The sequence below is a fragment of the Cajanus cajan genome, chromosome 6 (genome assembly GCF_000230855.2).
Source record: "Cajanus cajan strain Asha chromosome 6, NIPB_CcT2T_4, whole genome shotgun sequence".
NCBI lineage: Eukaryota > Viridiplantae > Streptophyta > Magnoliopsida > Fabales > Fabaceae > Cajanus > Cajanus cajan.
Genome location: NC_138522.1, coordinates 14,514,967 through 14,587,055, shown reverse-complemented (window position 1 = coordinate 14,587,055; position 72,089 = coordinate 14,514,967). Strand labels below are relative to the sequence as shown.

The following is a 72,089-nucleotide window of genomic DNA, read 5'->3' as shown; positions in this document are numbered from 1 at the left end:
TTCTGATCTTGCGACCTATGGTTTAGACATCCTTTTGAAAATCTCATCAATTAAGGAATGTCCGGACACCAGACTAATCCTTAATTAATGATTTTGAAAATAGGTTTATGGAGTCGCCACCAATGTTTTACTTAAAACATTGGAAAAAGAAAAGGTTTTTTTAAGGTCCAATAATGGCCTTGATAACCAAAATTGGATTCGGGGGTCGATTACGTGTAGAGAAGGTATTAAGCACCCCTACAATGCCCTAAATCGGTACCCTATGATAAAATTAACACGATAAAAATTAATAAATTAAATATTGAATCCCCTTTATTAATGTTTATTTACATGCTTAAAATATAAATTAAGCGATTAACTCTAAAATATCATTATGACGTTTATTATAACAAAAAAAGATAAAGATGAGAAATAAAAGGGAGAGAAGAAGATTGACTGAAATACCTCTTGAACGAGCTTTATTGAATCTTCAAATATGGAGAAGGTGCTTTGTGGCGACCTTTCACACTATAATATGTCTCACAGATCTCAAGAAATATAATAGGAAGGAGAAAGAAGATAGAGATGCGACACAAATCTCAAGAAATACAATAGAAGGAAGAAAGATAGAGAATTTTCGTGCTCAAAGGAGTCTTATATTTATATTTTTAATTTGTATTAATATACAATTTAACATGTAATTTTTTATGTATTTTTTTACAAAATAAAAATAAAAATAATTTTAAATAAGATAGAAAAATTGAAATTTAAAATAAGATATGAATTTATTAAAATTTATAAGTATAAAATATATTTAATATGAATTTTTTTAATAAAAATTGAGTCATGCGGTTCAACTAGTGACCTACCGATTCAACTTTTGACCCACTGACCCAGTACCTTAACCAATTCGATGACCGGTCCGGTTTTTAAAACTATGGTCCTTTGTCCGCACTTTAAAAGTTGAGCTGTCAACCAGACTCGATCATATCATAAATTCAATTCCACAGGTCAGATTAGTTTAATATGTAAGTATAATATTGAGTTCATGACTTGTTTTTCTAAAATTTAAAAAGTTCCATTGAATTTATCACAATGTTTAGTTCCTAAACTTTTCAGTTATTCAAATAATTTTAAATTTTTTTATTTGTTTTTATAGTTTATATTAAATTGAATCTTACAAACACCTCCAAGCAAAACCATCGATCCCACTTCCTTTTTGCCATATATGTTCATCGTGAGCATGGGAAGAATAAATAACTTAGTGCCTCGCTGTCTCTTAGGTGCTTCTTTTTGTTCACTCATGTTTATACAGTAGCAATTTTTGCATCGTGTTGGTCAAGTGACATAGACATATAATGCCTACGTGTTGAGTACAATTTGCATTTATTTGAAGGTTACATCCAATTCGAGCAACCCTAGCTACCTCAATTCTGGTCTGCCACAGCTAGCTTAACCCCACCTCTTCATCAGAAGCAGCATAAAGGTCAAAAAGCATTCACGTTAACATGTGCTAGAACTACAATAGTAAATCAAATGTGACGTACCTGCAGCATTATTAGGTAATAAATTAACAAAGACCAAATTACACTTTAATTTGAACACGTATCATTCTTTATGGCTTCTGTTAATTTATTAATATAAACGAAGAAATTATAATCATGAAATAATTATCTACTATACGTTTGTTGTAGACGAAAATGAGTGAGAAGAAAAAGAAGAGCGAAGAGAAAATAAATTTCGCTCGTTTGACAACGACGAAAGTCACAGTTCACGCTTTTTTTTTTTTTTTCTTCACAAAATAAGAAAGAAATAAATAGTAACATGTCTAACATTCAAAATTAATCGACTGAATTTATTTATTTTTTTTGCAATAGAATTTTTTTTAGTTTTCATTAGAAAATGTATGTGTTATTAATTTAATGGATTAAAATTTTGATTTAGTTGAGAAAAAAAAAATCGACTGTTTTCGTTGATTTTATCGATTAAGTTAAATTTTAATCAATTATTTAATTTGAAAACTATTTTAAATTATTATTAAATAATGTTATTTCTGCTCTATTTTTCTTTCCTCTTTTATTATCTTCTCTATTTTTCTTTATCTTATTCTTCATGTATTTCTTTCATTCCTACCAAATATAATGTTAATGAAAATATTTTTTCTTTTTCAGCTTTCAGATGAATTAATTCAATAAAAATTATTAAATTTCAATTTAAATCGTCATTGATTATTTTAAGGGCTACAATAGTAAATTTAAAAATGGCAAAAAACAAAAACTATCTTTGAATTTCTTACAAAGAAAGAAAAATTATATATATATATATATAACATCTTCGTATATAATAAATTAAAATGCAATCTCTCAAGGGAGTGTAATTTAAAAAAATTGTAATTTAAACATATGTCCTGAAACTAAAGGAGTTAAAGTCTAATTTGACCTAATATTAGGTACCTATCACAAATCATAAATCACAATTTTTGGAAATTGGAACTTCTACCGTCTAAAAGAGATTTGCATAATATGTAGATTTTAGTGCAATAATTCATATTTAGTATGTTATGTCTACATTTTTATGGCTATATAAGATCAGCTAGCTTTTAGAATATGCTTGAGATTTATATAAACTTTTAAAAACTGAACAATTTCAATCCCACTTTAAGATGAGAGATCCACAAATGAGTTGGAATATAATGCCAAATATTATTACCCCGATCGATTACAAATTGACCAATGACAATTAATTGTAAAATCAATTCATCAACTTCATTGATATATAACCTGCTAATATAGCTAGTCTCACTTTATTAAAAGTGATTAATATAAAATTACAGTTTTCAAATGCACATTGTAAAAGGGGATGAACCATATCTTCAGCATTGAAATTAAACAATCATGGTATAGAATGATATCGTCAATTCCTACGTGGAGCCCTCGGAAAGACAAACAAGAAGAATAATGAATGGGCCTTACCATGTCCCGTAATACACCATTATAAGTCATGGGGATGATTTTAAAGTGGGGAACAGTCAAATTGTTGCTTAAAAATAATGGGGCATGGCATGCTCTCAAACCTTGTGGCTTTTGAGACTCTATTACATGGCCTTGGTCCTGCCCAACAAGGGTCCCATCCTTTAAGAGTAGTCAATTATACCAGCAGAATTATGCAAGTCCTTTTTTGGTTCTTTACCTCTATCTTCTCTCGTGACTTGGCAAAACCAATTTTGCACCAGAATATGGTAGACTGCATGACCCATGTTGTGTGAAACATGCTGTCCTCACAGATGAACAAATGTTCCAAAGAAGAAAGAATTCCCCATAGTGTTTTACTTGTACCATGATGAACGTGGAAGCATAGATTAACGCTTGAAAATATAATTTTACTTGCGTACAATTTTTTTGTATACAGTTAAGAAAGTGAAATTGGACATAATTCAATCATACAACATCCATTGTTATCATATTGATTAAGTAAAATTAGACTTATTTTAACTTTAAAGGATTTATTTGTAAGGTAAGAATTTATTGTCCACTTATATACACAAATATAATTATTTTATGAATTGATGTGAGATCTCCAACTTTTATTTAATTTCATTAATACTGAAAATAAAAGATGAAAAATATAATAAAAATTATGTAAGTTATGTAAAAACATGTTTTGTGTAGTACAATTCTTGAGTAATAATTTTATAAAAAAAATGCCTTTTCAAATTTAAATTTTAAATATATAGTTATATTTAATAATTAAAGCCAAAAATTTATCATTATTTAATTCAAAAAGTATTAACATAAATGATAATAATTTGTATCTTTTTAATTAAAATATTCAAAATTTAAATTATAATTTTGAGTTTGAAATAAACTATATTAAAAGAGAGAATATCCATGTTATGTGGGTTCACAATCCCTAATATAGATTCATCACTATATTACATACTAATATCATGAATATTTAAAAAATAATTCAAAAGGCATTATCTCTTTTAAAAGGAAAAACGTATATCTTAAATATACAACTATTTTAAATATTTAAACAAAATTATCGTTCATATGTATGTCATGACTGAAAAATCATATGTATTAGTATTAACCACGTACATTGTAGATGAAATGAAAGAAGTCATTTCAAATGTCAAGAAGGTCATTTCACTTATTAAAACCGTAATAAAAGTGATCAGCCCGTACACTTTTACTTCACCACCTACCCATTTTTCTTTTACAAAATAATAATAATAATAATTAAATGTGTTTTTAATTCAAATTAAAAATAAATTTATTTTTATCTCTCAAATTAAAATTTATTTTTTAATGTCTGAAATTTTTAAAAATTTTGTTTTATTATCACAAATTACTAATAATATATCTAAAAGAAATAACTTAAAATAATTATACAACATTATCTACATTTAAGTGTGTGTGATATGTTTATTATCAGCAATACTAGTAAATAGATTTATACAATAATATTTAATAAATTCGTTAAAAAAATTTAAATATAATAATTAAAATAAAATCTTTAAAAATTATAAAGATTAAAAAAATTAACTTTAAATTTAAAAGATTAAAAATAAATTTACCTTAAATTTAACGAATTAAAAGCATATTTAAATCTAATAATAATCTTTACATGTATTTCCATATACATATTATTTTAGATATATAATTTTAATTTTTTAAAAATTACACAATAATAATTAAATAAAAAAATTTAAATAAAAAAAAAAAAAAAAACGTCTTCTAACATATTAGTATCTCCTTTGAATCTCTTAATAACTATCTATTATCTTCACCAACGTATGTACATTTAAAGAATGACAAGTCTTTTACCTACCAGTAATAATAGTAATAATAATACCCTTGATACTTGTAAACAATTTTGTGGAAGACAAAAAAAAAAACGAAAAAAGATGGGGTACGTGGTTTCTCATTATAGGAAATATGATTTACTTTGTTCAACCATGCAATCCCCAGGGGGCTACCTATCTATCTAGTCAATGAGAAACCTGTCGCATAAAACAATTTTCTAAAATATAAAAATTATCATGAACAAAACATGTGACTAAAATTCGAAAATTAAATCCTCATTATACAGCATGGATCTGTTTATATTTCATGTTAGGTAAAAAACAATTAATTGAGGTTTTGAGGTCAGAATATCTTTGTTCTTCCCCAATTATATAAATATTCAAGAAGAAAGCAAAGTGCAAACAAAGGCTATATAGGTAGCAACATTAAGAGGTGCAGAGATGTGGATGACACAGCAGGGTGGGGTAGTTATCGTAAGATCTTAATAAAACTGGAGTTGTATTTAGCAGTTTTTCAGAAGCGAAGGGTTAAAAGGGCGTGTTTGTTTCTCATGAAGCGACAAAATATTTAAAGGAGTTAAAAGCTAAATCAGGTAATGAAGAGGTCCTATTTAAACAACGGATCTTATATTCTCTCCAGTTTTGTAGCCTGCAGCAATCTGCACAATTTGCATTTAATTAAAGGCTGTCTTTTTATTTAATGATCGATGCAGAGAAATAATGATGATCGCATCTTCTCTTATGAAACCCCAATGAGCAAGTGAACAACCCCTTGTCCTTTCAAATTCAAGGAACTGTGGTATATATATTTATGCTTTTTGTTTCATTTTCATTGACAGCTTCTAGCTGTCTCTGCTGCTGCTGGGTAAGTCAGGTAACAATTAATGAGTTATGTAGATTTTCCAGGTGGTGTGGTGAAGTTTCCATGCCATTAATAATACATCATGATCATATTGCTAAGTGTATCTTTTCTCAGAATATGAAAGAAAAAGAGGGAAAAAAAAAAAAAAAAGTTCAGACAGATGAAGGGTTAAGAGTTTTCACATGTCCAGAAAAAGCTCTTTCTTCATTATATTATATAGTTCATTTCATTCTTTTTTAGTGCTTGGTTTGGTTTGTTATATTTACCCTTCTCAAACTGATTACTAACTCTTCTTGGCCTCACAGGATGGAGCCACCTCATGTGATGTTGGGAAGTAGTGAAGAGGAATGTCACAGCAATGAATCTGGATGGACCATGTACATTGGTTCCCCCAGAGACGAGGATGATGCACATTGTGGTGATGAGGAGAATGATCGTAGCATGGATTATGATTATGAAGGTGCACAAGCTGACCCAGATGCTGAAAGTGACGATTCTATGGCTTCTGATGCTTCTTCTGGCCCAAGTCATTATGGAACAATTAATCCATTGGGGAATGGCTTCACAAATTTTGAGCCAAAGGAGGAAGTGGAGTCAGATCACAAAGCAAGTAAATCAAAGGTGGAGGAGGAAAGGGTAGTGGAAAAGAATGAAACGCTGTTCATCAATAGCCAAGGTAAGGCTCCTCATCAAGTTCAGAATGGTAGCAAAGTCAAGGTGAATAAAAACCATAGGGTGGGAAACAGGAAATAATATGTAATATTTGAAGGATTTTATATGGCAGCAGGTTTAGCTTGTTTTCTTAATAGGTTTTAGTATTTGTTGTTACAAATTAATTACCATGTATTGTGTACTGTGTTTCGTTTCAGAGACATATATAATGTTAAAATTTGAATCAAGAAAATGTCAAGGCCCCACGTTAATTAATTAGCTGCAGCATGCATAGATTAGTGGCATTTATGCAAATCTGGTTAATTTCTAAACATCACTTGCTTTTTTTTTTTTCATGTCTAGTACTATAGTTTATGTATCATGAACAATAGGTTATGACGTGTATAAGGAGTTTGAACAGTGAGTCAAATTACTATACAATAATTTTAATGTTTAGCATTTTGTCGTCTTTAAACAAGGCGTAGTTAGAAAATACTCCAAATTGCATGGATGGTGACTTAACACCGAAACTTGGTTGGTTGATTTAGTCAAAAAAAAAGCAGTTGAAACAGGAGGAAAAGAAAATTGCTAAATATACAAAAAAAAAAAAAAATCATGACAACTGTATTTGATTTGATTTGATTACATGATTAGTCCTTGGGAAGTCACTTTAATAGCAAAAGAGACGATGTCTTTATCGTTGATTAAAAAACAAGGAAGTGGACAATGGAATATTAAATATATTATTTGTTAGGGATTCATATCATTACGGGTTGCATGATATGTCTAACTAACTTGTCACTCATGATTCTTGTATTTGAAGGTTAATTAGGAACTCATTACTGGAGGCATGATGCGTGGTGCGTTTATTAACTAAATAATCCTTCATGATTCTTGTATTTGAAAGTTATTTATGCGTGGAAGTTGAACATCAATTTTTCACATGAAAAAGTATATCACCACAAATCAGATTTTAGGAGGGGAACAGTTAAGTAACTTATTATAGGAAGAGCATGTCATTATATTGGATTTCATATTAAAAAAATTATATATATTAATAATAAAATTATTGGATAAATCAACTTCTATATATTAAAGACAAATTTCTATTTTGTGTAAGAGTATTTTAGGATTTTTTCTTTAATGAAAAGATTTTAGAAATTTTTTAAAATTCTTATCTAATTTAACTTTTATTTATTATAATTATTTATGAATTAAATTTTGATATTTTTAAAATAAATTATCAATAAATAATATTATTATTATACTACAATATAAATTATTTATTAAAAGTTTAAAATATAATTTATATGTTTAAAAGTATTTTATTGGTTTAATCAAATTTCACATCACTTTTAAAACTTTTTATTCTCAACTTCTTTAGAAATATTATTTTCAAGGATATGATTCTTGAAATTTAGTATATATAAAATATGTTTGATTATAATATTTAACTTTTTCTAGGAATATGTTTACAATTAATCAAACATAATGAGAAAGTTTAATTTATTTTCAGGGTGATGGTGCAAAAGTTTTATTTTTACATAGTTTTATAATATTTTTTTAGATAACGTAGTTTTTATACTTGCGCAAATAAAAAATTGTAGAAAAAAAATTATATTTGCACAAATCAACAATTGTAGAAAAAAAATTAAGTTTTATACATTGTGAAACTTTTTTTTCTACGAATATTTAATAAGAATTTATCCTATATCATTGTATCATCTTATATGACAACAACCTGAATTCTTTTTTAATGATTGTGTAAAAAAGCTTTTTTATTTAATTGCTACATATTTAAAATTTAAAATAATGTAAAATACAACTTCAATTTAATCTTTTATTATTAAGTCAGTTTTAGTAATTATCTAAATAAATTAAATTAAATACTTTTAGAAATATTAAAATATTTTTTTTAATTTGTCAAGTATTATTATGTGAATCAATAACTCATTAATTTGAATGGTACTAAATTTAATTTTTAAAAGTATTACTAAAAGTAGTCACTCAGATAAAAAAGACAAAATATTACAAATTTCGGAGATGTATTCGGTTTTTAAAAGTACAGTAGTACTCAGGGAAAATTATAAACAATTAAAATCTTTAAGTAATTAAATGTTTGCAATTTTGTTGCCATACGTACATATAAATTATGATTGAATTAATATATAATTACGTGCATGGGGGTTAGAAAATTTCAATGCTTTATGCTAAGATGAATCTCCATCATAATTAAGTATTTCTAAATCATGTCCTCTTTGTCTCTCTGGATTACACCCTGCTTAATTCATTGATAAATCTTATAAACCTCAAATAAAGGAAAAAGGATTGTATAAATGTTAATGTGACATTTAAACATGAAGACGCTGTTTCTGTACCTGTGTTTTAGGTGCTGGTGCTGAGTTTATCTCCGATAATGTCATACATATAGAAATTATCATTATAAATTTAATATATCTAAATATAAATATATTTAATATATAATTAGATTTAAAAGAATTATAAAAATTGATGACAATATCTGTGGTATGGACCGTGCAGAACATGACATGTGAAGGAAACTCGTAGCAACTAGCTAGGTTCCATCATCAAACATATGAACATCTGGTAGTGCGCCTCGTTCAAAATATGGGGGTACAAATCATTGATGACATGCTTTGAGGACAAGGTCGCTTTCCATTTGGAAGCTCCTGCTGGCAGATATAACCAACCACGTCACCATATATTCATATCATTATTTTCTCTACCATGCCCATCTACATGCAAATGTTAATCCAGAATATTACGCCACCCAAAACTATACAGAATAAAATAATAATGCCGATGGCATAGGATTATTCCTTCTTTTGGAAAAAAAAATGAAGTTTGTCTACACCCTTTAGGATTTGTTTAGTAAAAAAAAAAAATACGTAAAAAATAGAGTAGGAAAAAATAAAAAAGAGATAAATAATTGAGTAAAAATAGGTTAAAAAATAGAGTAAAAATTTTGTTGTTTGATTAAAGAAAAATAGATGAAAAATAGGTAAAAAGTTAAGGTATATATAAAAAGAAAGTGATAAATAAATAAAATAGAGTAAAAATGAAAGAAATAGAAAATAAAATATTTTTAAAATGGATTTTTATTAATTATTTTATTTTAATTAATTAAATAAATAAATTATATAATTAAATAAATAATATTTTGAAATAAATAAATAACTAATTAAAAATAACTCAATAATTCTAAATTAATTTTTTTAGATTAAAAAATAATTAAAATAATAAATTTATATTAATTAAATAAATTTAAAGTATATAAACATTTTCAAATATAATATAAAAAGTTTTGTAATCAAATAAAAAAAAAATTGTATTCAATAGAAGTTTCGAAATCGAATAAAAAAAATTGTAATCGAATTCGTAAGATGTTAAACTACTAATTTGTAATTTGAAGACTACTACTTCTCTAGATCTTAAACTAATTTGCAAGATGTTGAGGTAAAACCTCATCGATAGTAATACCTACGAATGAAACTCGCTCAATGAAAGATTGCCAATGGAAAGTGAAACGTCGATTTCTTCTTCATCTGTCATGTTAGTGGAGAATTCAATCATGTTGACGTCTTATTTCAACTTAAAATAAGTAAGTTATTTCCAAGTTTAAAGTTTGAACATCAAATAAGGTACAATTTAAATAATATACGCGTCACAAGTGTTTTTTTTTTTTTTAAATCACATGTAACACTCTAAATTTTTTAAATAAAATAAGAATATATGCTTTTAAATTAATTAAATGTGTTTTATATATGAAAATTAAGAAGAGTTTTATGAAAATAGGATTATATAATATATATATATATATATATGTTATTTTAGGATTATGTTTATTTTAATTAATAAAAGATAATTAGAAATGTTTGATCATGTGTTTGTTTCTTTAACCTAAGAATGGATTTAGGAGATATCAAAGGGTTAGTCCATTGGTTTTCACTTTTAAGTTATGTGCTTCTTATTTTCGCTTCTCTAAATTTAGAGACACTAGGAGAGAACACTCAAACTATAAGAAGGAATTGCCTCAAAGATCCCTTGCCATCATCATATATTTATCAAGGTTAGGAGAGTGAGTTACTCATTCATGGATGCAAGATAATTATTGAGTAATGGAATTGACTCCCAATCTTCTTGTTTGGTGATTTGTGTTGCTTATAAGGAACTTTGAGAGCTCCTTAAATTGCTTGTGTGTTTATGACTTATTTTTGAATATTTTTATTATTTTTGTTGGAAGTGAATTGCGCTATGAAAGATTTGTATGTGTGAATTAGTTGTTGATATAAGTTATTGTAAAAAAAATCCTTATGTTATTGTAGAAACTCCAAATTTATATAGTAGAATGAAGATCGGATTATATGACTAGAGGTTGAGTAATTAGTGTGTAAATTGAGTAACAAATGATGCAAAGGAGTAGTATTAGGCTTCAATTCATGTTTTGACCGCTTGGGATGGATTGAAAGTGAGTTCATACCTTGTGCAATTTTTGCAATTTCAATAGTGGGACACAAAACTACTATCATGTTGGGCATGGGGACAATGGAAAGGGTAGTTAACAAGTTGATTAAGATTTTTTGTTTGGTGTTGAAACTCGAAAAGCACCGACATTGTCATAAATGGCCTGGTCCTCCATTTGAAAATTTCATCAGCTTTGAATTGTCCGAAGATCGAACTTTATTCTTGCTTTTATTGTTAACAAGAGTTAGAGACCACTTTAGTATTGTTATTTGCTTTTCTTATGTTCAATAAGATATTTGTAATGAATTGTTCTTTGTTTTATTATGTTGGTGAAATGTGTAAGTGAACTTTGCAAAAGGACAATAAATGTTGGGTAGGCAATCACATAATTTTAATTTAAATGAATATTGGGTTTATGATACCAAACAATAAATTATGTTTCACCCATAAATTATACAAGAATATCTATAGGTGACTTCAAACATGAGCCTCCTAATTTTGGTTTGTTAGTTCAATTTTTTGCTAGATCTAATGTGGAATTGTGTATTGACTCATTTTTTGTTTTTTCTTTCTTTCTTTCTTTCTTGCTTTTATGACCTCTTAGTAAGGTATCTTGTCTAATGTTTGAGGTCATAACATAATGTGGTGATGATTCTAGTATATTTCTAATAATATAAATTTAAAAGAGGATTATATGAGGTCTCATTGTGTATACACACTTGAAAATGATACTCATCCTTTAATAATTTCAATTATGTCATTATACTATTACTCAAAAGAATACATTTGGAACTATCTTAGTTATTGTGCCTCAAATTGACACTAACAAAGAAAACAAAGTTAAATTAAAAATCACCTCCAAAAGGGTGCAAAACATTGCCACTATGAGCCTTTCCTTTTCTGCATTTACCATAACCATGTGTACTAGGCTTTGGAAAATTCCATTGCTTAGAGTTTATTTCTCCCATTCAAATCTTGATTACATCTTGATGCTTAAAATGTATTTTTTGCATTCAAATATTAATTACATCTTAATAGTAATAACGTGATTGACATTGAGGTATGTAATATGATATTGAAATATGCGTGTAATACAAGAGCATGCTAATTGGTGTATGTGATATGATATTGTAATATGATTGTGATACAAATTCAAAATTGTACTCTTTTATGAATGTTAAGTGGAACATTGAACAAAATTTTGCACAACACTTAACCTAGCAGTGGAAAATTAGTGCAATAACTTTTATAGCTATGTAAATTCAATTACTACTTGATATAATTGTGTCCTAATTTGATTTTCTTAAGCAAAGGTTTATGTAAATATGTGTCTATCATCTTGAAAATAGCACAATACATTGATATAGTATACATTTCAATTAGTCAAATATGATCATATCATGCAGACATGAAGTACTAATATTGTTTTCTCTTTATCCTTTTATAGAAAACATGTAAGACTACTAATCACTATTTATATATTATCGATTTACTCTTTAATTTAGTCATTTTATTGAGATAATTACAAGGAAGCTTGAGCACCATAATTACTAAGACACATTATGTTTTGTTGACTCAAGCATATACTACAAAAATCTAAAGTCAAGTTTATTATTGTTAAAAGGCCAAGTTTGAGCCTAAGGCTGAGTTGTTGCAACTCGAAAATTTCTGATCTTGCGACCTATGGTTTAAACATCCTTTTGAAAATCTCATCAATTAAGAAATGCTCGGAGACCAGACTAATTCTTAATTAATGATTTTTAAGAATGAGTTCATGGAGTCGCCACCAATGTTTTCCTCAAAACATTGGAAAAAGAAAAGGCTTTTAAAAGTCCAATAATGGCCTTGATAACCAGAATTGGGTTCTGGGGTCGGTTACGTGAAGGGAAGGTATTAAGCACCCATACAACGCCCTTAACCGGTACCCTATGATGAAGTTAGCATAGTAAAAATTAATAATATAAATATTTAATCCCCTTTGTGAATGGTTATTTACATGCTTAAATTTAAATTAACCGATTAACCCTAAAATGTCTACATGGTTGCTTTTATTATAACTATTTAAAAAAATAAGAAATAGAAGGAGAGAGGAGTGTTGATGGAAATACCTCTTGTCCAAGCTTTATTAGATCTTTAAATATGGAGACTTTTAAGCGCTTTTTGGCGACCTAACACACTACAAGTTCCTCACAAAAATCTCAAGAAATACAGAGGAGAAAGAAAGAGAAATTTCGAGCTCTAAGGAGTCTTAGACGAAATTTTCTAGCCCTGAGTACAGTGTCTGAGTCTACTATTTATAGACATTAGAAATGGCCAGAATGGCCCGTTCTGGATTCAGAAAAGCCCATTCTAGAAGTAGAACGACCCATTTTGAATTCAAATTTAACTGATGATAAACTATGCTGGAACGACCCGTTCCAAACTAGGATTTTAGGTCTTTTTAGTAACTTGGAATGGTCGTTCTAGTTTAGGAACGACCTGTTCCGAGTTGGGAATGACCTGTTTCGATTTTAGAACTGCTCGTTCTGGGCTATTAAAACTAGCTTGTTTGAGCTTCAAGCTTCCTTGTTGTCATATGGTGTTGCCTCCATACATTGGGATCTCCTCCTCTTCATAGTAGACGTCCATTTCATTGCTTTTGTTGGTCTGGACGAAATTGGGTGTCTACATGATTTCGAGCCTAACATGATAATAAAAGGCCAAATTTGAGCCTAAGGCTGATTTCGAGCCTAAAATGACTTTAAAAGGCCAAGTTTGAGCCTAAAGGCACATTCAAGCCCAACATGATTTTAAAATAATTTAAAAAGCCAAGTTCAAAGCCTAATCGATCTTAAAAAGTTGAGTTTTAGCATAATCCTATTATAAAGATTGAGTTTAAGCTTATTACTTAAAACCTGAGTTTGACCATACTCTTATTATAAAGGCTAAGCTTGAGCATGTTCTATGAAAGTCAAGTATGAGCTTAATCTTATTAAAGGTTGAGTTCGAGCCTAAAACTTATTTTTAGAAGTTGAGTTTGATCCCACCTTATAGAGCTTTAGTCTAAGCTTATACTATAAAATGTCAAATTTGAACCCTGGACAATGTGGTTAAGGACACAAGTCAACACTACTACCACTTTGCCAACCAATGAGCTTGAATCATTAAATTCAAATACAATTAAACCATAAAAGGTCAAGTTTGAGCTTACTATGATTGAATTCGAAACCAAAACTTGGTACTTTTTAATGGTTAGGAGTGAATTATGACAAAATTTTTGAAAATTGAATGCAAGGTCACAATAAACAAATTGAAGAAAGATGAACAAAAAACACTAGGTTAAACACAAGCTTTAAAGTGTGATTCAAATATTATGAAAATTGATAAGGAGTTGTATAATTTGTAACAAAAAAATGAGATCAAGAGAATTGAGTTGAATATTCCTTGATCAAAATTATTAAGTTCATTCATAAGGTTGAATGTTGAGTTATCTAACAAAACTTGAGTTCAAGCTTAGAGCATGTTTAACTCAACCAAGTCGACCTTAACAATAATTATATCAACTTTCAAGTATAATTATCTCAACCTCTAGTATAATCAAAGTTAAAATTTTGGCATATATCAAGTTAATAGTTTGGGGGCTTGAGGTATTTTTCTTAGCCTACACTAAACTTGTTAATAAAAATACAAAAAAGAAAAATTAATGAACTTAATTTTATATGTATCAATCAAAAATTCAAAATTAAATTTATATTTATGATATTTAAATCCTTTGAACAAGGCAAATGCCTTGAAAAGAGAAGTGTTTTAGAATTATAAATAATAGTGTTGTTATGAAAGTATTAGAACTTTTGTGTATGTTCATCTTAATTTCATAAAATATTTTTTTTTCAACTGGATGCTCAAGTTTTTAAAAGGTCGAGTTCGAATTCAACCTAAACTTGTACAAGGGTAAGTTCAAACTTGAAACTTAGTAACCATGAATGATAAAAACCAAATCAAGTCTTAATATCATAATGTTGAGATTAGACATACACTTCAAATACATCATAAAGTCATTTGTAAATATTTTAAGCTCCTTTACTTTTTCAAAGCTTAGAGCTTGACGGTTTGCGTACTATCTAAGAAGATAAGGTAACCAACTAATAGTCAATCTCATAAATAACCACCTTCTTAATAGGTAATCACCTATCCCATTAACATAAAACAAGATAAGTATAGATTGACTTTGAATTTTTTTTTAATCTTGAACTCTAATGAATCATTGACTAACTTGATCGTTGAAGTTCTGTTTACAGGTATCCAACTAGTTTTTCCAAAGAAAATTTAGAGAAGAAAATTGAAATCAAAAGAAATGAAAAAGAAAGATAAATATTAAGAACTTCATCTTAAAAAAAGAGTATAGATTCACATACTCAGATCTTATTATATTTTGGTAAAAAACAAGTTCTAAATTAATTTTAAGTTTATTTAAGTTAAAAAATACCACACCAATTCCACCTTAACAATAAAAAACCATATCTACATTTATTTTTGCGATTAAAAATACATTTATTCATATATTATGACGCATACTAAACGACTTAAAGCATTCGCCATGAGATAGAGAATGAACGAAATGGCAGGCTGAAAGTAAACGACGACGTGGAGGAAGTTGAACCTCGTCGTATCATCTGCTTCCTTCACTTCCCTTCTTTTCCTTCGCGTTCCATCTCTTCCCACTATCACCCCATTCATCCTCACACAAAATGTCGAAGCTCCTTCTACACTCTTCTCCCCTCACTACCTCCATTCACCGCTGCAACGCTTTATCTTCCGCTTTTTCCCTTCAATTCCAATGCCGATTCTCCTCTTCTCTTCTCTCTCGTCCCCACCCTCTCCGCTCCCACGCGCGAAGAGGAGGCCTTTCCCCGCGCGCATTCGATTCGTCTTCCGACGCCAAGAGCGCAGAAGAAGCAGAGGATAAAGAAGGTGCCGTTGAGAATCGGAGTGTTATGATCGCCGATGAGGATTATCCCAGTGGCGAGTTCGATTTTGAGCCGATTACCGGATGGAGAAGCTTCCTCGTGAAGCTTAAGATGCTGCTCGCGTTCCCTTGGGAGCGTGTTCGCAAGGGAAGCGTCCTCACGATGAAGCTTCGCGGCCAGGTTCGCTTCTCTGTTTTCGCAGGAAAATAGGAAATGTGTGCACTAATCGCTAGTTAACTCTGACACCTGTTGAGTGGAAGAGAGAGAAGTAGGTAAGTAGATACGCACTCCGTTTGGATGAATTTCTCCTTCAAGGAGAGAAAATTGGGGAATAAATTTTTCCATGAATTAAAACTAGGTTAAACATTAGTTAGTTAAAAATAAGATTTCAGAAAAGTAAATAGGAGATAGTTTCATGGAAAAACTTATTTCATTAAGTTCTGGATATGTTTAAATGTAGGTTTATGAGAGATATAGAGAAAGAAATAATAAATGATTCGGGTGTAGGATATGTGAAAGTATGTGCATATTATCACTCAAATAGGAAAAAAGAGCGGTGTGCAACATATTTTTTTTGGTTCATTCCTAAGGAGTATTTCTTGTGGACAAAACATCAAATAGGTAGACAACTCCTCCTAACTTGAGTTTTCTGCGCAAAAGAAAGGATTGGTTAAATGACGTGAATTCTTCGCCACTTGCACCAACTTGGGTTGGTGGTGTGCAGCATAATAACATACGGAGGTATAGAGAGAAATAAAGAGAAGGGGAAAATAAAAATAATTATAGTAGATGATATGCGGTGATAAGATCTAGGAGATAGAGAAATAATTGTTGGTGATAGAGTCTATGATGTATGTGTAGGTCTCCACAAATTGTTAAGAAAATAGCCACGTATTTGTCTTGGGAGTAATTTTAGCAGATAGTAATAGAAGTGGATATTAATAAGACATTTATGATTTTTTTCTAATTACTAATTTTTTTATTATTGAAAACTAAAGTATATTCAGACACGCAAAGTTAGGAATAAAATTTATTGAAATGATGGGAGTCCTAGACTTGTAGTAAACAGCAAAGAATGTGTCAGTATTTTGCGTTATAGAACCGCTATTTTTCATTTGATTTTAGAAACATTTGTATAAGAAAGGATGAAAATAATAGTTAGTATTTTTATTATTTCTTTTAGTATTTTTATAAATAAAATAAAAAGTAAGGTTATAATTTTATAACTAGTGATGCAAAAAACTAAATTTCTTAAACCAGATTAGTTCTAATAGTAACAAATAGTCACATACATTTCCTAAAAAGCACATATACGTCTGATATGTTTGAATTCAAAACGTTGTGTTGTTTCACATGTTTCAGATATCTGATCAAGTGAAGAGTAGGTTCTCTTCAGGACTTTCTCTGCCTCAAATTTGTGAGAACTTTTTGAAAGCAGCATACGATCCTCGTATTTCTGGGATTTATCTTCATATTGATAGTTTAAATTGCGGGTGGGGTAAAGTAGAAGAAATTCGAAGGCACATATTGGATTTCAGAAAATCAGGTAAAGCTCTGGACTTGTATTGCAGCTTTCATATGGAATAAAGAGGAATGTGGAAACATGCAAATCCAAGCAATTCTTCATATTATATGCTGTTTATAGAAACTTATATCAGAGTCAAATGAACCGGTGAAGAAATTACCAAGAAATTCTGTAAACTTACATAAGCAAGTTACATGTATGTAATTACTGATGGCTTCTATGGCTACACCCCTTCAAAACGCCAAGTTACTATTGTTTCTTGGACATTTTATCCCTTCACTGCCAATGCATATACCATGAAGTTTTAGTTCCTTGCATATTAGTTATCTTAAACCCTCTATAGAATAAAGAAAAAAGGGCTTGTTTGATTATTTTGCCAGTTTTGGGTTTTAAAAGCTGTTTTTTAAAAACAATTTTATGCTACTCACCAATTAATTTCTCACCCAAAATCTATCAAGTTTTGAAAATTGTTTTCAAAATAAGTGTTATGAAAGCAAAAAAACAAAAATAACTAAAAGATGTTTTCTCATTTTCTTACTTTTAACTTGCAAATTGGAACTGTTTTCTTAGGATGATTTCCTGTTTTCTCAAAGATGGTTGAAAAATGTAATGTGGGTAAGTAATACAGAGAGCTACTGAAGCAAGTGAGGCTGGCCATTATGGAACTGGTGAACATGATAAGCATCCCCATGGCCCTAAACACCATTGTCTGTATCAACATCCCCGATGTCATCTGGCAAGCTGGCTCCGGCACCCCTTTCTCTGCCGCCTAGATCCTTGCCTGCATCCTTTCCATTGGTGCCCCATTTAAGACTTTATTTTATTTTAGAAAACTAAAAACTATTTTTAAAATCAAACAAGCCCCTATTAATTTAAAATTCTATTTCTGTGTATGTTGCAATGGCCTTAACTAGCAGGTTTCTATAGCTGAATTCAATGTATCTTCCATTGATATGTTGGCCTATATTAATGTTTTATCCTGCTTATGAATGACATTCTTTGATAGTTGATTATGCTTGTAGGAAAATTTGTTCTGGCTTATGTCCCATTATGTCAAGAAAAGGAATATTACCTTGCGTGTGCATGTGAAGAGATATACGCCCCACCCAGTGCATACTTTTCTCTGTTTGGATTGACTGTTCAAGCCTCATTCCTCAGAGGTAAGATGATTTTTCTAATTTTCTTTTCCTTTCCTTGCATTTTTACAAATTTGACTTAAACTGGGCATCCTTGATATTTTTTCTTTTCTTAGTGTATCTCACACATGTTTGTGTGTGTCTACATATGTATATGTCTAGCAGTGTGTGTGTGAGTGTGTATATAACTGCATTAGACTCCAATTTGGTCCTTCAAAGATCATTGAACTTAAGATTGGTCCTGCATTTATTAGTTACATCATATTGGTCCTTCAATGCTGATTAATGTCACTTGTTTCATCTTTTTCTAATATCTTTTCCATCAAGTTGGCCTTTACAGTGACGTCTAATTGATCTTTTAAAGGATAAATTGCTGCTATTTAATATGTGGCCAATAAAAGGATAATGATTTAGATTGTTTGGTGGGCCAATTGGATATTTACTTTTATTTTATTTCATTTTTCTGGAGGGGGGACATAGACAGGGGTGTTGGGGCGGGGGGGGGGGGGGGGGGGGGGGGGCTGAGAGATTTCCAACCTCCCAAAAGGTCTCCTATTAGTTGTTCCCTTGGAAAAGCAATTTTGTGTGTATTATGTAACATAGATCCTATGAAGGGACTTACTGGTAAATTTCCTTTTCTATGAAGTTTAGAGAATTTTGGTACATGTCTTAATATTAAAGCCTGAATAAAAGTCTGGTACTAATATGTTATGCCTTTCTATTACATCAATAGAATAATGAAAGTCATGCTATGTTAATTTCTCACATTATTATAATGCTCAATGTCTCTAATATTTTCTTAGTTCTGGAAAAATGTTCTGTGCTGTCATGCAAATGCTGCAGATGCATGTCAGGAAATGATTGAATATTGATAAATCATTTTAATTTTTTAAATACTATGGTGGCCATAAATAAGTATAAATATGTGTATTTGATATCATTTTAATAATTATTTTCAGGTATTTTAGATAACATTGGAATTGAACCACAAGTGGAAAGGATTGGAAAATACAAAAGTGCAGGAGATCAACTAGCTCGAAGATCCATGTCTGAAGAAAATTGTGAGATGCTGACTGCATTGCTTGACAACATCTATACAAATTGGCTAGATAAAGTCTCTTCTGCCAAAGGTACATTTGCATTTGATGTTTTTGTTGAATCTTTAACCAATATATTAACTTGTGGGTTTCTGAACTTTAATACAGGAAAAAGAAGAGAAGATATTGAGAAATTCATAAATGAAGGTGTTTATCAAGTAGACAAGCTGAAAGAAGAGGGACTCATATCAAATATAATCTATGATGATGAAGTACGTAGTTATTCCTAAGTTTTGTTTTATGAGCAACCAATTTGATCTTCGATTGCTACTCCCATAGGCATAGTTGTGAGGCTAACCCTCAGCTAGGGGTGGTGACTAGTTAAAGACCTCTTCATAGTGGCAGACTTATGGTTCGGAACTTGTAATGCCATTGGTAAAGTTCACCTAGGATCACTGTATTTCCACTGTGACTAACAATTATGTTATATGATAGACTATTCATACATGTAGTTTGTCATCTTTATTAATATAATAATAGAGTAAAATGGAATCTCATCAATGATTAGTGGTGATATTTTTTAATGAAAAAATTCCTCAATATAAAGAACTTTTGTCCTGCTCACTAAAAGTTTGTTATTTTTATTGCTTCTTCATTTAACTAGTGTGGGTTTTACTGTCTTCACAGTTGGCTGTATTCATATATGTTGATAATTTATGCTGGTAAATAAATGTTTTGAAGGATGTGAATATGAAACAAAGGGTTAAAAGGATAAGAAACATTAAATGTTTTGCAGATTATTGCCATGTTGAAGGAGAAACTTGGAGTGAAATCAGATAAAGATCTGCCAATGGTGGATTACAGGTAGAAATTTTTATATATGCTTTTGAGAATGTACCATGGATTATGCTATTTATTTCAATTGGCTAAAATTTTACTTTAGAAATATCTAACTAGGGAAATTCTTATTCCATATTTTCATAAAATACACCTTCTGCCTCTTACAGGTTTCATTCCCAAATCATCACGTTACTTTCAATGTTAGCAATTTAGACTATTGTTCAAGGGGTGGTAATATTTTCTACAATCAAATAAGTCCAAATCAAACTTCCCTTTAAAAGAATCATTAATATCAATGGCTATCTTTCTTTTTTCACCCTGATTTGAGGATTATTCTGGAAACCAAGGTTCTCTCCACCTCTTTGCTTCAAAGGGGATGTTACTAGACATTAAGTTACTAATTGTTGATATGTTTGGCATGGTGCTGGTGTTATTCATTATACCATCTTTCAAATTATGTTGTTGCAACTCTAGCATTCTAATATGTAAAAAGAATGATAGTTCATTAGCTACTTTGATTTTGGAATTTTCTTTCAAGATTTGATTCATGTTATTGTAAGGTAATATTCCAAATGTAAAACAGTTTTCCTGTTGGTTACTAGCACATCCGGTACATGTGTAATTTTAAAATATTGAGTTTGATACATATACAATATGGAATTATATTGATTAATTTTAGGGGGAATTTGGAAGAGATTCCTTGGACATTATTTGAGATTATAAAAGAAACTTGTGACCTTTCTATAAGCTCTTTTGAGCTTATTTTATTAAGCTTCACAATCAAACATGTGAATAAACTCTGAAGTTTTAAGCTCTTGTATGCTTAATTAAGATCTTTAGTCTTTACTCAAACACCCTTTAATATTAAACTTAGGAAACACAAATCTACAATTAATTTTTATTTACGTTGCAGGCAACATTAATAAATATATACTGCACTAAAAAATTTCGGTTGAAATGTCTTCTTTTTGTTCAGGCATTCGGCCAGCATTTGTACCTTCTCGAGAGAACTTTTAACAAGAAAAAATAGTTATTTTTGTAGAATTAATCTTTCCCAAATTGGTGTTTGGTCAATAGATATTTTTGTGGCTTATGCTTGTATGGAATAACTTATTTTGGAGAATAATCATTTCTGTTATTTGTAGCTTTTTGAGAGAGCTTTTAAAAGCAATAAATAAATAAATAAAAAGTGATTATTCCCAGAATTAATCTTTAACAAACATGCATGTATGTAAATTAGAGTTTACGGATGACATACTATTGCTTCCTTTTTCTTTCCTACTTTTGTTGCTAACAGATGCTCCATATGATAAATAAAATATAAAAAATAATATATTTTACCTTAATATTTCTTGCATCAATTAAATACAGGAAATACTCCCGAGTTAGGAAATGGACTGTTGGAATACCAGGTGGAAAAGAACTTATAGCCATTATCCGAGCATCCGGGAGTATTAGTCGTGTAGAGAGTCAATTAAGTGTCTCTAGCTCAGGCATAATTGCAGAGAAGTTCATTGAGAAGATTCGCACTGTCAGAGGTAAACTTGACCTTGCAAATTTCCCTTTAAAATTTCAATGCAAGAGGCTGATTAAAAATGACACTTATTTGATAGAATATTATCAGGCTATTTATATTGATTATGGATGGAATTGGAAGCTGTTGTTAATGCTTCATAGATATCTTTGTTTCTAGAGTAGTATTTTTCACTAATGTCCCTATGATAAATGGGAAGGAAGCCAGGAGACTACACTTCTTTTGCAACTTTTGCTTCCAAAATGGTTTTAAAGTATGATTTTCTTCCCAATACTGCAGCATAAATTGACAAATGTAAGAACAAAAAGAATATAGTTGCAAGAACCGAGAATATATCATTTACAGGATCCCTAAATCTCTGACAGAGGCAAAGAGAGATCCTTCAGCCAGAGGAAATAAGTTAAGATATGACTTGCTGAGCCCTTTGTTCATGTGTTCCAGGATGTATATTATAGGGTTTAGTTTTGTTCGGTTCAGTAACTTGTGTATGCAACTGCAATGCAACTTATCTATTCACTTTTAGCAGCGTAAACATAAGTATAATCATGTTTTTTAGTGTCCATCAATGGTGCTGTTCCCCAAAAATGCAACCTTTGACAGTGTTGTTATTCATTATTTTAATTCACTCATGAGTGTTCATTTCCACTCAGAGTCAAAAAAATTTAAGGCTGCCGTCATCAGAATTGACAGTCCTGGAGGTGATGCTCTTGCTTCTGATTTGTAAGTTCTGGTAAAATTTCCCCACTATTTCAATTATGTTTTAAACTGCTGTTTTAATGTAATTTAATACGAAATTATTGATTTTCTTTGCATTGGTTTGATTTATAGGTGGGATAGGTCTAGATCTGATTTGTACCATGGCATAATACAATCCCTGATACATCATTGATTTATTTTTAATTGAAGCCTTTTTTTTTATATGTTTTCCCATAATAAATAACACTCATAATTATTACTCATTTAACATACAGGTGATGAACTTTTATAAGCAAAATTGATACACCAACAAGTGATGGCCTTTTATAAGAAAATTTTAACCATATAATAATATTAAAAATACTAAACTTAATGTCTAAGAATGCCAGGCAGTGGCAAGATTTTTAATGCTAAGGGAAAAGTTCCACCAGCAGCCATTTCTTATTTATCTCCCATATATAGGCAGTGCAAAAATCTGAAGCTATGTAGCAGTATACTTGCAGAGCTAGCTTAAATGTTCCACTAGAATTGGTTTTCAAATAATTATGCGACACTCTCTTCCATGCAGTCCAATTTCAGCTATTGTAGGTGTATATATTTTAAAAGCTTGATTGAATAACTTTTTAGTTAACAACAATAATTTTTTATTTGAGAGGAGTTAATCAAATCCTTTATGTAATGGTCTACTTCAATTTGAAATGTATCTCCAATTTTTGCCATGGATGACATTTTTATGCCAAGTATTTTGTTGATTTGCATGTTCAGGTGATCATATTCTGGTGCCTAAAATGTTCTTTATCTGGTGTCATGATCTGTAGGATGTGGAGAGAAATCCGGCTTTTGGCCGCTTCAAAACCAGTTGTTGCTTCAATGTCTGATGTGGCAGCAAGTGGAGGCTACTATATGGCAATGGGAGCTGATGCTATTGTCGCTGAAAGTCTTACCTTAACTGGTTCAATTGGAGTGGTCACAGGTGAAACAGTGTTTTCCTTTTTCAGTAGTTGAAAGAAAGGCTGGAAGATATAATTAACTGAAGCTAAAAATAATTTTTTTTAAAAAAAAAATCTCCATGCACATAATGGAATATTTGAAACATCTGTTCTCATCTGTATTTGTGTTACAAGATTACAATCTAAGGGGTAGTCCTGGATTCAAGTATTAGGAAACTCTTAAAACAGGCACTAAGCAAAAGTAATCTCTGTATTTTAATTTTTTTTTGGAGTAATGGTTGTTTTATCCATGTAAAATTGTGAGTTGTTGGATTTTTCCCAACTTTTAAAATCCCCAATTGTTGTTCCTCAATCTAAATCTGTTAAGTTACTTTACAGTTACTTAAAGATCTTTCTAATAGGCGTCCTAGTCATGGAACACATGGACTTTGTCCCTTGTTTGACAGATTATGATCATCATAAAGTAACTGGACAGTAACCCTAACAGACTTAGACAAAGGGACGGAAGTTTGGGTATTTAGAAAATGTGAGGGTTTTAAAAGTCAAGGCCAAAACCAAAAATTAAGAATTTTATCGGGACAAAAAACAATATTAACCCTTTTTTTCCTTTTGCCATAGACAAATGCATAAGATATCACTAGATATAATGTAGTCTTACTTGGTCATTATTGTGGCCCTGTAACTATTTTTCTTTTGATTGAAATTTCTCCAGTCTAGTTATTGATAAAAACTTCGCTAAAAATAGGAAAGGAAGTATTAGAAAATGTAAACAGTACAGAATATTTGTTTACTATGATACTATCTAAAGGAAACTATGTTCAGTGCTTTTGTAAAATAACCTATTTAAGATGAAATTTGCCTTTATACACATTAATGTCAATACTATGACATCCAACATATGTTATAAATCTCTATATGGACAAAATTGACCTGTCACATTATAAGCAATATTAAGTAAATCTATTCAACATTTTCACTGATTATTCTTATGATATTTTAGCATTTTGAACCTGTTTTAATGATGAAAAAGGTATAAGTGTGTTATTGTTTGAACGTTAATTAAATTTAACCACTTGAAATTGTAGCTGAAAGAAAATTATTCATTTAAGCTCCTGACATAATGAGATAAGACATTAATTGTAATATCATGAACAGCCAGTGCTACATTTTTTTTCTTCTATTTGGTAACCTGTAAATTTATGATATTATTGAATTAACTTTCATTTTTGCAGGAAAATTTAACCTGGGGAAACTGTACGAAAAGATAGGCTTTAACAAAGAAATTATATCAAGGGGAAGATATGCAGAGCTTCTTGCTGCTGAACAACGTCCTTTCAGGCAATATATTTTCTTCATTTCCTTGTGCTGAGATTCTAGTGGATAAGGAGAGAATAATAGATTAGGCAGTGTAATATGCCATTTGATATCTCAACAGTTAGGCACTCTCTCTTGATGGGCATTAGTTGCTACAGTATTTTGCTATTTTCTTTTCTTTGTTACATTTATTTTTGGTGAATTAAAAGATTAAAAACTGACAATAAGGACGGGTTACTCCAGTACTACCAATCAGTGTACCAGTCACATGTGGGATTCCCAAAGGCATGTTGGACTGCCTTCAGCATGTTCACTCAGAGTTTTCCCTCATGGAGGCATACTTAACTGAGGTCTCTTTCTGTTAGGGATCTCCCTTGGGAGGGATGACCACCGAGCAAGATTTCTAACCAAAGGGGAATTCAAACCTGGCACTTGGGGGTGCAAAATTTCATCTACAAACCTTTGAACTAGTTCAGCCAACCTGCATTGGCTTTCTGCAATCACTAAAAAAATCCCCATTTTGGTGAGGAAAGGGCCATATCAAGATAAGCTTTAGTTGGATCCCATAATATCTTTAATTCTTCACTCCAATTATTGGGAATGTTAACTCAGCTAAGAAATTGACAGTGATGGACTTCAGATAATATCTGGCATGGATTGCCGTGTACTGATGGATGTAGTTGACACTTGACAGTGGTAGCAATTGTAGGGTTCCCTTTCCATGTTCTCTGGAAAGAAGGATCAAAGCATCCCTGAATGTTCCTTGATATTTGAGAGCAATTATTGCTAGGAAAACCCACTGAACATTGAACAGTCTCACTATCTTTTACCATCTAGGCACTGAATAATAAGCCCAGGGTTTCTACCGCCATTTATGAACTAAATTTCTTTTCGCCATTACATATTTTATAGATGGCCTCTACAAGGTTGTTATTTTTCTGTTGTAAGCTGTATCAGACTAACTACATATTTGACTTCTGTGATAGACAAATATGAACATTTTCAATTTTCTTGTTTTGATACAGGCCAGATGAAGCAGAGCTATTTGCCAAATCTGCTCAGCATGCTTATAAACAATTTCGAGACAAGGCAGCTTTGTCCAGATCAATGGCTGTATGTTTTAAATTTAACAAGCTAATTCCCATGCTTTTTGTTCATCCTTGCAGATCTTTGTAACAGGCTCACAGCTAGTTTTAATGTCAATAGGTAGAAAAGATGGAGGAAGTTGCACAGGGAAGGGTTTGGACCGGTTACGATGCAGCTTCACATGGTTTAGTTGATGCTATTGGTGGCCTTTCTCGAGCTATTGCCATAGCAAAAATGAAGGCTAATATACCTCAAGACGATCAGGTTGGTTTGAGACCTTTTAACTTTTGCAGTATGGATGTTGTACTTGAGAAGTATAGATGCATAACATGGTGATCATGCTTGAGCTTTGCCAGGTTACTCTTGTGGAGATCACAAGACCTAGCCCTTCTCTACCCGAGATTTTATTAGGCGTAGGGAATTCCCTCGTTGGAGCTGACAGAACCATTAAGGAACTGCTACAGGGATTAGCATTTTCTGAAGGAGTTCAAGCTCGGATGGATGGAATCATGTTTCAGACATTGGAAGAGTATCCTTTTGGAAACCCCATTTTGTCAATAATAAAAGATTACCTCAGTTCCCTCTAGTTGTCAATAGTTCATTTCAATCATTTTGTCTCGATTTTTAGTTTTATAGTTTTCCTGTATTGTTCCTAGTTTCGAGGTTGTCTGAAGGGGTAATAGATGAGGAAGGTCTCCTTCGTATCTCGTGTTACTTGTCCTTGTTCCTTCCATGTCTCCCTCGCAACCCTTGTACATGAATGATGTAAAGTTGTAAAGTTCAAAGCATAGTTTTACACATCAACTTAGACGGAAATTCGTGTCCACTGCGTGCTGGCGGTTTTCATCTTTCCTATCCCTGCGATCTTTAAAGCCTTCATTTTACTGTGCATTTAAACAAAAATTTAAAAGGTCATGCTGGTTCTGTTTGTTTTTTTATATTTTTTTTCTTCTCAAAGCTAATCTCTTTTAGAATGAGATTTTGAGGAATGCCTATAACCGTTCAACTTGACCACATAATTCTTAGACATTTTTTGTGAGGGTTACCAAGTCTTTTGCAAAATGGGCTTCACAATAGTGTTGATAATAATAATAATAAAAAAAGTAGTATTATTTGTTCTTGAAACAAGTTATGATCAATTCGTTTTTACATGAACGCCGCCACTTCGTAGAGGTGTTGTCTTTTGTTGGATTATGTGGTTTGTGTAAGGTTGCTCATGCTACAATAAGTAAAATTTTAAATCATGGTTTTATGCTCTTTAGCAAGGTCTGATGATGAGAATTTTTCTTTAGTTATTTAGGTAAACAATTTCTAGTATGAAGGACTACATCAAACTATGCAATGTTTTAAATCAATTATTTTTAGGAACTCAGTGAAATTAAAAAAAAAAAGGACTAAAAACACTTGATCCAATTTATAATAAATAAATACTTTTGAATATATAAAATATAATATGTTGAAAAAACAAATTATATTTTAAATATATGATAGACCATTTATTTTATCAGTTATTTTTAGCTGTTGATTATTTCCTTTAAAAATATCCCTCTCTATAGGAATGACAAATTAATTTGTATCTCATCTCGACTTTGACGAGAAATACCCGGTTTGACCGGATATGAGTACAGGTACAGGTAAAATTTGATATATTAAATCGGGTATGGGTATATACTTACCCGTCCCGTACCCATTCCTGTCTCGTATCTGTCCCCGTCCCCATCATTGTCCCCATCTCCGGTTAAATATATTTACCCCCGATTTAATTGTGTTAAAGAATTTTAATATTTAATTATGTGTGATTATTTATTATAATGTGAAATATTTATAGTTGTTTAATTATTAAGAAGTCTCTTGAGTAAAATATGAAATAGAGAAATAACCTAATTATAATTATAATATAATGAAAAAATAATTTAAAAATATTTTGTATTTTTTTTGTAAAAAAAATGACAGGTACAGGTATACCCAATACACGACAGGGATAAGGATGAGACGAAAACTATATACGTGACAGGTACGTGTATGAGGATGGTAATGAGTTTGAGTCGTGGGGACGGGGACAAGTATCGTGAAACTTGTAACCGACTCGCCTGGTTGTCATCCCTACCTCTTTATATAAATTGGAATATTTGTTTTAAATAAAGACGTTTTTAGGAATCCTTATTTATTAGAAGTGCTCTTTTAGTAATTTTTATTCAACAAAAGTATTTATTGGAAAATTTCTTAACATCATATTTATTTTAATCTATCATTTTTGTTGTTTCAAAATTTTAATGTTTTTTAAAAAAATTATCAATAGTTGAAAATAGTATTATATCACTATAAATTATTTATCAAAAATAAAAATATAATTTATATGATAAAATATTTATTTATTATGAATATTAATTAAAATACAATATATATATATATATATGTATATATATATTCAAAATTTTATTTATTATAATTTTTGGACATAAAATAAAAATACATCTCGTGTATTTCACATATTAAAATATCAGTTGAAAATAAATTGGAAGAAAATGTATTAAAATATCAATTAAAAATAAATTCAAAAAAATGTAAATCATACATTGAAAGAGATAAAATATTAAGAAAAATATTTAAAAAAAGTTCTCATTGGAAGAAAATAATCTAATAGAAGATAAAATGTAAAAATTAAAAAAAGATTATTCTAATATATATATATATATATATATATATATATCTAAGATTTAAATATTGTTTATTTATGAATCAAAATAAGTATTTTAGTTTATTTTTAATTAAAAATTGCAACTACTTTATAATTTGAAATTTAAAAATATTTCGTGAAATTCAAATGAAAGATGTAAATAAAAAATAAAAAAATTATGACATTAAATACCAAAGACATTAAGGGGGTGTATTGGTTTAGGATTTCATAGAATTTTAAAAGATTTTTTTTGAGTAAAAAAGTCTATTGGTATTCAATCAGGATTTTATGTCACTTAAAAACAATCTAGTGGTATTCAATCAGAATTTTCAAGATTTTTTAAAGAGTCCATTAAAATCCATTGGTATTCATTTGAGACTTTTTACAACTTAAAAATAATCCATTGGTATTAAAAAATATAGGGATTTTAAAGGATTGTTATATTAGAGGGATTTTGATGAACTTTTTAGTAGTATCTACAAATACCAAATTCATAAAACAATCACATCCAAACCCATAAGATTTTGGAGGATTGTTTGAAGTGACTTTTCAAGTGCTTCAAAAATTTCCAAGTGAGTTTTTCATTTTTTTTTTCTATGCTCATGTCTTCTCCATTTTTTTTTTCTCTTGTTAATAATACTACACTACTACTTATATATAATATTGTACTACTGTTCCCATTCTATTCTCCTATTTGGTGAAACTTCTATACGTAAATGATAGTATTATTAACTTGTTCTATTTTTCTCTCCATTCTCTTTAATTGACTTGCTCTATTTTGGTCTATTTAATTGAGATTGTTCCTCAGTTATATAACACAGAAAACACTTGAAATTTTAACTTTTTTTATAACACGCGTCAAGAAAAGGGAAAGCTAATATATATATATATATATATATATATATATATATATATATATATATATATATATATATATATATATATATATATAAAGATGAATTTGAGTTAGGATTTTTGTAAGTAGAATGAGATAAGAATGAATCTTAGTTGGGGGAAGAACCCTCTCAGCACAAACTGTGATCTCTCTCCCTCTCTTAAATTTATTATTATTATCCTTCCCCTTTTATGACTCAACAATTTTTATTTTTTTTTACTATGAATTTTATTTTTTTTAATTTTTATATTATGAAATTAGGATTTTTTATATTTTAAAAAAGAAAATTAACATAAGACACGAGTGAATAATTAAAAAATTATTTTGTACCTGTAACAAATTTCATAAAAAATGATTTTTTTCTCACTATTTTTTTTAATCATTTATAAAATTTAAATAAAATATTTTAAATCACAAATTATAAAAAAATTGAAATGTTGTTTAGAATATTTTTTAGCATATGTGGGTGTTAGTACCAGAAAATGAATTCGGAGATACTCGAAATACAGGGGTGCTCGAAATCTTAGGTGATCGAAAAATGGCAGAGAAGTTTCTAAAGAAGGCATATGAAGCTTGAAGAGAATCAAGAGATACGCGAAGACATTTTTCGTGAAACTCTCGAAATCCTCGAACCAGGAAGGATGCTCAAGGAAAGGGCTCACAGCCTCGCAACCTCTCGAAGTACAAGCAAAATCAGGAAACATTCAAGTATAGTTTTCGTTGGTTACTCGAAATCCCAAGAATCCGGACATACACGAATACACTTCGTAACCTCTCAAAATGGAGAACTTAAAAGGAGACACGATTTAAGAGCGGTTGAAGTAACATGGGATAAGTGTCAAAGGCTGCAGAACGGTTTGGGGAAGTTAAATGAGCGGTTCCAGAAGTTATCCAAAGACGTGCCCAGGAATAAGCCACTATGTGGAAGTTTAGGACAGTTATGCATTTCCGGGACACGTCAGAAACAGTTACCTTTCCCAAATCTTTGTCTATAAATTAAACGAGTCATGTTCGTAGCAAAGGGTCAGAAATCTAATTCCCACAATTCTCACACGCACTCCTCGCCGGCGCACAAGGCACAACGTGCATACGAGACAACTTTGGGTACGATTTCTCGACCACTTTTCTTTTCCTTTTTTAGGAGTAGCGTAGCATAGCGTAGCATAGCATAATCTAGTCTAGTGTAGTGTAGTCACTCTGAACATGTTTCGTTATCCTTACGAATTGTAATTCCGTTACCATTTAATGAAGGATATGATTTCTGCAGTCAATATACATGTCATTTGTTCGATTCACGTTAATTATTATATGCATGAAATTGATTGTACAATTAGCATAGATCTTCTGATGTGCTGAAACAAGCATAGATCTCCTGAAGTGCTAAAACTGGCATAGATCTTCTAACGTGCTCGAAATAGTGAGCATAGATCTTCTGATGTGCCAAACCAGCATAGATCTTCTGAAGTGCTCGAAACACTAAGCATAGATCTTCTGACGTGCTGAAACAACACCCTAAATTAACTCTATTCGCTGCTTGTACGATTTTATTTTCTGTCGCTGAAAGTCTTCGATTCTGTCATGTCACGAACACCACAAATTGAAATGTGAACTCGTGCTAGTTCGAACAAAAAGAACCTACGAACGAAATCCCCTACAAACAGTGAGACTACATAACTTTCTTCGTAAAGAATATCATTATGATGAATTTTCAATTGAAGTGATGGACGAACCTTCATCTTCAACATTACTAGTTAATGAAAATCATAATTTTGAGCCTATTATTAAAACACAAGAACAAGAACGACAAGATACTAATGTTTGGAAAACTAGTAGAGCTATGAATATGTGGGTGAATTCTATTTAGAACGACATGATATACGAAAAAATATTATTTTTATTTATCCAGACATCATTGTTTTTTTATTATTTTTATATTTGACTCTTTTTAAAATTTGAATGTATGAAAAAAAATCTTGAATTCTTATCCTATTTCAAAAATTTATGAAACTCTACAAAGTCTCGCAGAATCCATTAAAATCCTAACTTAAAAGTCTTGCATAATCCATTAAAATCTTGATTGAAAGTCTTGTGGAATCCTACAAAATCTTAAAAGTCATGAAAATCTTGCAAAAATTTTTAAAATTCACAGAACTTTTTTCAACTAAAAAAGTCTTTTAAAATCCTAATCCAATACACCCCCCTAAATCCCGATGGGAGTTGAAGTAATAAGCACGTCATTTGCACTAAAATATAAACTAATAAATATTTTTGTGAAAATCAATATTTCTTAAATAAATATTTATTAAAATTTAAATATTTGAATAATTATAAAAGAGAAAAATGGCCCTCTTAAAAAACACTAGAAAATTATTATTATTAAAAAATATTACAGTAAATTTTACATTATTTTATTTTTATTATTTACTGTCCATCAAATACTACACATTATTATTATTATTATTATTATTATTATTATTATTATTATTATTATTATTTTTTGTAATTTAACCATGTATCGTACATTATTGTACTTAAAATGGACTCAAAGTATTATTTGATAATTTTAGATTTTATTTAAAAAAAAATGTTTCATAATGTGACAAACTATCACTAAATTATTGTTTATAATTCTGATCAAAATTAAATTAATAAATATAAATTAAAATATACTTTTTTTTAGTCCTTCTACAATTTTTAAATTTAAATTTTATTCTTATAGAATATTTTAATTTTATCTTCTAATTTTAAGATATTCCACTTTTAATTTTTAAAGTGATTATAGTTTACATTTAATTATGATTATAAACTTTCACGAAATACATTTTGTTTTGGAGATCAAATATGAGATATTTCTGGATTAAAAAAAAGTGAGATATTTTTAAATTATAAAGATAGAAATAGGAAAAAAAAATTATTTAAAGATTTGAGACTGAATTTCAAAATGACCGTAGAAAAAAATAGACTTAAATATATTTTTAGTCCATTAAATTTAAAATTATTATTTTTAGTCATGTAATTTTTAAAAATATTGTTTTAGTTCTTCAAGTCATTAATAACTTGTATGAGTGTAACTAATTAAGACAGATATGCAATATCAGTTGAACTTAACATATTAAACAACTACTAACATAATATTTTTATTAACAAGGTTAGTAGAAAAAAAAATAGACTTAAACATATTTTTAGTTCTCCAAATTTAGAATAAATTTATTTTTGATTTCTCAAATTTAAAATTGTTATTTTTAGTCATATAATTTTTAAAAATCTTATTTTAATCATTCAGGTCATTAATAATATGTTTGAATGCATCAAATTGAAACAGTTATGCAATATTAGTTGAGTTTAACAAATTGGGACAATGACTAATATGATGTTTTCATTTATTAATCTGTAATAAGCAGATTTTATATGATAATATTGGATAAATTTCTTAACAAAATTAAAGTATAAATAATAAAGCAAGATTTTTTAAAATTCCAAAAACTAAAAAAGAATAATTTTAAATTTGATAAACTAAAAATAATAAATGAACTAAAAGATATTTAAGAGAAAAAAAAAACCCCATAAATATATCATGTTACAGTCAGACTTAACCGTGGTTTGTGTTTATCAGCTGCATGGCTAACGAATTTCTAACTACCGTTCAAATTCTAGCGCACTGAAACTATAGTCTGGTAATGGCTTCTGTGGCACCACCACCTCTCTCATGCCATCACCCTCACAAACTCCTCTTTCATCACAGAAGCACTTCCCCCACACGTGACCATAACAACAACCCTTTTCCTTCTTTCACGGTTCCAAAATCTTCCCTTTCTCCCCCAACAACACACAAAACGCACCGTATTTCTCCCACCAAATCACACTCACCCCAACCCTTTCTGCAACGCCTACACAATCTCTGCGACTCCGGGAACCTCAACGTTGCCCTCAACCTCCTTCACTCACACTCCCAAAACGGCGCCGTTTCCTCTCCGCACATTCGAGAAGCTATCGGCCTCTTACTACGAGCATGTGGCCACCACAAAGACATCGAGGTTGGGCGAAAACTTCACGCTATGGTCTCCGCCTCGCACCATTTCCGCAACGACGTCGTTCTCAGCACTCGCGCTATCGCCATGTACTCCTCGTGTGGGTCCCCCGCGGACTCTCGCTCCGTCTTCGACGCCGCGACCCAAAAGGACCTGTTCCTCTACAACGCGCTTCTCAGCTGCTACGCGCGAAACGCGCTTTTCCGCGACGCGGTTTCGCTGTTCCTCGAATTGCTTTCCGCGGAGCTCGCGCCGGACAACTTCACGTTCCCCTGCGTCGCGAAGGCGTGCTCGGGGCTCGCCGACGCCGCGCTCGGCGGAGCGGTTCATGCGCTCGCGCTGAAGGTTGGTCTTTTCTCCGACGTGTTTGTGGGGAACGCGTTGATTGCAATGTATGGGAAGTGCGGGTTCGTGGAGAGTGCGGTCAAGGTGTTTGTGACAATGCCGCAGAGGAACTTGGTGACGTGGAACTCGATGATGTGTGCGTATTCGGAGAATGGGGGTTTTGGAGAGTGTTGTGGTTTTTTGAAGGGAATGTTGAGTGAGGGAGAAGGTTTGGTGCCTGATGTTGCTACGATGGTGACGGTGATTCCTTCGTGTGCTGCACTTGGGGATTTGAAAATGGGAGTGGTTCTTCATGGTTTGGCTTTTAAAATTGGCGTTAGTGAGGAAGTGATGGTGAATAATTCCCTTGTGGACATGTATTCCAAATGTGGTTGCTTGAGGGAGGCGCGAGTTTTGTTTGATATGAATGGTGGGAAGAGTGTTGTTTCTTGGAATACTATGATTGGGGGATACTCCAAGGAAGGGGATTTTGGTGGAGCGTTTGAGCTGCTGCGAGATATGCAGAGGGAAGAGGGGGTCAAGGTGAATGAGGTGACGGTGTTACATGTTCTGCCAGCGTGTTCGGAAGAGCTTCAGCTGCTGAGCTTGAAGGAAATTCATGGTTATGCTTTCAGGCATGGATTTCAGAATGATGAATTGGTGGCCAATGCTTTTGTTGCTGCTTATGCGAAGTGCAGTTCGCTGGATTGTGCTGAGCGTGTCTTCTGTAGTTTGGAAGGAAAAACTGTGAGCTCTTGGAATGCATTGATTGGTGCTCTTGCTCAAAATGGTTTTCCCAGAAAGGCTTTAGATTTGTACCTTGTGATGATGAATTCTGGGTTGGATCCTGATTGGTTTACAATTGGTAGCCTTATTTTAGCTTGTGCACACTTGAAATTCCTTCGGTGTGGCAAAGAGATTCATGGTTTTATGTTGCGGAATGGTTTAGAGTTGGATGAATTTATCGGGATATCGTTGCTGTCACTTTATGTTAGGTGTGACAATATGTTACCAGCGAAGTTAATTTTTGATAAGATGCTAAATAAAAGTTTAGTATGCTGGAATACAATGATTACTGGTTTTTCTCAGAATGAACTTCCCTGTGAAGCCCTTGATACATTTCGGCAAATGCTTTTGAGTGGGATTAAGCCTCAAGAGATTGCTGTAATGGGTGTTCTTGGGGCTTGTGCACAGGTGTCAGCATTTCGGCTGGGGAAAGAAGTTCACTCCTTTGCACTCAAAGCTCATCTCTCGGAGGACACCTTTGTTACTTGTGCATTAATAGACATGTATGCTAAATGTGGATGCATGGAACAATCTCGGAACCTTTTTGACAGGGTGAATGAGAAGGATGAAGCACTATGGAATGTTATAATTGCAGGATATGGAATTCACGGGCATGGGCTGAAGGCTATTGAGCTGTTTGAATTAATGCAAAATAAAGGCTGCAGGCCAGATTCCTTTACATTTCTGGGAGTGCTAATTGCATGTAACCATGCTGGCTTGGTAACAGAAGGATTAAAATATCTCGGCCAGATGCAGAGTTTCTATGGCGTAAAGCCAAAGTTAGAGCATTATGCATGTGTGGTGGATATGCTTGGTCGGGCAGGACATCTGAATGAAGCTATAAAACTTGTAAATCAGATGCCAGATGAACCAGATTCAGGAATATGGAGTTCATTGCTCAGTTCCTGTAGGAATTACGGGGATTTAGATATTGGAGAGGAAGTTTCCAAAAAGTTATTAGAGTTGGAACCAGATAAAGCTGAGAATTATGTATTACTATCAAACTTTTATGCAGGATTAGGAAAATGGGATAAGGTGAGAAAGGTACGGCAGAAAATGAAGGAGAATGGACTTCATAAAGATGCTGGCTGTAGTTGGATTGAAATAGGAGGAAAGGTTTATAGATTTGTTGTTGGTGATGGATCACTTTTGGAATCAAAAAAGGTTCAGCAGGCTTGGATTCAATTGGAGAAAAAAATAAGCAAAATTGGATATAAACCTGACACAAGTTGTGTGCTCCATGAACTGGAAGAAGAGGAAAAGATTAAGATACTAAAGAACCATAGTGAGAAGCTTGCAATTTCTTATGGTCTATTAAATACGGCTAAAGGTACAACTTTGAGGATTTGCAAAAATCTACGGATATGTGTAGATTGTCACAATGCAATTAAATTAGTATCAAAGGTTGTTGAACGAGATATTATTTTAAGGGACAACAAGCGCTTTCATCATTTCAAAAACGGATTTTGTACTTGTGGAGATTACTGGTAGTTGGGGGATTGTGTTAGTTTTTGTGTTAGTTTTTCATGAATGAAGGACTTCATTGAACATCAATGGAGTTCTAAAGAACTGTTTTTGCTTATCTTCCACATTACAAACACAAAGTACATATGTGCAATCCAATTCTATTGAATTATCCGTTGCATTATTACCGACAGGAAAAATGAGTCATGTAGGATTTATTCCTAGTTTGTGACTTGTAAATAACTACCCTCATAGTGAACTCAGGTGAATATTTTTCATTGTATATACAAGTGATTGCTTAGTGTACCAACTTGATCGAAGACATGAACTCGACCATATATGATACCAAGTTAGTAACATGAACTCAGCTATATATGTTATCAAGTTAACATACGAATCTCTATTGATAACCAGAGAACACATACGATTAGGTTGACATATCAACTCAATACTTATACCAAAAAGGTAATAGTCACAAAAGGCAGTCTAATTGCATGTCAATCATGACGATTATAAAATTAATATAAACAGACGATTACGATTAATAGAGAGAGGTATGTATAACATAATGGGCAAAGATATCAAAAAATATTAGATTAACTTGATCAAAGGAGTCCATTTTGTAGGTACCTTCCCCGCTTGGAGCAAGGAATAGAGACCATATCATCTTATATCAAACTACAAGAGTAGAGGAAGATCTTACTGGATAATCTCATCTGCCTAGCTATTTCCAATAAGAACATATTAGTGTCCACCATGGGGCCAAAGTAAACTTTCCTTCGATCACTTATGGTTTCAACTCGAAGTCATACAAGAAGTGTGATGGGAGCAATAAAACAAGGTACACCAAGAATGGAGGACAACTCAACACTACGGCCTTTTCTTGAGCAAGTTGAACTCATGCAACAACAAAACATGAAAACTTTAAAGACTGTGCATCGCAAGCATGAAGCCGATCTTCACACACTACATATCAAGAACGAGCATATCTAAGCCCAACTTCAACAACAACATCCACAAAATGAAGCAAGTCATCATTATTAAGAGGAGGAACATCATCTTTCTTCTTTAGCACATACACATCACTCTGTGAATGAAGCTACACACGCACCATCCCAACACCATTAAGGCCATCTAGTAGTTTAATGAGACTCTTTTGTTGATGGTATAATGGAAGTCCCCCTTCCATTAGGTTGGAAACCACTCAACATTGAGAATTATGATGGGACATTAGATCTTGATGAACACATAGATGCCTACATCACTCAGATGAATCTATTCACAAATGAAGATGCTCTTATATGTTGTGTTTGCCTTACTTCATTGAAAGGATTAGCACTAAATTGGTATACCTAGTTGCCCTAAGATTTATTGAAAACTTTGAAACCTTGGGGGTAACGATTCACCGCTCGATATGCTACAAGTTGACCTCATCATATCACCTCAACAACCCTTGCCAACTTGCGACGAGGAGATGATGAGTCCTTAAGGAAGTTTATGGAACACGTTTCAAGCTTATCCATAAAGATTCGTAACCTTAACCTTGAGGTTGCTCTACATTCCATGAACATGGCACTCAAACTAAGACCATTTGTAGATAGTCTATGTCGCAGACAACCTGCTAACATGGATGAACTCCATGCACGAGCGACTGGGTACATTCAAATGGAGGAACATGTCGAGTTTAGAGAAAAATTTCAAAGAGGAACATCTAGTAGAGGTGATTTTGAGCATAAGGACAAGTTGAAAGTATCTAAAGAAGTCCAATTTAAGAAACTTCGTCAAGAACAAGGTCCAAGGTCAAGGACAAATGAATGTTGGACGTTGAAAGATTGCATTAAAGAGTTGATCCAAGTGAAACAACTTGCTCATTAAGCCTAACGATCTCAACCGCACCGAGGAGGTTACTAAGGATAAGGTCGAGGTCGTGGGCATGGTAGATGTCAACAAATCTGGTCAAATCAACCATCAAGAGAACAACAAATCACTACTAACACAGAATGATAAATCGGTGAACAAAACAAAAATAGTACCAATCTTTGTGGTGTAATCAACACCATCGTTAGAGGATTTGCAAGAGGAGGCACAATCAATTCAGCCTAAAAAAGACATTTACGAAACATTCACAATATTAGTTCCATGGCTAATGCTTCTAACCAATCTACACCACCAATCACATTCACCAATGATGACTATGCTGGTGTTTGTTTAAACTAAGATGATTTAATGGTGATTGTTGCTAAACTGACAAATTAGGAACTGCAAAAAACACTTATTGATCAAGAAAGTTTGACTTATGTGCTTTATTGGCCAACTTTCTTGAAGTTGGATATTCTGCATACTCTCATCCAATCATATACAAAAACTTTAATTGGTTTTCAAGGTGAACGAGTACATACTCGTGGCTATGTGGATTTATTAACAATTTTTGGACCACCACCCAATGCACGAAGAAAACTCAATCACTATGCAGTGTGTACCTTAATTAACCTGCTACTCCAAGCCACTACTAAAGAAGGGCTCAATTACGAGGCCATTGTGAAAGTGGTGATCTTGTTCAACTTGTCTTAGAGAACCAAACACCTTAGACATGACAACTTGAAGAAAAGAAACATTGTCTTTGAGTTTTGCCTTGTGTTGGAGCACTTGTTTGTTGCACTCCAGCAAGTAAATGATTTTTTTTCTAAGATTTGATGATTCAATGCTTGAAGATGATTGAATTGACATTGAAGGGACTCAACTTATTATTATTATTATTATTATTATTATTTTGCATTTAGGACACTGATTCTCAATTTAAGAACATCCTCTTCTTCTTTCGGTCTTCAAAGAAAGCCTTATCTTCTTCGTCATTATCATCACTACCATCGTTGTTGTTGTTGTTTGATGACGTGTTGGGATTGTTGGAACGGTGCATCTTGGAGTAGTAGAATGGAATACATTGCAGCCCTTCATTTTGGGTTGGAGAAAGATTGCTAGAGGCGGCATAATTTGGTAGCTCCATGATATGGAGTTGAGAGAGAGAAAATGGGGTTGTAGGTTTTGTGGTGGAGATATTTAATGCAAAGGTAGCAGACAAAGGAGATTTTTGGCACATATGTATGTTGTTTTATTATTGGTTTTTCTACTTAAGTTGGGAGTCACGAATGATGGTGGCTGTGTATATTTGGAAAGTTAAGAATACATACATAAATATCAAGAATAGTAATTAACGGATAACGGTTGACAATTCTTTCTAAGCAAGTTTTATTTAAAGGGTACCAATGTCCTCTCTAACAAGGACCATTTACTTAGTGCCATATGTAATTTTTAACTTGACTTGTTAATTTATGACAAGTTTCAACTTCTGTAGATTACTCCCTCCTAAAACAATTAAAATATAATAAAATTTAGTTTTGGATAAGTAGTCCCTCCTCAGACATGATACCAAATACAAGGAATCATTCGTGTTTGTCTGTTTGATCGTTCGTTTCTCCTAACCCTAGTGTTCTATTATCTTTTTGTGAACCAAAAACGTAAAGTTCGTCATTCATCAATCCATAGAAGTTGTTATCTTTTTTGGATGGTTCTTTAAGGTCGTGGTTGGTGCACAAAATTCCATTAGAGACAGACTTGCCAAAGTTTCATAAAAGGGATTTTTGCTTCATTCGTATCAGTTTCATCTTCGTAAGGTATTTATTTAACTAATTTATTGATTTTGAATCTTATTGATGTTGTTGTTAATGAAATTTTCATCCATCTTTTTCATTAAGTCTGGGTTTTGTAATCTGTTAGGGTTGCCGCATGATATTTATTCGGAGTTGAACTTGTGAAAGTTTTCAAAAAGGAGTTTTTTTGCTTCATTTGTCTATACTTTATCCTCAAAAGGTATGTCTATAATGAATTTAATTATTTTGAATGTTGTTAATATTTTTGTTAAATAATATTTGTTCTACCATCATTGTTTTAGGTTCTTTTGAACTCTGTAAAGTTTATTTCTTTTGAACTATGTTAGGGTTCAAGTTGAAAATGTGTGTAACGTAGGTGAACCATTTATTTTTATTTTTTGTAATTTGAAAATATATTTGTGATGCCCCATCCATAAACCTTCAAATGTAGCTTTAGTATGAAGAAGAATGTTACCTGTAGTTTGTTGTAGCTGAATAGCCAATGCATTTGTTTAAACTAAAATGTGCATGGTTTTGTGATAGATATGCAATTGCATTTTTGTTATCCATGTGTAATTGTTTTTTTATTATGATTGTAATGCAGATGGATAAATTTAAAAATATGTTAAATTTGAAAGTCAATGGTGATACTAAGTATAATCTTAGTAAGCTAGAGAAACCAATTCATATAGTAAGTGAAATAGATAGAGATGTTACTGATGAAGAGAAAGTTTTATGTGAAGAAGTTGATATACAAGATGAAGGAAATGACAATGTTGCATACAAAAGCTATTTTTATTTGTCCATAGATGATATTTATGGATTCGAGTTTGCTACTAAAAAGGATGATACACTACAAGAAAAAATGTTATTATCTACGGACAAAATCTGTAGGTAAAGTGCAAAATCCGTAGGTAATGCAAATTTACCGATAGATTATCTACAGATATAAATCCATAAGTAATCAGCTCTTAGGTAACATTACCGACGGATGTTTGTTTCCATAGATAATTACCTATGATCATTCCTACGGCCTAATCTGTGGATAATTACCTACGAACGTATTTGTAGGAAATTACATACAACTAATTGTTGATAGACTTTCATTGGACGTTATCTACGGATATATCTATAGGAAAGTTACCTACGGACTTATCCATGGGAAACTTACCTACGACGAGATCCATGGAAAGTTTCCTACGGATTTATAAATTACCTACAGATTATATTTTATAAAATCCGTGTAAAACTTAGTTTCGTCCCATTGTGGAGATGATAATATACAACATATATTGCCAAACCACCTGATAATATTATTATATATTTAATTTTATATAATACATTGAAATAAAAATAAAAATAAAATTCAATTGATATAACTTTAATGTCCTAAATTTAAAACAACAATATTAATTTCAAACATCATACATACTCAAAATATTCTAACGTCATAAACTAAATTGAAAACAACCGTGTCCAATAGTCAATTAGTTTCCTACATAAAGTTTTAGAGATCTAATAATTTGCATAATTTGACGAGTCTTGCTGAGGTTGTTGCTCATTCTGATTTTGGTCATTTTGTTGTTGTTGTTGCTGCTCATTTGGCTCTTGAAATAGGTTTTGTGCATCATTTAGCTCATTGGGGAGAAATTCATATATAGTTTCATAGCATACATTCATTATAATGTCTAAACCTTAAAATAAAGATATTGTACAACTAACAAAAATTGGAACAAGATCTAGTATTCATAAATATAATAAACTAAGATAGACTTGTATGTGTATAATGTTGGTAGCCTGACCTCTTAATAACTGCAAGTTATGTTGGCGATAAATTGTGTTGAGAATGAGTTTTGTTGTTGATTAAGAGAGAGCAAATGAATGAATTGAGTTGCCTATCCTTTTCATTCAATTTAACTTGCCTAATAGAAGGGGGAAAGAAAGAAATGTGTAAGTAAATTTCAAATTGATATTACAGACTAGGGATAAATGAAAGAATGGAGAATTTACCGTGTATGCTTCCATTTAGTTATGCCTCTTAGAATTGTCCGTAGCAACAAAAATGAAAAATATCTCAAATTGTTAATTACAAAGAGACAAGTCATCATCTAGTTGACTGTTTTTGTTACTTGTCAAGTATAATTACACTATAGTATTACATGATAAAGTATTGAAGGGAAATATCATGACACCTAAAACAAGCAAAGCCATAGTTGACTATAAAGCAAATGCAAATCAAACACTTAATTTTAAGCCAAAACAAGCATGTAAAACAATATAAAGCATGCACGATATTTCAGGGGCAAAACAAATATTTATAAATTTATCAATACTTTGATCAATCCCTTAGGTATATATGTCAAAGCAGGGATGAATGCATGTGTTCCATTAGGGGGCTTATTTTTTTAATTTATAAAATTGTTAAAACTTGCACATATTTCAACTAATAAAAACTATCAACAATTATAATTTTCACTAAGACATTTAAGTAAATCCAATATGTCACAATACCTTGTGCATGTTAAGACTTTTAGAATTTACTCAATTCCTTCATGTTTTTTTTTCTTTTTAAGTATTTATTATTTATTATAATAATAGATTTAGAATGAAATTAATAAATAATACTTATTATCATTATTTATTAATTTTTTTCATTAAAAAATGAAGGTATACATACTTGCATAATTCATAGTTTTTATTTTATCATATTTTCCCCTAATTATATACAAAAAAATAAATAATAAAACTGAAAAGGCTAAAAATTAAATAAATTCCATTATATTATTTTTCTAAAGAATTTTTTTATATTATCTAATCAAGTTTATATATACTTTATTTTTGTAAACTGGTTGACAAACATGTTTTATGCATTTTTTTTAAAAGAAACAATATTGATGGTCAAACATTTAATAAGTCATCAATTTCGCGAGAGTGAGTAGTCAAATTTTAAAGATCGTCCTGAATTAAAATTTATTCTTAAATATTAAAAGTTAAAATCAAAGACAAATTTAACATAAATTTATTAGAGCATGATCTAGAACAACAACCACAAATAAAAAAATTGCTGAAAAATTTAATATTTATTTAATCATAGATGACTTTCGTGATATGAAAGATAAACATTTTGTATTTTGATGAACTTATAATGTACTTAGCATTTTGAAATAATTAAATAAAAATATTTTTGTTTAAATTTAATGTGTATATATTTAATAAAAAATTCTTTTTAAAGTTGTTTTGAAGTCTGGCTTCGTCCTAGTATCAAAGTATTTTTAATCTAAAACCAATGTGAACACAAGAAAAATATTCATTTGTTAATGTAAGTAGCATTATATAATAATATTGCACAATAGCATCACGTAATCACACTATATCAAGATAAAGAAAAAAGAAAATATATTACTATATCTAAACCTTAAAGTTAGAATTTGAATATTACCACCATTTACAGAAACTAAAAATTCAATTATGAAAAATATTGAAATTAGAAATATATGATGCACGTGACTCACAATGCATTCAAATCCTGAATCAATATCCAATGTTTCCAATACTATAGCACACGGGTGATTTGAGGGGATAGAAATATTTAGTAGATACATTAGGATAAAATACTCATCACAAATTGCACTATGTACGAATCACAAAAAATATATTTTCAAGATATAATCAATTGATTATAGGTTGAAATAACTTTTTGAATTCATCATGAAGCCACCCAAAACAAGTCAAATCACTTAAGACACCTCAAAACAAAAAGAAAGAAGAAAAAATTCACAATTCAAATATCAACTATGACTTTATTCAAATTTTTCCAGATTTATTACAATAAGGTAGTTTGATATTGAAGGTGTGAACTTGTAAAATATGAATTCAATATTTTATTTCAAAACTAGAAGCTAAGCATCTGTTAAAACCTCAATAAACAATGAAATAACAAATGGTAAAATACAAATGATGCAGTAAACAAAGGAACAATAGTAAAAATTTCATCAGAATATTGTGTTTGATTATTAATCCAAAATAAACTAGTATAGCCACATATTTGTTAAAACTTGGATTAACTGAATGCCAAAATATGACAATATTTACTAGGTTATCAAATATGTTATCTCTTATATTATTGGAAAGTTAAGTATTTTAATTTGATTGTTCTCTGGCATCTACAAGTACAGTGCCAATTGCACTTTTTTCTTACCTAGAGTCCACCTATTACAAAGGTAATAATAATGCAAGATAGCATAACAGAGTGGCCACTGGGCAGTACGACCAAGTGTGGCATTTTTAGCTATCATAGTCATTTTCACCTACCTTCACTAGAGACAACCTACAAAGATACAAAATGTTTAACTGAACACTCGGACAAAGACCAAAGAGAAAACTAGGATTAATTAGCAAAATTAAATTTTTTTGCATTATTCACGGCCATATTTTCTAGCACCAACCAGAATCTAACAATGTATAGCCACCCACATTTTCCCTTACTTAAGATATTTAACTTCACTGCAAAGTGTCTATAACTAAAACAAACTCATGCTTATCAAATCTTGAATTTTACTGGCATTTATTAATAAGTACAAACACTAAAATTTAAAGGAAAAAGAATAAAACCTTGTGAACGGTGATTTAGTTGGGGCGAATAAGGGTTAATGAACGGGACCAAGATCGAGTCCAAGGAGTGAACCGTACAACGAAGAAACTTGATTGAGTTGACTCAAGGTTTTTTCTATGCTTGTCCAAGCAAAAACGTTCAAAAGATTGAACCTTAATCTTGAATTTATTTGATTCTGCCGCAAGCACCTACCCTTATGGCATCCTTGCTAGCATTGATGGAGAAATGTTGATCAATAAGAAGGAAACCTTGACTCCTTGGATCAAGTTTTTCAAGATTGACGTCTTTGATGGAGGAAATGATGAAAATGGAAGTTGGATAGAAGGTGTTTGATGAAAGGCTTGAGAAGGCACTCTAGGGTTTGGCTCACTCCATAGATGATGAAGGCCACTTCTAGGGTTTCTCTCAAGGTGAAGATAGGTAGGGTTTGGCCAAATATTAGCCAAGAGTGGCACTAGTAGAACTAATTTTCAATGTTTTGGAGATGTGGTTGTCTTTGATAGTACCTACAAGAAAAACAAGTATAACAAGCCATCGATGATTTTTTTTTTTTGTAAAAATCACCATCCACAAATTGTGATATTTAGTTGTGCTATTATTTCATATAAGAGTACTGATGCATATAAATGGGTGTTGAAATCCTTTTTGAATGTAATGCCAATTAACCACTCGAAAGTTGTAGTAACATATGGCGATGGTATAATAAGAGAGGCAATAAAATATATGTTTCCAGGAGCAACATATAGGCTATGTGTATGGCATATGCAAAAAAAAAAATGATTATGATAACATTAAGAATGTTAATTTTTTGAATGATTTTAAAATAGAAATGTACGATAATCTTACACCAGAAAAATTTAAAAGATTTTGGAAGGAGTTAGTAGAAAGGCATAGACTACAAGAGAATAATTGGTGAAGTTAGCGGAAGAATACATAAAAGGGGGGGGGGGTTGAATATGTGTGTGTGAGTATGAAGGAATTTTAAAATCTTTTCTGCAAGAGTAATCTTCTTTGTCCAATGCACTTTTAAATACTAGACGGTTATGCAAAATTTGCTTAGCACAAGGTCATTGCATCTGAAAGATTTATTGTTTGCTGAGGAAAATAATTTATAATAATAATTAAAGTTCTTTCATTTTCCTTTTTAAGATAGTTTCATTTAAGGATAAGCAGTAGATAAAACTTTTCAGTATAATATATTTGTTAAACAAAATTTGTCTTCGTCTGAAAAATGGTTTTAATGAAGAATAGACTGTAGACAAAGTTTTTAACATGATTTGTCAATTAAGAAAAGTTTGCGTCTGAAATATAAATAAAATAATGCAATCATTTTTATATAGGTTTACTCAACTGAGCTACGTCCAGTCTCCTTCAACTGAAGGGTTCCACTAAATGTGCAATTAAGTACAAAAGTATTTATCGACCACTTTTCTGGCCCGTTGACTTCACTCATCAATGTTAGTATCAGCCTCTTCAGGCTAGCATTGAGTATTATGGACCACCCAGGTCAGAACCACTCCTGGTCCAAGTATTCTCGACCTCTCCAAGCCTTGAGTATTCCAGACCAATCCGGTCACGACCACTCCTGGTCACGAGTATTCTCAACTACTCCTAGTTGGCTAGCTTCACTCACCAGCTCTAGTATTCTTAAACCATTTTTGGTTCCCCAAGTATTCTCGACCACTTCTAGCTTGCCAGCTTCACTCACCAGCGCTAGTATATTCTTATCAGCCACTTCTGGCTAGTAGTGAGTATTATGGACCATCTAGGTCAGAACCACTCCTGGTCCAAGTATTCTCGTCCTCTCTAGGCCCGCCAACTTCACTCACCAGCGCTAATATTCTTTAATCATCCTCTTCAGGCTCGTAGTGAGTATTCTTTGACAAGCCCCGCCAGGCTTTACAAGTATTCTTTTCCTAACCTCATCAGGCTTTACAATATTGGCTAGACAGGTTTGGTTTGAGTGTATGGTTTGCTCTCATAGAGAGGATACATAAATTTCTACACTCACTAAGGTATGCAACCTTAGTCTTTACAACGATTGAGTGTTTGGTTTACTCTCACGGAGAGGATGCATAAGTTGGCACACTCACTACAGTTTGATCCTAAGATGTACATATTTGAAACTCCGTAGTTTACAGAGACGAATACATTAAGATACATTTGACTCTATACACTCTGTCTCTAGTTTCGTTGCATCATGGGCTGGATATCACTCTTTTTCTTGCTTGAACCATTTCGGGCCAAACAGTCAACCTTTTAAGGTTTGATGTTGAGACCTATATATAGTCTTGTGAAATCTGCCCATTGCAAGTATCCGTTAAAGCAAATATAGTCGTTCACGACTAGTTTGATCTTCTCATTTAATGCTTATATTCTTGCATTAAATGTTTTCTCTTGTGATAGACCTTGCGTGAAGTATTCATTGTCTTGGTAACAGCAGTGTCTAAGTTTAGCAGAGACCTAGGAACCTTTTTGTCCTTTTCTGGTCTCATAGCTATGGAATTTTGTCATTGTCTGAAAAAGTAATGTACTTTTTCTAACACATGCATGCTTTTATTTCCGCGCTTGATTTTCTCCTTTCTTCTTTTCTTCTCACAATTTTGATGACTTTGTGTGTTCTCCTGAGAGTGTGGACGATGTTAAAATTGTCCTATGAAACTTGATCTCTCAGGTGGTTGTGTGACAATTTTTTTCTGCATCTGGTAGTCTATGTGTAACTCAAGCCTTGACCTTTGTTTGAGCATTTGTTGTTAATGCATTGACTTTTCCTTTCATCTGGTCAACTTGTATATGGTCAGACTTTTAAATGATCTTTGACCAACCTTCATCTGCATATTTATGTTTCGCTTTAGGTTGTGCTTGACGCACTTTTGTCTTGTTCTTGATTTGGCTTGTTGGATGCTTGTGTTGGCCTTTCGTCTGTCATCTTGTATCATCTGGTCATTACGCTTGTTCTTCACTTTACCTGTTCTTATGTTTTTTTGAAACACTAACACACTTGTTAGAGATAACAACATGTATTACATTTGTCTCATTCAAAACCTTGCTGGGAATTGTTTCGTCTTCATTTGACCTAACAATTGGGTTCACCAAACATACAAAAAATGGTTTATATGGGTTATCGCTTATCTTCATGACAAATCTTTTGTTGGTATAAGGATTACTTCTTTATGTGAAGGAATCAACTCATCCATAAAGTTTTATTTGAGGAGAAAAATACTATAGTTGAGTTGATGTACAATTTTTAACATTCTTTAAAAGATTATAAGTATAATGAGTTGGTGTCTAATTTCAATTCTTTTCATACGAAACCTGTTTTGTCTACTGCTTTGCCCAAAATTGAAAAAAAGACCTAAAAAATATTCATCAGGGATGTCTTTAAATTGGTAAAGGCAAAGATTTTAACTACTATATCTTTCAATGTGTTTAATAGAAATGAAATTGGTGACAAGGTGACATTCAAAGTTGACAATTATAGTCATCGTCGATCTAAATACGACGTTGTTTTTGAAAAAGATGAGTGTAAATATGAATGTGACTATATGATTTTTGAATCTTCTAACATTCCATGTAGTCATATAATGTGTTATGCAATACGAGCATATGCATTTCTTCCCTCCAATTTTAATATACAGTTAATGATTGAAGGATGCTAAGAATTCATTTGTTGGTCAGTTTGCATCCAAAAGTCGTCAAAGTTTTGATTTCATAAGGAATAAAATTTTGAGGCTTACTGGTAAGTTTAAAAAAAGAGTTGGTTTGCACCTAAATGGAACTGTTAGTGTTTTTAATGATCCCCTTGTTGTGAAGACAAAAGGTGTCTCATCAAAGAAAAATAACAAGAAGAAGAGTAGGAAATGTTTTAATTGTAATTCAATTGGTTATGAAGCTTCAACATGTCCTGCTATCCATTCCATTAATTTTGACCTTAGTTCAAGTTTTGATTTTGAACTTATAAAGGTGGGTGTTACAAATAGTCAACCAAGAAGTGTAAGTTTCTTTTAATATACAATTACTTTTTTTAGTTAATTTATCGATTTTTATTTTTATTGTAGGAAAATTGTACATCTTCTTATGTGAAAGTAACAAACAGGTTGCTAGTAATGGTCTAATTTGAATAGACAAATTTGTGAAGGTAATTTATTTTTATTTGATTAGAAAAAAACTTTAATGGTAATGAGTTTGTATTTTGTAAATTAATTTGTTGAACTAGTTTTGAATGTACAACATAAACAAATGAAAGATGATTTAAGTAGTACATCATCAAAAGATAAGAAACAAAGGTGTTCACAACCCAATTTGAAGTAGGAGAATTTTGTAAGTGGTTATTTATTTGAAATATATGTCTATTAATTTTTTTATTTGCATTTGTAAGTTATTCTTTTGTTTTTTATTATAATTATTTTTTCTTTTTAGAATTTGAAAACAAAGGTTACTAACTATAATGTAAAAGATGGTAGAAAGAATAATGTTAAAAATTTGAAAGATAAAGTAAGTTGTTCTAACGTAGTCAAAGATGGTAACATGGAGGTTTCAACTCATAAAACAAACAACTAGCTTGTGAATATAATTTTTTTATACGGATCAACTTATGATCAAATTTTATTTTAAATCATTATAAATAATGATTTTTTTTAAAAAATTATGAAGTAAAACATTATAAAAAATGAGGTTGTGGATGATGTTCAACAAATAGATTTAAGAGGACTTGTGTTTCCCCCTGTATCAAGTCAAGCAATGCATTTGTCACATAATTATACTCAATTGTCCATTTTTCCACAAACAAATTTCATGCCTATTAATGGGGCTAGTTATTTTATTCCCATAACACACACACACACACAACATGCATGGGGAATCTCACCGGTCAGATTTACTTCAAAATATTATGAAAGGTGTCACTATCGAAAAAAGTAAATTTAATTCAACCTCTTGTATATTAGCAAGCAATCTTTTGCAATTATGCTTGATATATTTTTTTTTGTAGGTGAAAAATCAAGTTAAATATGATTGGGCTTTTAATTTGGATTCTATAAACTTGCAAAAGTAGTGTTTTTTTTTGTTATTTGTGGATTGTAAAAACTTTGTCGCAATGAGATATGTGGCATATGACATTATTTTTTAAATAGGATTGGGTTTTTTGTTTTGATTGAAAAAATGAAATAGTTCAAATATGTTTTCATTTTACTTTTATTGTCATAAATATGATGATAGACATTTATTTTGATGATACTCAGCCAAAAAAATATATGTTTAGATTATACATTAACTTATAAATTATAATTGTTTAGAATTTTATGATGGGAATTTTATTATAAGAATTTGTTGATTGTTTATTGTCTTTAAAATATAATTGAGTTTACTGGGTTTTTAATATATAATTAAACTATAATTTGTCCTTTATTATAAGAATCTACTGATTGATCAAGGAGATTACTTATCATTTTTTGTACAAAAAGGGAGGGATTATTGTGTGTGCAATCAAAAATAACTTTTTAGGTGACTTTGCAAACTTCGAGATATCTACTTGTCCTTTTCTTTAAGGAAACAAAAGTCCTTGTTCCTTTATAAAATTCAAGTACCAAAGAAACTTTTATTTCTTCAATCTATTAATGAGTATCATAGAAATAAGTGATATGGTCATCAAACATACTAAATGTAATATTTAATGCATCCGTCTTACACAAATGAAGTGTTCTGTCTGAGAGACTTATCAAAATACATATCATCATAATGAATCGTTTTATGTTATCGTCTTGATTTTGTGATCTTAAAAACATTTTTTATAAAAAAATATTTGAGTTTGTTATCATTAAAACATATTCTTATGGGATTTGATATCGCCCTTTGATCTAATAAGTTGAAATCAGGGGAAAGGGTCACACTTTCTCAAGGTGTGCACTTGGTCAAGGTATGGACTTGAATTATTATTCTGGTTGATATTTAGATGTTTCAGTGCTTTAAAGGAAAGAGTTAACAATCAAGATCAATCATTTTCCTATTTTTATTTATTAGCATTAATGACCTTGAAATGATTAGTTTGAAAATTTTCAAATGAATTTGGGGATAATACACATAAATGATTAAATTGGTTTCTATTTAAGGTATTCATTGCTTGAATTACCATTGGAATGTGCTTAAAGTAGGAATTTTTTGTAATGTAGCTTTGAAAGTCTTGCACAGAAAATCCAAATATGAACATAGTTGTTGACTTGATTTATGTTAAAGTTCTAAACATAAAATGTTTGAATTATGATTGCTTTACCATTAAAGGGTGATGAAAATAGGAAGAGCATGAGGAAAATAAGATGCTAAAGGTGTTTTGATGTTTTGTGTTAGCTTTTATGAATTTTTTCATAATTTTTTTATGACATTTAAAGAACCTATCTAAATTTTGTAGTACCTGATATCTAGGTGCAAGATTATATTGGAAATATTAGGTGTGCATAGTAGATTCAAAAGTTAGCAAATCTTAAACAATAGAATCCTCAAAGTTGAAGATTGATGAAAGAGATGAAGAACTATAAAGGCTCCCACACCAATTCGTTATTCAAGCTACAAAGGTGCACATTATTGTGTAAGACCTAATTTAAGAAATAAGTCATTAACATATTACTTTAACTATGTCCTAGAGATTCATCAATGAAACAAACTCATTCTTTATTTTTTTTTTCTCATTTTGTAGGACTTCACATTTGAACTTAAAAGGTCAAGAATAGGAGTCTTTTATTTTTGGACTTAAGAAAGTGGAGCAGGAAGTTGCAACCATTTTCTCATTTGATTTAACTAAAAATTTGTATTTGAAGTTCTTTAGCTTTAATTGATAATTTTTCTGTGTTACTTTTGTAGAAGTTGTAAAATGTAGCTACTAAGAGCTAGTGGTTTCATTAGCTAAGCAATGTTTAGATAGTTTTGATGTTTTAATACAAATGCAAATTAGTTATATATCCAAAAATAATTAGGTCCCTAACCGCTACTTCTAAGAGATCTTTTTGTTCTATATAAAAATGGTAAATAGTTTCATTTAATAATGTAATTTGTCATAAAGGATACGTCGTGCATGTAATCATGAAATTGGTCCCAATCAACAACTTTGATGCTTGGCTCCACTAGACGCCTAGCTTGAAGTATGCATTGATACAATTTGGGAATTGTGATTAGGGATGGAAAAAATACCCGTACTCGCAGGTATCTACGGGTAAAATCTGCTATGGATAATAAATAGATAGACTAATTGGATACCCGCGAATAATGGAGACTGTTCCTGTCGAGAACACTCTTGTACTTCCTGTTGGCTAATCTTCTAAGTCCCGCGTACTAGCCGAATCCTATCTCTGGATGGTGGGGGAGGGTACCTGCAAAGGCACTCCAATGCTTAATGTATGGGTAGGGGCGTTCGGCCACCTCTGGTCGGTCGCCGAATGGCAGTACTTGGTGGCCGAACGGCAATCGGCCACCAGGACCGAACTATCATCACTCATTGCTCTTAACCCATGATTAGGGGTTAATCAGATGATTAAGGTGTATTACCTGATACGATAAATACGTTGCAGGGCCCATGGGGTCCAGGGCCCATAAATGTCAGTATAAATAGCTCAGGTCAAAAGGTAACGTCACTGTTCATTAATTATCCTAGATATCTGTGCTTGTCCTGACTTGAGCGTTGGAGTGCCTTTTGTAGGTACCAACCCCTCTATTCACATCGGATCGGAGCACTCGTTCGGCCTTCAAACTACGAGAAGATCATTGGTGTATCCCCTTTGTAGGTACATTTGGCGCCCACCGTGGGGCCGAACGAAGGCAATTGGAAGTTTAACTAAGTGTAATGGCGATAACTAGGAGAACAAACACTCAGGACCATCAAAATGAGGAACATGTGGAGGTTGTTGATGAAACAGATCTTTCCGAAACGGTTCGATTGTTGAAACAGGAAATGGAGTTGATGAAACAGCAGCGAGAGAGAGATGCAAGAGAGCTTTCGGCCTTAAGAGCCGAAAACGAGGTGTTGAAAAGTCAAGACACTTCATGGAAACCTACTCATGTCACCAACACACAAACTCAGGGATCGTATCAATCCCATGCGGTCCACACCTCAGCTCCCCATGCCTCGGCAGTGGCACCTGGAAAACCCCTCTCGGCCTTACACACCGTTGGCCGTCCTGCAGACTTGACAACTATTGGATCGCACCGACACCCCTTCACTCCTACTATCATGCAACTTCTGTTGATGGATAACTGGAAATCCTTGTCTATTGATAAATATGATGGTACCACTGATCCTGACGAACATCTCGACGTTTTCTTGACACAGGTGACATTGAGCACAACTGACGATGCTGCCTTGTGTCGGATTTTTCCCACGTCACTTAAAGGTAGGGCATTGAGTTGGTTTACTCGGCTCCCTCCCAATTCCATCGATTCCTTCAGCACTTTGTCATCTCAGTTCACCATTCAATTCGCAACGAGTCGCCCCCATAGTCTGACGTCCCTATCTCTAGTCGGCCTTCGCCAAGACAAGAAGGAATCTCTTCGGACCTTTATGGATCGGTTCAACAAAGCAACTTTGGAGATTAGAGACCTTAACCCAGCCGTCGCACTGCATCATCTCACAACAGCCTTAAAACCGGGGCCGTTTGTCAATAGTATTTGTAAAAAGCCACCTTCGGACATGAATGATCTAAGAAGACGGGCTGACAAATACATGCAGATGGAAGAGTTGGCAGAGTATCGTAATCAGGCTCGAGCTGAATCGTCGAGCAAGATAGAAAAGCAGGCAGAACAACCATACAGGGGGCGAGGCAAGGAGATATCTCTTCGGGATCGGCCTAATCGGGATCCGAAGTACACTCAATACACTCCACTCAATACCAGCCGTGCTGCGGTGCTTGAACAAGCTCTAGTTTCAGAAGTGTTGACAATTCCGAAAAGAGCATCCACTCCGCCACGAGCGGATACTAGTAAATCTTGTCGGTATCATTACAATCGTGGACATTCCACTGACGAATGTGCAACCCTTAAAGACAAAATTGAAGATTTGATTAAGCAAGGCAAATTGCATAACTGTGTGGATCGGTCGGGGTCGTCTCAAACTCGCTCATATCAACCTAGATATCAGGATCGACGTAGGCAGGACCGTTCCGATAGAGCCTCACGAGAAAGAAGTCGGTCACGTGAAAGAAGCAGGTCGCGTGAAAGAAAAGATACTTCGGCACCATCGCATAGGAGGGTGATTAATACCATTGCAGGAGGGTTTGCTGGTGGAGGCTCAACTTCTTCGGCTCAAAAGAGGCATCTCAGAGCAATTCGATCGGTCAACACTGTTCATAGACAGTCCTCTCGGAAGTTACCAGCAATAACCTTCACTGATGCTGATTTCAAGGGCATTGATCCAGAGCAAGACGACCCGATGGTTATTAGTGTGGAAATTCATAATTGCCTTGTCAAGAAAACATTGATCGATCAAGGCAGTTCGGCTGATATATTATATTGGAATACATTCAAACAGTTGGGTATTTCTGAAAAAGAATTGCTCCCTTATGATGATCCATTGGTCGGTTTTGCAGGAGAAAGAGTAAGTACCAGGGGTTATATTAAACTCTTCACGCGTTTTGGTTTTGATGAGCAGGAAAGCAGAGAAATTCAAGTGAAGTATATTGTGGTTGATGCTAGCACTTCGTATAATATCCTCCTCGGTAGGCCATCCTTGAATGCATTAGGGGCTATCGTTTCAACACCACACCTAGCGATGAAGTTTCCATCCGATAAAGGGAAAATCATCACAATTCACGCCGATTGTAACGACCCGCCATCGTCTCTACACTTACTGGAATCGCACTACTACTAGTGAACTAAGGAAAATATTAAATTGGATAACTCATACATACAGGTATAGATAAGAATAAAAATAACCAAATTCTTTAAATACAAAATAAAATGCCATATATGTACAGTCATCCCAAAAATAATATTCCCTAGTGCCGGTCAAACAGACAAAAATCGCTACCCAAAATGGTAACCCTAACACGAGGATCAAACTCCCCGTCTCGCAGCGGTCACCTCGACTCCAAGCTAGCCCTGATCTGCTCCCATACCAAGTATGATCATCGCAGTTCCACCACATGGAAACAGAAGGGTAAGCTAGAATTCACAAATGAATCATAATAATCTATACTACACAATCGTATTCATAGAGTCACACCATACACTCTATCCAATACTACTCATGCATAAAATACAATCCACCAATCATGAAGTCAAACACCACACTTCATCATATTAATAATCATGCAATAAATGCATCTCATGACAGATATCAATGCATATCAATCATCTAATGCGTCGTCACGCATACACCTAGGAGATCTCCACAACAATAGAGCTGTATAAGTGACATTCCATCCTACCGAAACCACCCCAACCGTTTTCACGCCCAATGCGCCCGCTCGGTCACAGCTAAACAGGATATATAATCCTCCCTCGGGTTTACTCGAATGATGTCACTTACACAATTGGAAGTCCAGATCCACCGTCAGGTATAGCACAGCTGGGTACGGGCTTACCACGACCTTGGCATGCATTAACCAAGTCAATTGTGGAGTTCGCCCACCGACTATCCTCAAGGATCCACGCACCTTCCCGAGTACTTGGTTAAGGGAATAACCCTCGACCTCATACCCCGCTCCAACACTAGCTAAGGACTTAGAGGAGACTCACCCAACCCAGTGGCCTATCTGAGCACCACTCTCCCAAATCCAGTGGCCTCCCAGAGCACCACTCTCATATATCAGTGGTCTATCCAAGCACCACTCTCAAGAAACTCTATGTGAGCTCTTCCAGTTCGAAAATATTTTTCCTCTCCTCAAGTCCTAGGCTAGACTCATGCCATAGGCATCACATGCAATCATGCATCATACATCATAATGGTCTGCCCACCATCATGATCAACAATCATACACATGTCATAAGACATCACATGCAATAATGCATCATACATCATAATGGTCTGCCCACCATCATGATCAACAATCATACACATATCATAAGACATCACATGCAATAATGCATCATACATCATAATGGTCTGCCCACCATTATGATCAACAATCATACACATGTGAACATATACGCATGTCATATCATATTCAAACATTCATACATATCATCACAAAACATACATATGAATCACACCTCACCATACATCATATATCATACATACATAATCTAAAACTTTAACTTTAAACATGCATAAGCATCAATTCATTCATAAACTTATTCACGCTCGGCGTAGCCTGAGCTCGCCCAGCCTAATCCCAGCCTGAGAGTCCCAAGACTCATCCACGCCTAGCGCATTCAACCTGCGCCCGGCCTAAATTCCAATAACAGAGTTCACAAACTCTCATCCAAACCAACAAATCCAGTCACATGCAAACACAAAACACAATACATAGGCTCCATACAACTTAAATAAACCTAGAATCAACATGCACCCATCTGATGCATCAAATTCACCAGAAACCCCATTTTTTTTCCAAGACTTTGAACAATTAGCGAATTCTCCGATCCAGCCATGGATCCTCAACTTCCATGCATCAATTGAGTTTCTAAACTCACATGCAACTTAAATAACAAACATTCTAGCTTCCCTTACCTGAAGATTGGCTCAGATAGCCAAAGACTGAACAAAAGTAGAATTTCCCCTCGAGGCTCAACTCGGAACTTCCGTCCTCCCAAAACAAGTTTTCTAATCTGAATTTCAAGAAAAGTCAGAAGGAGTTAGTGATCTAGAGGAGAAAAGGAGTCAAACAGAGAAATTTGGGAGAGAAAGGAGCTCACTGACCCAGAGACCTTCTCTCTAAAACTTCTCTCTAAAAACTCCAAAACTCCTGAAGGCCCCCAACCCCCTATTTATAGACTTTCGGATTGGCCCAGAACGGCCCGTACCGAGTTCGGAACGGCCCGTTCCGAACTCCCAAATCACGCACAAAATTAACGCCCAGAACGGCCGGTTCTGAAATCAGAACGGCCCGTTCCGGGACTCATCCGGAACGGCCCGTTCTCCCTCCGGAACGGCCCGTTCTCCCTCCGGAACGGCCCGTTCTCCCTCCAGAACGGTCCGTTCTCCCTCCAGAACGGTCTGTTCTCCTTCCAGAACGGTCCGTTCTCCTTCCCAGAACGGCCCGTTCTCAACTACAATATGTAGTTCAATTCAGTAGCTTGGAACGGCCCGTTCCAGTTTGGGAATGGCCCGTTCTGGGCTACTGAATCAACCTCTTTTTTTTTTTTTATTTTTTTTTTTAACAATGTTACAATACTCCCCAACAAATAGGAATTTTCGTCCCCGAAAATAGGTCTACCTGAAGAGAGGAATGGATATTGTTCGTTGAATTGACTCTCCACCTCCCAGGTAACCTCACCAGTAGCTACATCCCAAACAATTCTCACCAAGCTGATGGATTTGCCACAAAGCTTCTTCAACTTGTGATCAACCACAGCTACCGGTCTCTTCTCATAGGTCAAGTTCTCTCTAACTTGCACCTCATCCATCTCTACTACTTGACTCAGATCTGGGATGTACTTCCTAAACTGTGAAATGTGAAACACATGCTCTCCCTCATCAAATTCTAGAGGTCTCCTCCTCCTATCGGCATAGGACTTTCATCAACTCTGGGTAGCCCTCAACCTTTGCTGAATTTATCTCACCATCTCAGTAGTCTGAAGAACTAACTCTGGACCAACCACTACTAGCTCACCCTCTTGATACCAACATAATGGAATCCTACACCTCCTGCCATATAAAGCCTCAAAAAGTGTCATGCCAATAATCAAGTGATAACTGTTATTATAAATAAACTTTACCAATGGTAACACCTCTTCCCAGCTACCCAGATGATCCAACACATAAGCTCTCAAGAGATCCTCCATTGACTGAATTGTCCTCTCCGACTGACCATCTATCTGTGGATGATAAACAGAGCTCAACCTCAACCTTGTTCCCAAAGCCTGATGCAGAGTCTGCCCACCGGGAGGTAAACCTTGGATCTCTGTTAGAGATAATACTGTAAGACACTCCATGCAACCGTACTATCTCTCTGATATACAACTGTGCAAGCCTCTCCAAGGACCACCTCTTGATAGGAAGAAAGTGCGCACACTTTATCAACCTATCAACAATCACTCAGATAGAGTCACTGTTCCTAGCTATCCTAGGCAACTCAACCACAAAGTCCTTAGTGACACTATCACACTTCCACTTGAGAATCTCCATCAGCACTAAGCTCAAAGCACTAAGCTCAAAAACAGCTGCCCTCTTAATACCAAGCAATCCCAAAATCCTCAACAATTCTAGATCTTGTAATTGCTTAGTTCCCACCTGTCTCAAGAACTCATTAGTTATGGTGATCATACCGCAACTAATGTGATCTTGGACAACCTCCACTTCTAGTCTCAAATCTCTAAACTACTCAATCAGCTCCAACTCCTTAATCAACATAGCTGACACATGAATGGATTTCCTACTCAATACATCCGCTACCACACTCGCCTTCCCAGGATGATACATCAACTTAAAATCAAAGTCCTTTAGGAATTCCATCCACCTCTTCTGCCTCATATTCAAACTCTTTTTTTTTATCACTAAATACATTGAATCTCGCATCATACAGATAGTGTCTCCACGACTTCAAGGCAAACACCATAGCTGCAAGCTCCAAATCATGAGTAGGATAATTCCTCTCATGAGTCTTATGTTGCCTCGAAGCATACACTACTATTCTCCCTTCCTGCATCAACACACAGCCCAACCTCTGATGAAAAGCATCACAAAAACATATCAAAATACTCACCAGTGTCAGGTAACACCAAAACTGAAGAAGTAGTCAATCACTCCTTCAATTCCTGAAAACTCTGCTCACAAGCGTCCATCCAACTAAAAGCTGATCTTTCCAAGTCAGTTAAGTCAAAGGCATTACTATTCGAGAGAAACTCTTCTATAAACCTCTGATAGTAACCCGTTAACCCAACAAAACTCCTAATCCCCATAACAGTCCTCTGACGCTCCCACTGGATCACAGCCTCCACCTTGGCTGGATCTCCTGTAATCCCCTCTATCGATATCACATGCCCCAAATCTCACCTCAGACAGTCAAAACTCACCCTTGGACAGCTTGGCATACAACTACCTCTCTCTCAGTACCTGTAAAACCAACCTCAAATGCTCATAGTGATCCTCCAAAGATCTAGAATACACCAATATATCATCAAAACATCGAAGCTCCCCTCAGTTGATCCATCAATTCATCAATTCTCAAAAGCGGATACCTATTCCTTATCGTCAATTTGTTCAGTTACCGATTGCCGATAATCACACAAACGGGCCCCACCATCTTTCTCTACTAACAGTACCAAGGCACCCCAAGGAGAAACATTGGACCTCACTACTATTTCTCCAACAAATCCTCGATCTGTTTCTTCAGCTTTACCAACTTAGCTTGAACCATCCTATAAGAAGCCACTGATACCGATCTTGCACCCAATACCAGGTCAATGCTAAATACAACATCACGCATAGGTAACAATCCCGACACATCATCTGGGAACACCTCAGGAAACTCACTAACAATCTCAATCCCAATGATGGCCCTCTCCATCTCAATCATTCAAAACGACAAACAACATGAAGCACTCAGCTCCATCTTTCTTCAACTGCTCAGCCTGACCCGCTGACAACAACACCTCACCCTCCAACTGAGGAAATACCAATCTTCTCCGAGCACAATCTATAAGGATGTGATGGGCAGATAACCAATCCATCCCTAAGATTATGTTAATATCTATCATGAGCAACCCAATCAGGTTCACTCAGAACCTCCTACCAAAACACCTCTATTAGGAATCTCACACACATCTCCAATGTCATCAAAGAAATTGAAGCCAGAGTAGATACATACAAAACAACGTGCCTTGCAGACACCAACAACCCAATCTCCCCACACAATCAACAAAAATAAATGAATGTGTGGCACCAGAATCGAACAAAAATAAAACATCCTCACCTGCTGCCTTCCCTTTCCCCTTCACCAAGTCTGATGAAGTGGAAGCCTCTGCACCTGATAATGTAAACACTCTCCCCGTAGTTGTAGGTCTGGGTGGCCTCGGGGCACTCCTAGATGAAGTCGGCGGTGTCTGACAATCTCTAGAGATGTGGCCTGGCCTACCACATCTGAAGCAAACATTCCCCGGATGAGAACAATCTCTAACCATATGTGCTCTTTCACATCTGTAGCACCGCACCAACTGTGCTCCGCCCTGAGAAGTAACAGGTCGAGGTCCCCTACTAACAGCTCCTCTCTGAGACTGTACAGGTCTGTCATAGGGTCCCCTCTACTGGCCTCCCCTCCTGAACTCTAGCAGCCTTACCACTGCTACTACCACCCTCCAAACTCTCAACAGTCTTTGCCTTCTCAACCAAGGCAGGAAACTCCACTATGGACATAGGGACTATGACCCTCTTCAGCTCGTGCTTCAATCCCTCTGCAAACTTTCTACATCTCCAAGCCTCAGATATGGCCTGAGAGTAGAAACGAGCTAAATGCTCAAACCTCATAGCATAATCTAGGACAGACAGGCTCTCTTAATGCAATCCCTATCAACAGGTACACTCCTGTTCTCTAACATTTGTTTGGTGTCTCTCCACCAGTACTCAGCCTCGCCTGCCAGTATACATATTGCATAGGCCAACTTCCTTTCCTCAGAAGATCTCAAAACACTGAAGATCTTCTCCATCTCACACAACCACTAATATGCCACATCAAGATCTGAATCCCCCTTGAACTGAAGAAGCTAACATCTCCTGAACTCTGCCTGAGAGACCATCGGTCTAGCTGCCTCAACCGCAGCTCTACCCACCTCCATCTAAGCAAAGTAAGCACTTTACTATTGCATCACTATGGCCATCATCTCCATAGTTCTAGCGATATGATCAAACTGAGACCTCACCATACTAAAAGAATTCAAACATTCTTTTACTAACACTTTACCACTACAACTCACCAAAATTAACACATATCAAAGATATGACACAACAGAAACATAGAAGGATCACTCCCCACAGAGCATCCTAACAGACTCGACCGGCTCTGATACCATAAAAGTGTAACGACCCGCCATGGTCTCTACACTTACTGGAATCGCACTACTACTAGTGAACTAAGGAAAATATTAAATTGGATAACTCATACATACAGGTATAGATAAGAATAAAAATAACCAAATTCTTTAAATACAAAATAAAATGCCATATATGTACAGTCATCCCAAAAATAATATTCCCTAGTGCCGGTCAAACAGACAAAAATCGCTACCCAAAATGGTAACCCTAACACGAGGATCAAACTCCCCGTCTCGCAGCGGTCACCTCGACTCCAAGCTAGCCCTGATCTGCTCCGATACCAAGTATGATAATCGCAGTTCCACCACATGGAAACAGAAGGGTAAGCTAGAATTCACAAATGAATCATAATAATCTATACTACACAATCGTATTCATAGAGTCACACCATACACTCTATCCAATACTACTCATGCATAAAATACAATCCACCAATCATGAAGTCAAACACCACACTTCATCATATTAATAATCATGCAATAAATGCATCTCATGACAGATATCAATGCATATCAATCATCTAATGCGTCGTCACGCATACACCTAGGAGATCTCCACAACAATAGAGCTGTATAAGTGACATTCCATCCTACCGAAACCACCCCAACCGTTTTCACGCCCAATGCGCCCGCTCGGTCACAACTAAACAGGATATATAATCCTCCCTCGGGTTTACTCGAATGATGTCACTTACACAATTGGAAGTCCAGATCCACCGTCAGGTATAGCACAGCTGGGTACGGGCTTACCACGACCTTGGCATGCATTAACCAAGTCAATTGTGGAGTTCGCCCACCGACTATCCGCAAGGATCCACGCACCTTCCCGAGTACTTGGTTAAGGGAATAACCCTCGACCTCATACCCCGCTCCAACACTAGCTAAGGACTTAGAAGAGACTCACCCAACCCAGTGGCCTATCTGAGCACCACTCTCCCAAATCCAGTGGCCTCCCAGAGCACCACTCTCATATATCAGTGGTCTATCCAAGCACCACTCTCAAGAAACTCTATGTGAGCTCTTCCAGTTCGAAAATATTTTTCCTCTCCTCAAGTCCTAGGCTAGACTCATGCCATAGGCATCACATGCAATCATGCATCATACATCATAATGGTCTGCCCACCATCATGATCAACAATCATACACATGTCATAAGACATCACATGCAATAATGCATCATACATCATAATGGTCTGCCCACCATCATGATCAACAATCATACACATTTCATAAGTGTCGCCACCGGCCCAAACGGGCCTCGGCGGTCGCGAAGACGGTCGAGCTCGCTTTTATTTTAGTTTTGAAAATGTATTGGATTATTAGAACGACTTGTTCTCAAACTGAGACCTTGTCGATCTTATCCAATTTATTTATTAAATGTCTCACCAATCCATATTAATCCCAAGCGGGACCCTCCATGGATTAGTGGTTTTCGCAAAAGGAGGGTTCGTGGAGTCGCCACCAATGTTTTACTCAAAACATTGGAAAAAGGGATAAGGCAATTGATTTTATAAATCAACTTTGGCCATTACAACCAGAGTTGGGTAAGGGAGTCGGTTACGCGTGGGGAAGGTGTTAGCACCCCACAGCGCCCCTTTCGGGTTCCCTATGACAGATTATTTCTAAAATAACAGTGTAAAATTACTAAATTACCCCTATTTATTCTAAGCAATTATAAATTAACTATCTACATGATGACAGTTTAAATATGCACACAGAAAGCATTAAAAGAAGGGATTTTTAGAAAAGAAACCTCTTGAAGCGTGCTTTTATATATTTCGTAAAACTGGGAAGCTTTTTGGCGTTCCCTCGCTCTACAAGCCCGCTCACTCCTTCCTAAAAAATAATTTTTGACTTGGAAATCCGATGGATTTCCCTTCGACTTAGTTTGAGACTCAAGCAAAATGCTCAGAACTCAAAAACTTCGTCGGATCAACTCTCCGAGTGATTTCTAGGCAGAGCACTGCTCAAAAAAACCCAGAATACTCAAGAAGAGGGTTAAAACTGTGTGTAAAAGTGTGGAATGACGTCCAATTGACGTCATATTTATAGGGAATAGGCGCAATACGGGCTACAGAATCAATACGGCCGTATTGAAATTTTTGAACTTCAATACGGTCGTATTGAAGTTCAATACGGCCGTATTGAAATTCAGAAATTTCAATGCGCCCGTATTGAGTTCACTGCGGCTGTATTGAAGCTTCAATACGGCCGTATTGATTTCAGTACGGCCGTATTGAAGTTTCAGAAACTTCAATACGCCGTATTGAGTTCACTGCGGCCGTGTTGAAGCTTCAATACGGCCGTATTAAGTTTAGTACGGCCGTATTGGGCTTCATTCCCTCCACTTCCTTATTTTAAGCTACTCTAAGACCTCTAATCCTACAGATAGCCATCCTATGGTCTTCTAAGAGTCCTTCTGGCTGACTTTCCTTCGATCTTTGAGGGTCTTCGAGTTTTATTTCCGACCCGGACAATTTTAGGGGTCTACAGCTGCCCCCCCTTTACTTAGTCGGACGGCCTTTTGGTGTACCGGCTGACAAGTAAAGGAGTTGACCCAATTGTCCGGGTGATGCGCCGACCTTCTGACTTGTAGCGTCTTCCGGTGGAAAATTGTCGAGTAGCCTCTCCAGGTTTTGCTTTGCTTGCTGCCCAAGCTGGAAGCTGTGAGTACCGCCTCTCCAGGCTTAGCTTCACTCTTTGTTCGAGCCGGAAGCTAAGTACCCTTGTGACAACGGTAGCAGTGTGAGTTTCGCCTCTCTAGGCTTAGTCTCGCTCTTTGTTCGAGCCGGAAACTAAGCACCTTTGTGACGACGGTGAGCAGTGTGAGTTTCGCCTCTCCAGGCTTTGCTTTGCTTGCTGCCCAAGCTGGAAGCTGTGAGTACCGCCTCTCCAGGCTTAGCTTCACTCTTTGTTCGAGCCGGAAGCTAAGTACCCTTGTGACAACGGTAAGCAGTGAGTACCTCCTTTCCAGAGATAGCTTCGCTCATTGCTCGAGCCGGAAGCTGCATACCTCCGTGTTTGTGACGACGGGGGTAGCGTGAATATCTCCTTTTCAGGGATTTGTGATGATTTTGTCTCCACAGTCCACGATGCTGCTTCGACGGTTGTTTTTCGATTTTTGTGCCACTGAGGGCTGGATAACGCAGGGATCCGTCTAGGGGATGTGCAGTTACTCATAGGTTCTTGTGTCCCAACTTTCCATTGCGTAGTTGGTGCCCACTGGGGAATTTCTGATTCCTTTGGGGTGCAGACACAAAGATGCTCTTTCTGATGTGAGCGGTGCCTTATGATTGGCTGACGTCCTTTCGACGTTTGGTGGAGTATCCCGGTTATCCTTATTCGGGTGACTCTTTTTGATTTTCTGATTTTGCTGCCTCTGTGTAGGCTGTTATCCACTGGGGGATTTTGTCGTTGATTTTGATTAGCCTCTTCTGTTAGGCATATCACCTTGATGTTCAATGATTGGCTGAGAGCCAGATTCCACTTGGGGAATGATTATTGATCTTTTTATGATTTTTCCTTTTGAAGGAGTGCCTCTTATGTAGGCGACTGGGGAATGGGGTTCAGTGTTCGGCTGAGTGCCGGATTCCGCTTGGGGAATACTTGTTGATATTTTTGATTTTTCTCTTTTTGCAGAGATGCCTCTGAGTAGGCGATTGGGGAATGAGGGATCTTATGTATCCCAGAGTATTATTTAGGAAGCCTTTGCAGGCTTAGCCTCACTCAACGCCTGAGTTGAAGAGCTATCTTCACTGAGGAAGTTTTAAAGTCCTTTGACTTGGATATTCTTCTTGGGCGATCGTGTTTCCATTAGGGATTTGACGATCTTGCTTGATAGCTCTTGCTGGGGATTTTGAATCCAAGAGCATGAGTTGAGGTTCCCTCTGGGGAGTATTATTTCTGCGAGCCTCTCCAGGCTCAATTATTCTTTGATGTGGAGGATGAGGAGTATTTTGGTAAGCCTCTCCAGGCTCAGTTATTCTGTACAAACTGTTTGTTGGATTTTCTGTATCCTTGCCTTTTTTATTTTCGGCTTTTTCTGTATTTTGCCTTTTTTATGTTTTTGGCTTTTGCTGTACAGAAATTAAAAGTGCTAAAGAAATTAAATTCAGTTATTATGAGAGAGTATTATTTCGGCAAGCCTCTCCAGGCTCAGTTATTTTGTAGGAGTATTATTTCGGCAAGCCTCTCCAGGCTCAATTATTCTATGGGAGTATTGTTTCGGCAAGCCTCTCCAGGCTCAATTATCCTGTACGAGTATTATTTCGGCGAGCCTCTCCAGGCTCAGTTATTTTGAGAGAGTATTATTTCGGCAAGCCTCTCCAGGCTCAGTTATTCTGAGAGTATTGTTTTGACAAGCCTCTCCAGGCTCAGTTATTCTGCATGATGCTGTTGATTTTCTGAATCTTTGCTTTTTGCTTGCTGCTGTCATACACAAGCAATTTTCTATTTTTCTATTTTATACGATTGCCTCATGATAAGGTCTTTGAATGTGCAACTAATGTGTGTGTGATGTACAAATGCAATACAATTTTTTTTATTTTTTGTTCGTTTATTTAGAAAAGTGAGTGGCTCTCCCTATCCTCTTCTTCTTGGAGGACTTTCTGTCATTGACGCGAGGGAGTATTTTTGTGAGCCTTTATGCAGGAGATTATGGATTTTACAGGAACCCCTCCAATTTTCTTTTATTGACCGATTATTAATGGAATTTCGTACAATTTTTATGAAAAACCAATTCAGAGGCATAATCACATGGTCAAGAAAGAAAAGAAACAAATGGATATTTTATTGATATTCAAATGTTTATACAGAAAGATTTACAAAGGGATTTTCTGAAGAATGGCTGGCCAGGGTAGGCTGTACATTTTTGGCTTAAACAATTACATCTGTGATTGCTGCCCTTCCCGTTCCCTAGTTGCTTCGGGTGAGATGCCTGAGCCAGGAGTGTAGATGCTGCAAGACGCTTGCTTCTAGAAGATTATCACTTGAAACGCCTTTTCAGTTTTCGATTCAAGTGATCGTTGCTTGCTTTACTTTTTGCATCTTATTCTTTTGCCCCTAATTTTTGCCTAGGACATGTCCTAGCGGGGATAATTTTGCCTTTGTTTTGCCTAGTACCGTTGTACTGGCGGGCTTTTCGTTTTGCCCTAACTTTTGCCTAGGATGCCCTTTTTGGGTTTTCATCCTAGCGGGCGGATGCAAGCAACGTCTTCAAGCATAATACTTCTTTACCACGTCAGCGTTGACTGGGTATCGAAGTTCTTCTCCGTCCATGTCTGTGAGAATCAATGCTCCTCCGGAGAAGGCTCGCTTCACCACGTATGGTCCTTCGTAATTTGGGGCCCACTTTCCGATTTTGTCCTTTTGAGCTGGTAGCAATTTCTTCATCACCAGCTCTCCCTCATGGTAGATTCGAGGATGGACTTTCTTGTCAAAAGCCTTTTTGATCTTCCTTTGGTAGGCTTGACCATGGCATATGGCGTTCAGTCGTTTTTCTTCGATAAGGTTCAATTGGTCGTATCGACTTTGAACCCATTCTGCCTCGAAAAGTTTTGCTTCCATGATTACTCTCAGAGAAGGTATCTCGACTTCAACCGGCAGAACTGCCTCCATTCCATAAACAAGGGAGAATGGAGTAGCTCCTGTGGATGTACGTACTGAAGTCCTATAACCATGGAGAGCAAAGGGTAGCATCTCATGCCAATCTTTGAATGAGACAACCATCTTTTGTACTATCTTCTTGATATTCTTATTGGCTGCCTCGACTGCCCCATTCATCTTTGGTCGATATGGGGAAGAGTTGTGGTGCTGAATTTTGAACTCTTTACACAGTTCTTCCACCATCTTATTGTTCAAATTGGATCCATTATCAGTGATGATTTTGTCGGGAATACCGTATCTGCATATGATATTCTTTCTGATGAAGGATGTTACCACCTTTCGGGTCACATGAGCATGCGATGCCGCTTCTACCCATTTGGTGAAATAGTCAATGGCCACAAGGATGAACCTATGTCCATTGGATGCCTTTGGCTCGATGGGTCCAATAACATCCATGCCCCACATTGCGAATGGCCATGGTGAAGCCAACACATTGAGTGGCGTTGGTGGGACATGAATGTTGTCGGCGTATGCTTGACACTTGTGGCATTTCCGGACGTATTGGTAACAATCCCTTTCAATGGTCGACCAATAATATCCTGCTCTGAGGATTTTCTTAGCCATTGCAGGCCCGGGAATATGGGTACCGATAACCCCCTCATGTATTTCTTTGATTACATTTTGAGCTTCGACTTGGTCTATGCACCTCAACAAGACCGAGTCATAATTCTTTTTGTAGAGGGTTTCTCCAATCAACAGAAATCCCATGGCCCTTCTTCGGATATGCTTTTTATCATTATCGCTAGCCATATCAGGATATTCCCCTTTTGACAGATATTGTTTGATGTCATGGAACCATGGATGAGCGTCAACAGCTTCATCTATCAGTAGGCAGAACGCTTGCTTATCGTGCCGCCGGATATTGATGATGGGCATTTCATGCTCCTTATCCAAGGCGAACATCGATGATAGTGTGGCAAGGGCGTCAGCGAACTGATTTTCCTCTCTTGGGATATATTCAAAAACGACATTTTGAAAGAATTGTATCAGGTCTTTGATATGCTCAACATATGGTATCAGCTTGGTATTTCGGACTTCCCATTCACCTCTCAGTTGGTGGATGACTAAAGCCGAATCTCCAAATACTTTGAGCTTTAGGATACCATTGTTGATTGCTGCTTGGATTCCTAACGCGCAAGCCTCGTATTCGGCCATGTTATTTGTACAGTCGAAGTTGAGTCTTGCCGTTAAGGGGATATGCTTTCCTTGTGGGGAGATTAATACTGTTCCAATCCCCTGTCCAAGCATGTTGGAGGCTCCATCAAAATACATGGTCCACGTATCATCCTTAGGATCTTCATGTTGTAAATGCATTATATCCTCATCGGGGAAATCATCCTGAAAGGATTGATAGTCATTGGTCGGCCCGTGTGCTAGGTAATCAGCTAGGGTACTACCCTTGATGGCCTTTTGTGTGACATGTATGATGTCAAATTCTGATAATTGCACTTGCCATCGGGCAATCTTCCCAGTGATTATCGGTTTGTCGAACACGTACTTAATTGGGTCCATTTTGGAAACCAACCAAGTAGTATGCCTAATCATATACTGCCTGAGCCGTTGTGTTGCCCATGCTAACGCACAGCACGTTTTTTCTAGCAGCGTATAGCGGGTTTCGTAATCAAGAAATTTCTTGCTCAGGTAGTAGATGGCTTGTTCTTTCTTTCCTGTTTCATCTTGTTGTCCCAGCACAGCTCCCATGGACTCATCAAGCACCGTCAAGTAGAGGATTAATGGTCTTCCCTCGACAGGTGGCACCAATACCGGTGGATTGGCCAAGCACTGTTTGATCTTATCGAAAGCTTGTTGACAATTTTCATTCCAAACTTCGGAATGATTCTTGCGCAACAGCTTGAATATTGGTTTGCACGTGTCAGTCAACTGTGCAATGAACCTTGCGACGTAGTTCACCCTGCCGAGGAATCCTCTAATTTCTTTCTCAGTTTTAGGAGGAGGCATTTCCATTATTGCCTTTACTTTATCGGGGTCCACCTCTATGCCTTTTTCACTGACGATGAACCCGAGAAGCTTACCCGACCGAACTCCGAAAGTACACTTAGCCGGGTTTAGCTTAAGCTGATACTTACGAAGCCGATTGAATAATTTTCTTAAATATTGGATGTGGTCCATCTCGTCTTTTGACTTTGCGATCATGTCATCCACGTATACTTCAATTTCTTTGTGGATCATATCGTGGAATAGCGTCACCATCGCTCGTTGGTAGGTGGCACCCGCATTTTTAAGTCCAAAAGGCATCACCCTGTAGCAGAAAGTGCCCCAGGGTGTAATGAAAGAAGTTTTCTCGCGGTCTTCTATATTCATCTTGACTTGATTATACCCCGAGTATCCATCCATAAAGGAATAGAGTTTGTTTGTGGCGGTGTGATCCACAAGTGTATCGATGTGGGGCAAGGGAAAATCGTCCTTTGGACTGGCACGATTCAAATCCCTATAATCAACACACACTCTAACCTTCCCATTCTTTTTGATGACTGGTACAATGTTAGCCAGCCATTCAGGATATTGGGATACGACCAAGAATCCCGCATCTAATTGCTTTTCTACCTCCTCCTTGATCTTTAAAGACCATTCGGGCTTGATTCGTCGAAGCTTTTGTTTGATAGGTCGAAACCCTTCTTTTAATGGCAACTTGTGTTCGACGATATTAGAGTCCAATCCGGGCATATCATGGTACGACCATGCAAATACGTCCTTGTATTCCCTCAGTAGTTGGATCAATTGTGCCTTTATTTCATCACTGATATGGGTCCCAATGTTGACCTCTTGCAACTCTTGACCCTGCCCCAAATTTACGGTTTCCAATTTCTCTTGATATGGTTGGAGTAGACGAGCTTCTTGATCTAGCAGTCTTTGCAGATCCGGAGAGATGGTCTCCTCATCACTGTCCAACTCAACCCATTCATCCTCGGCTTTCGGATCCCGGTCAGAGCGAGCAATCACAGACATAATTATTTATTGGTTCTGTTTAGGTTTAGAGTTTATTAATATTAATGAGAGAGAGAGAATAGAACAAAATGAGAGAATAATGTGTGAAAAATGCCTCTTTATTGATATATGTATGTAAAACTGTACAAAACCCTTTATTTACATGAAAAGGTCCTCATGATCTCGGGTACTGATCATGAGTCCCTAAAAGAAAAAATGTGGAGGGGCCCTATCATGGCTTGCCCTTCTCTCTACTCCTGCTGCGGTAGAGGATTCTTGCTCACGTCGGGCGCCGTCGAATCGAAAGTGACCCACCCAGCATCGATAAGGTCTTGGACCTTATACTTGAGAGCTCTGCAGTTCTCCGTTGAATGCCCCAGTGCCCCCGAATGGTATAGACATTTGTCTTGTGGATTGTACCAATCGGGGTAAGGTGGATTCACTTTCTTTGGTGGAATGTAAGCTATAAGACGCGCCTCCACTAGCTTCGGCAGGAGATCGCTATAAGTGGTCGGAAGTTTATCAAACTTCTTCACAGAGTTGTTTTGCGATTTGCCTGACTTCGAAGCGGAAGAAGATGGAGAAATGGTTACAGCGTTGACTCCTCCTTCTTTCTTCTTCCCGAAGGCCTTCTTAGCTTCATATGGTTGGGAAGGCTTAGCCAGCTTCCCACTTTTAAGTCCTTGTTGCACCCTTTCTCCAATGGTGATGATGTCCGAGAAGAGTGTCGTTGTGTTCCCTATCATTTTATCGTAATAGGGACCAGTCAACGAGTTGATGAATAAGGACACCGTCTCCTTATCCGACAGCGGGGGCTCTATCTGTGCCGCCAACTCCCTCCAACGTTGGGCGTACGCCTTGAAGGATTCATCGTTCTTTTTACTCAAGGCTTGAAGATCAGACCTATCGGGTGTTAGGTCGATGTTGTATTTATAGCGCTTGAGAAAGGCGTCGGCCAACTGCCTCCATGTATGTACTAGATTTCCATCTAGCTGCATATACCAGTTGAGTGCAGTTTCAGCTAAGCTCTCTTGAAAGCAGTGGATCAAGAGCTTTTCATTTGTGGCATATGCGGCCATCTTGCGACAGTACATGGTGAGATGACTTTTGGGGCAAGTCGATCCCACGTACTTTGGGAAATCCGGCACTTTAAATTTAGGAGGGAATTGGATGTCCCTCACTAAACACATGTCGGCGGCATCCTTGATGTCAAAATCATGCCCCTCCATAGCCCTTAGCCGATCCTCGAGGGCGTGGAATTGTTCCTTTGATACTTCGGGCTCTTTAATCATAATTCCAGCCCCAAGGGGTACAGCGTGTGGAGGATCTTTTTCATGCTCTTCCTCCTCTCCCTCATGATGGGACCCATGATCACTGTGATGAGATCCATGGATGTTGTGATGACGCATGAGTTCCATCATTTGCGCCATTTGGTCTTTAAGTTGTGAAAGCTCGGTTGTGAGCTTTTTGTTTTGCTCCTCCAATGCTTCCATTTTCTTGATCTTCTTTGCGCGTGTGAGGACAGAGAGATGACCAGCCACTTTCTAAAATGAATTTTTTAATCTAATTAGTTTATTCATGAATACGCTCTTGACATGGGTTTGATAACCCTCCATTTTTAAGGCGCTGCCTTTTTAAAACAGAGTGTTACTACCCTCCTTGACTTATGATCTCTCCTCAACGGAGAATCTCGATAATTATGGGTCTCTTTTACTCATGTCAAGAGGTATTGGTGAACCTAGAATGCATGGTTTATGAGGATGCATGATATCTTTATTGGTAATGATGTACATGCTCCTCACTTTTATTATATTTTCACACATGGTCTTTCCTCTCATGTCATGGTTTTTTCATGCATGGGGATTATTCTTTAGACCTTATCACGAGGTTATTTATTAATGCACAAACAATTGCACATAAGCATTTACACAAACAATTCACTCATCCACGAACAGTCACGAGCGAATCACGAGGTAGGGGTATCCTGCAGAAATGGTGCATATTCAAGGTGGTTCTAACTGTTCTCACCAGTCCAAGGCCCCCAAGGTGCCCCCATTATAGGGACCCAATTCCTTTCATCGTAGGTCGATGGAAAGCTCCAACGCACCGTCGGACTCAAGTTCATGGTTATCACCTTGAGTGATGTTTTCCGACAACGGTCTACGGGCACCTATAGACCCATTCGACAACCGGCCGTACTAACATCCACTCCCTATGGTTAATCACTCATGCCCCCGGGTATAGAGGGAACTGTTGTGTGCAAAGGTTTGTGTGCAGTTTTTATTTCAAACAATTGCGTAAATTTAAAAATACAACAGTTATTAAAGCCAAATAGATAAACATGTTATCATACAAGTGAGGGGTAATAAAGTAATTTTAACTATTATTTGTTAAAAATAGTCTGTCACTAAATGGGACTGACTCTCGAAGCTTCCCCAGTGGAGTCGCCATCTGTCGCCACCGGCCCAAACGGGCCTCGGCGGTCGCGAAGACGGTCGAGCTCGCTTTTATTTTAGTTTTGAAAATGTATTGGATTATTAGAACGACTTGTTCTCAAATTGAGACCTTGTCGATCTTATCCAATTTATTTATTAAATGTCTCACCAATCCATATTAATCCCAAGCGGGACCCTCCATGGATTAGTGGTTTTCGCAAAAGGAGGGTTCGTGGAGTCGCCACCAATGTTTTACTCAAAACATTGGAAAAAGGGATAAGGCAATTGATTTTATAAATCAACTTTGGCCATTACAACCAGAGTTGGGTAAGGGAGTCGGTTACGCGTGGGGAAGGTGTTAGCACCCCACAGCGCCCCTTTCGGGTTCCCTATGACAGATTATTTCTAAAATAACAGTGTAAAATTACTAAATTACCCCTATTTATTCTAAGCAATTATAAATTAACTATCTACATGATGACAGTTTAAATATGCACACAGAAAGCAGTAAAAGAAGGGATTTTTAGAAAAGAAACCTCTTGAAGCGTGATTTTATATATTTCGTAAAACTGGGAAGCTTTTTGGCGTTCCCTCGC

At 34.8% G+C, this 72,089-nt stretch overlaps 4 protein-coding genes and 2 long non-coding RNA genes across 9 annotated transcripts; 4 read left to right on the top strand and 2 right to left on the bottom strand.

Annotated features, from left to right (window-relative positions):
- The first annotated feature begins 5,107 nt into the window (after positions 1–5,107).
- On the top strand, positions 5,108–6,575 carry LOC109818238 (uncharacterized). Of its 4 annotated transcripts, none has more exons than XM_020383670.3 (3): positions 5,108–5,379; positions 5,500–5,651; positions 5,954–6,575. In XM_020383670.3, the coding sequence occupies exon 3, from the start codon at positions 5,955–5,957 to the stop codon at positions 6,399–6,401; it is 447 nt and encodes a 148-aa protein (XP_020239259.1). In that variant the 5' UTR covers positions 5,108–5,379; positions 5,500–5,651; position 5,954; the 3' UTR covers positions 6,402–6,575. The 4 variants fall into 4 exon arrangements, with proteins under 4 accessions (XP_020239259.1, XP_082932913.1, XP_020239262.1 ...); XM_083076787.1 differs by having other exon boundaries at positions 5,109–5,379; positions 5,500–5,660; XM_020383669.3 differs by having other exon boundaries at positions 5,111–5,379; positions 5,500–5,585; positions 5,954–6,552.
- Positions 6,576–15,342: 8,767 nt separating this feature from the next.
- Positions 15,343–26,674, top strand: LOC109818230 (serine protease SPPA, chloroplastic). The gene is made up of 13 exons (XM_020383661.3): positions 15,343–15,910; positions 17,093–17,276; positions 18,278–18,415; positions 19,351–19,521; positions 19,597–19,700; positions 20,225–20,292; positions 21,640–21,806; positions 22,453–22,522; positions 23,317–23,471; positions 24,681–24,786; positions 25,788–25,875; positions 25,969–26,112; positions 26,205–26,674. Exons 1-13 carry the CDS (start codon positions 15,512–15,514, stop codon positions 26,433–26,435), a joined length of 2,025 nt encoding a protein of 674 aa, XP_020239250.1. The 5' UTR covers positions 15,343–15,511; the 3' UTR covers positions 26,436–26,674.
- Positions 26,675–33,009: 6,335 nt separating this feature from the next.
- LOC109818232 (Pentatricopeptide repeat (PPR) superfamily protein) lies at positions 33,010–36,194 on the top strand. The gene has a single exon (XM_020383664.3). The coding sequence runs from the start codon at positions 33,098–33,100 to the stop codon at positions 36,047–36,049; it is 2,952 nt and encodes a 983-aa protein (XP_020239253.2). The 5' UTR covers positions 33,010–33,097; the 3' UTR covers positions 36,050–36,194.
- A 4,823-nt stretch (positions 36,195–41,017) lies between these two features.
- LOC145958975 (uncharacterized) lies at positions 41,018–44,862 on the bottom strand. The gene is made up of 2 exons (XR_014434569.1): positions 41,680–44,862; positions 41,018–41,591 (listed from the first exon to the last, which is right to left on the bottom strand). It is a non-coding gene; the product is annotated as an uncharacterized LOC145958975 (long non-coding RNA).
- A 7,247-nt stretch (positions 44,863–52,109) lies between these two features.
- Positions 52,110–54,128, top strand: LOC109818228 (uncharacterized). Its single transcript, XM_020383658.2, has one exon. It carries the CDS (start codon positions 52,110–52,112, stop codon positions 54,126–54,128), a length of 2,019 nt encoding a protein of 672 aa, XP_020239247.1.
- A 55-nt stretch (positions 54,129–54,183) lies between these two features.
- LOC145958839 (uncharacterized) lies at positions 54,184–56,466 on the bottom strand. Its single transcript, XR_014434396.1, has 2 exons — positions 55,932–56,466; positions 54,184–54,363 (listed from the first exon to the last, which is right to left on the bottom strand). It is a non-coding gene; the product is annotated as an uncharacterized LOC145958839 (long non-coding RNA).
- Between the last annotated feature and the right edge of the window lie 15,623 nt (positions 56,467–72,089).

Coding starts and splice junctions, on each gene's coding strand:
- LOC109818230 (XM_020383661.3), top strand. CDS start 15,512: ATGTCGAAGCTCCTTCTACACTCTTCTCCCCTCACTACCTCCATTCAC. Junction 19,701..20,224: donor ATATAATCTATGATGATGAA/GTACGTAGTTAT, acceptor AATGTTTTGCAG/ATTATTGCCATGTTGAAGGA. Junction 21,807..22,452: donor GAAGATTCGCACTGTCAGAG/GTAAACTTGACC, acceptor ATTTCCACTCAG/AGTCAAAAAAATTTAAGGCT.
- LOC109818228 (XM_020383658.2), top strand. CDS start 52,110: ATGGCGATAACTAGGAGAACAAACACTCAGGACCATCAAAATGAGGAA.
- LOC109818238 (XM_020383670.3), top strand. CDS start 5,955: ATGGAGCCACCTCATGTGATGTTGGGAAGTAGTGAAGAGGAATGTCAC.
- LOC109818232 (XM_020383664.3), top strand. CDS start 33,098: ATGGCTTCTGTGGCACCACCACCTCTCTCATGCCATCACCCTCACAAA.